Source organism: Oncorhynchus tshawytscha, linkage group LG29 (assembly GCF_018296145.1).
Source record: "Oncorhynchus tshawytscha isolate Ot180627B linkage group LG29, Otsh_v2.0, whole genome shotgun sequence".
NCBI classification, from domain to species: domain Eukaryota; kingdom Metazoa; phylum Chordata; class Actinopteri; order Salmoniformes; family Salmonidae; genus Oncorhynchus; species Oncorhynchus tshawytscha.
In genome coordinates this window covers 35307428-35379516 of record NC_056457.1, presented here as the reverse complement: position 1 = coordinate 35379516, position 72089 = coordinate 35307428, and positions in this window count along the sequence as shown.

Sequence of the window (72089 nt, the reverse complement as noted above, 5' to 3'; positions counted from 1 at the left end):
AGGCTTAATGACTACAGGCTTAATGACCACATGTACAGGCTTAATGACTACATGTACAGGCTTAATGACTACAGGCTTAATGACTACATGTACAGGCTTAATGACTACATGTACAGGCTTAATGACTACATGTACAGGCTTAATGACTACATGTACAGGCTTAATGACTACAGTCTTAATGACTACATGTACAGTCTTAATGTCCACATGTACAGGCTTAATGACTACATGTACAGTCCTAATGACTACATGTACAGGCTTAATGACTACATGTACAGTCCTAATGACTACATGTACAGGCTTAATGACTACATGTACAGCCTTAATGACTACAGTCCTAATGACTACATGTGCAGGCTTAATGACTACATGTACAGGCTTAATGACTACATGTAGAGTCTTAATGACTACATGTAGAGGCTTAATGACTACATGTACAGGCTTAAGTTAATGACTACATGTACAGCATCAATGACTACAGTATTAATGACTACATGTACAGGCTTAATGACTACATGCTTAATGACTACATGTACCGGCTTAATGGCTACATAAACAGGCTTAATGACTACATGTACAGTCTTAATGACTACATGTACAGTCTTAATGACTACATGTACAGTCTTAATGACTACATGTACAGGCTTAATGACTTCAGGCTTAATGACTACAGGCTTAATGACTACATGTACAGGCTTAATGACTACATGTACAGGCTTAATGACTACATGTACAGGCTTAACGACTACAGGCTTAATGACTACATATACAGTCTTAATGACTACAGTCTCAATGACTACATGTGCAGGCTTAATGACTACAGGCTTAATGACTACATGTACAGGCTTAATGACTACAGTCGTAACAACTACATGTACAGGCTTAATGACTACATGTACAGGCTTAATGACTACATTTTCAGGCTTAATCACTACATGTACTGTACAGGCTTAATGACTACATGTACAAGCTTAATGACCACATGTACAAGCTTAATGTTGGTGTGAGGCAGCTTGATGTACAGGTCACACTATAGAAACAGGAGATGGACTTTTGTCCTGTCCAGGGTGTGTACTGGCCCTGGACAGGACACAAGTCCATCTCCTGTTTCTATAGTGTGAGGCAGCTTGATGTACCAGTACACACCTGGAGAGGACACTAGTCTATCTCCTGTTGCCTCTCTGATGGCGCCGACAGAGATGGTTGCCTCGCTTCGAGTCCTTAGGAAACTATGCAGTACTATGGATCTAATCCCAGTAGCCGAACCAAAACAACGGCGCTGCAGAAGGGGCAAACGGAGCGGCCTCCTGGTCAGGCTCCATAGAAGTCTACATCACCCACCACTCCAGAGTATACTACTCGCCAATGTCCAGTCTCTTGACAACAAGGTAGATGAAATTCGAGCAAGGGTTGCCTTCCAGAGAGACATCAGCGATTGTAACATTCTCTTTTTCACGGAAACATGGCTCTCTCGGGATATGTTGTCGGAATCGGTTCAGCCACCGGGCTTCTCCATGCATCACGCCGACAGAGATAAACACCTCTCTGGGAAGAGGAAGGGCGGGTGTAATGATAACAACATACAGGATCTCAAGTCATTCTACTCACCCAAACTAGAATTCCTTACAATCAAATGCCGGCCATATTACCTCCCAAGAGAATTCTTGTCAGTTATTGTCACAGCTGTGTACATTCCCCCTCAAGCAGACACCACGACGGCACTCAAGGAACTTCCCTGGACTCTATGTAAACTGGAAACCGTAAATCCTGAGGCTGCATTTATTTTGGCTGGGGATTTTAACAAAGAAAATTTGAGAACAAGGCTACCTAAATTCTATCAGCATATTGATTGCAGTACTAGCGGGTGTAATACAGTCAATCACTGCTACTCTAACTTCTACAAAGCCCTCCGCCACCCTCCCTTCGGAAAATCCGACCACGACGTCATCTTGCTCCTACCATCTTATAGGCAGAAACTCAAACAGGATGTACCAGTGACTAGAACCATTCAATGTTGGTCTGACCAATTGGAATGCACGCCTCAAGGTTGTTTTGATCATGCGGACTGGAAAATGTTCCGGTCAGCCTCCGAGAACAACATCGATCTACACGCTGGCTCTGTAAGTGAGTTTATAAGGAAGTGCATTGGAGATGTTGTTCCCACTGTGACTATTAAAACCTACCCCAACCAGAAACCATGGATGGATGGCTGCATTCGCGCAAAAATGAATGCGCGAACCATGGAAAGAGGTCTAGGAATATGGCTGAATATAAACAGTACATTTATTCCCTCCGCAAGGCAATCAAACAAGCGACATTCCAGTACAGGGACAAAGTGGAGTCGCAATTCAATGGCTCAGACACAAGACATATGTGGCAGGGTCTAAAGGAAATCCTGGACTACAAAAAGAAAACCAGCCACGCCACGGACACCAACGACACACTTTCAGACAAACTAAACAGCTTCTTTGCCGGCTTTGAGGATATTACAGTGCCACCGTCACATCCTGATATCAAGGACTGCACCCCCCCCCCTCCTTCTCCGTGGCCGACGTGAGTAAAACATTTAAACATGTTAACCCCTCGCAGGGATGCTGTCCCAGACGGCATCCCCAGCCGCGTCCTCAGAGCATGCGCAGACCAGCTGGCTGGTGTATTTACGGACATATTCAATTGCTCCTATCCTAGTCTGCTGTCCCCACATGCTTCAAGAGGGCCACCATTGTTCCTGTTCCCAAGAAATCTAAGGTAACTGAGCTAAATGACTACCGCCCCGTAGCACTCACTTCCGTCATCATGAAGTGCTTTGAGAGACTAGTCAAGGACCATTTCACCTCCACCCTACCTGACACCCTAGACCCACTCCAATTTGCTTATCCCCCCCAATAGGACCCTGGGTCTCGACCCCGCCCTGTGCAACTGGGTCCTGGACTTCCTGACGGGCCGCCCCCAGGTGGTGAGGGTAGGTAACAACATCTCCATCCCACTGATCCTCAACACTGGGGCCCCACAAGGGTGCGTTCTCAGCCCTCTCCTGTACTCCCTGTTCACCCATGACTGCATGGCCATGCACGCCTCCAACTCAATCATCAAGTTTGCAGACGACACTACAGTGGTAGGCTTGATTATCAACAATGACGAGACGGCCTACAGGGAGAAGATGAGGGCCCTCGGAGTGTGGTGTCAGGAAAATAACCTCCCACCCAATGTCAACAAAACATAGGGGATGATCGTGGACTTCAGAAAACAGCAGAGGGAGTAGCCCCCTAGCCACATCAATGGGACAGTAGTGGAGAGGGTAGTAAGTTTTAAGTTCCTCTGTGTACACATCAGGGACAAACTAAAATGGTCCACCCACACAGACAGCGTTGTGAAGAAGGCGCAGCAGCGCCTCTTCAACCTCAGGAGGCTGAAGAAATTCGGCTTGTCACCAAAAACACTCACAAACCTTTACAGATGCACAATCGAGAGCATCCTGTCGGGCTGTATCACCGCCTGGTACGGCAACTGCTCCGCCCACCTTTTAAACTATGCCACTTTTATGTTTACATACCCTACATTACTCATCTCATATGTACAGTGCCTTGGATCATTCAGAGATCCTCACTGAACTTCTGGAGAGAGTTTGCTGCACTGAAATTAAAGGGGCTGAATAATTTTGCAAGCCCAATTTTTCAGTTTTTGATTTGTTAAAAAAGTTTGAAATATCCAATAAATGTCATTCCACTTCATGATTGTGTCCCACTTGTTGTTGATTCTTCAGAAAAAAATACAGTTTTATATCTTTATGTTTGAAGCCTGAAATGTGGCAAAAGGTCGCAAAGTTCAAGGGGGCCGAATACTTTCGCAAGGCACTGTATGTACTGTACTCTATACCATATACTGCATCTTGCCTATGCCGTTCGGCCATCACTCATTCATATATTTTTATGTATATATTCTTATTAATTCCTTTACACTTGTGTGTATAAGGTAGTTGTTGTGAAATTGTTAGGTTAGATTACTTGTTAGATATTACTGCATGGTCGGAACTAGAAGCACAAGCATTTCGTTACACTCGCATTAACATCTGCTAACCATGTGTATGTGATCATTTCAATTTGATTTGATTTGTTTCAGTTGTGTGATTCAGCTTGATGTATTGACAGCCCCTGGAGGTAGATTTATGTATTGACACCTACTGTAGGCAGCTTGATGTATTGACACCCCCTGGAGGTAGATTTATGTATTGACACCTACTGTAGGCAGCTTGATGTATTGACACCCCCTGAAGGGAGATTTATGTACTGACACCCCCTGAAGGGAGATTGATGTACTGACACCCCCTGGAGGGAGATTGATGTACTGACACCCCTTGGAGGGAGATTGATGTACTGACACCCCCTGCAGGGAGATTGATGTACTGACACCCCCTGGGGAGATTGATGTACTGACATCCCCTGGAGGGAGATTGATGTACTGACACCCCCTGCAGGGAGATTGATGTACTGACACCCCTGGAGGGAGATTGATGTCCTGACACCCCCTGCAGGGAGATTGATGTACTGACACCCCCTGAAGGGAGATTTATGTACTGACACCCCCTGCAGGGAGATTGATGTACTGACACCCCCTGCAGGGAGATTGATGTACTGACACCCCCTGGAGGGAGATTGATGTCCTGACACCCCCTGCAGGGAGATTGATGTACTGACACCCCCTGGAGGTAGATTTATGTACATATGCAAATACGTACTAGAACGTGGCCAATAGGATCTTGGTAACTCGTGCTTGGCTCTGCCCACTACAATTCATTTGCTCGTATTGGAAACGACAGGCAATGGTCTATATTGTGTTAGCTATACAAATCTTTGTCTTTACCGCATCTATGCATCTCTTCACATTCACAACAGTAAGTCAGCAGCTCGCCATACTTGTAAATAATGACCTTGTAATGTGTTAATTTTGTGGACACCCTTTCCAATGAGTGGATTTGGCTATTTCAGCCACACCCGTTGTTGCTGACGGGCGCACAAAGAGCTCAGTGACTTTCAACGTGACACCATGATAGTGTGCCACTGTTCCAACAAGTCAGTTTGTCACATTTCTGCCCAGCTAGAGCTGTCAAGGCCAACTGTGAGTGCTGTTATTGTGAAGTGGAAAAGTCTAGGAGCTTCATGAAATGGTTTTCCATGGCCAAATAGCTGCACAAAAGCCTAAGATCACCATGCGCAATGCCAAGTGTCGGCTGGAGTGGTGTAAAGCTCACCACCATTGGACTCTGGAGCAGTGGAAACGCGTTCTCTGGAGTGATGAATCACGCTTCACTATCTGGTAGTCCGACGGACAAATCTGGGTTTGGCAGATGCCAGTCCCAATGCATAGTGCCAACTGCACAGTTTGGTGGAGGGCGGCTGTTTTTCATGGTTCGGGCCCCTTAGTTTCAGTGAAGGGAAATCTTAACACTGCAGCATACAATATCATTCTAGACGATGCTGTGCTTCCAAACCTTGTGGAAACAGTTTTGGGAAGAGGCACTTTCCTGTTTCTGCATGACAATGCACCCGTGTACAAAGCGAGGTCCATACAGAAATGGTTTGTCTCGGTTGGTGTGCAAGAACTTGACTGGCCAGCACAGAGCCCTGACCTCAACCCCATCGAACACCTTTGGGATGAATTGGAACGCCGACTGCAAGCCAGGCCTAATCGCTCAACATCAGCACCCGACCTCACTAGTGCTCGTCGCTGAATGGAAGGAAATCCCAACAGCAATGTTCAAACATCTACTGGAATGCCTTCACAGAAGAGTGGAGGCTGTTATAGCAGCAAAGGGGGGACCAACTCCATGTTAATGCTCATGATTTTAAAATGAGATGTTCGACTAGCAGGTGTCCACATACTTTTGGTCATGTAGTGTGTGTTCTGGTCATTTTGAGCTGGCTAGCAAGCTAGATACTGTAGTAAAATTAGCTAACAGGCTAGCAAAAAAAACGAAACATTGTCTAGATAGTTGATTTTATTTGACTGGCTTTTAAGATTTACATATTTTCTAAATACATTTTAAATGGCTGTCATACAGACTGTTGGACCAGACTGATGAGATGTCGTACAGACTGTTGGACCAGACTGATGAGATGTCATACAGACTGTTGGACCAGACTGATGAGATGTCGTACAGACTGTTGGACCAGACTGATGAGATGTCATGCCGACTGTTGGACCAGACTGATGAGATGTCATGCCGACTGTTGGACCAGACTGATGAGATGTCATGCAGACTGTTGGACCAGACTGATGAGATGTCATGCAGACTGTTGGACCAGACTGATGAGATGTCATGCCGACTGTTGGACCAGACTGATGAGATGTCATGCCGACTGTTGGACCAGACTGATGAGATGTCATGCAGACTGTTGGACCAGACTGATGAGATGTCATGACTGTTGGACCAGACTGATGAGATGTCATGAGATGTCATGCCGACTGTTGGACCAGACTGATGAGATGTCATGCACTGTTGGACCAGACTGATGAGATGTCATGCCGACTGTTGGACCAGACTGATGAGATGTCATGCCGACTGTTGGACATGCAGACTGTTGGACCAGACTGATGAGATGTCATGCAGACTGTTGGACCAGACTGATGAGATGTCATGCCGACTGTTGGACCAGACTGATGAGATGTCATGCCGACTGTTGGACCAGACTGATGAGATGTCATGCAGACTGTTGGACCAGACTGATGAGATGTCATGCCGACTGTTGGACCAGACTGATGAGATGTCATGCAGACTGTTGGACCAGACTGATGAGATGTCATGCAGACTGTTGGACCAGACTGATGAGATGTCATGCAGACTGTTGGACCAGACTGATGAGATGTCATGCAGACTGTTGGACCAGACTGATGAGATGTCATGCAGACTGTTGGACCAGACTGATGAGATGTCATGCAGACTGTTGGACCAGACTGATGAGATGTCATGCAGACTGTTGGACCAGACTGATGAGATGTCATGCAGACTGTTGGACCAGACTGATATTCCAATTAAATCATATCAAGCTTTATTTATGCAGCACATTTCAGAAATGGAATGCAACGCAATGTGCCTTACATTCTGAAAATAAAATCTGAAATAGTTACTACACAACATACACAAGACAAAAAAACAAAAGACTGACACAAACTGAATGACCAAAAAGCACCCAAAGGAAAAGCAAAGTTAAAAATGTGTTTTAAGATATGTTATTCCCCCAGACTCTTTTAAATATGTCCACAGTTTCAGCCTCCCTCAGGTTCTCTGGCAGGCTGTTCCAGAGGCTGGGGGCTTAGTAACTAAAGGCTGCTTCTCCATGCCTCTTGGTCCTGGGCTTTGGGATAGTTAAAAGGCCAGAGGACCTGAGGGACCTACTGGGTACATAACTTAAAAGCATGTCTGACATGTATTGAGGTGCACCATCGTGGATTGATTTAAAAACCAATAGAAGAATCTTAAAATGAATTCTGTAACTCACAGTGCAGGGACCATTAAACCGGTGTAATGTGTGCTCTCCGTCTGGTCCTGGTCAGTACCCGTGCTGCAGAAATCTGTATGTTTTGCAGTTGACCAGACAGGAGAGCATTACGGTAGTCATGCCTGTTTGTAATGAAAACATGTATGAGTCTCTCTGTATCGGTCTGAGAGAGAAATGGCCTTGGCAATGTTCCTCATGGTAAAAAGCTATTTTGGTCACATTCCTAATGATTAAACATTTAGTTCAGAATCTAAAGTAAAACCTATGTTTTTTTTTTTTACCTAGTGTTTTATCTTTATTGCCTGTGCATTAAAATGTGCGGCCAGATTCTCTCTCTCTGTGCTTTGGTTACAACAGTAAGTCTCTCAGTCCTGTCTTGATTTAGCTGGAGGAAGTTGTGAGTACTTCCAAGTACTTAAATCACTACAGTGTAATACTTTATCCGTGGAGCTAAAATCCTCTGGTGAAAGATGTATGTAAAGACGTGTATCGTCTGCGTACCAGTGAAAAATAAATGACAAAAATTCGGACATCAAAAAATGAACTCTTGACCCCTTAAGTCCAAAACCAATTTAGAACTGGACCAGGAGAGGCCACCTCTCCAGCCTGTTCAGAAGAACATTGTGGACAACCGTGTTGAATGTAGCACTTAAATCTAAGGGTACAAAGACAGAGAGCTGTTTGGCATCTCTGTTGGCTCTAAGATCATGTACCACTTTAACCAAGGCTGTCTCTGTGATGTGGTGTGCACGAAAACCAAAATACAGTTGGCACTTAAAAAATAATTTAGCTGTTTGAACACCAATTTCTCCAGAACATTGCTTAGGAATGGAAGGTTGGATATTGGCTGAAAATAGCTAAGAGCTGAAGAATATAGATTACTTTTCTTCAGAAGAGGTTTCACCATAGCAGTTTTTAGTGCCGTGGGGAAAGTGCCTGTGGATAGCGAGTGATTAACAATAGCTTGCACTTCTTCAGATATATAATTGAAAACTGTTTTGAAGAAGGTGCTGGGGATAGGACCTAGAAGACTAGTAGAATACTTAAATTGTTATATCACTTTCCTGAGCATGTCTGTGTCAACCAGTGAAAATAAATCCATAGTGCCTTTGCGTGGTAGGCTAGGGCACATATAGAACTTCTCATCAGCTCTTGCTTGACTGATACACAGCCTAATCTTATCTCTGAAATATGCCACAAACTCACCACATTTAGATGTGGAGGAAAGTTTACATCGGTTTGAGAGGGTAGGATTTATCAGGCCATCATTGGTTGAGATCTACCCCGCCTGGCATTTCTAATTGCCTTCTTACACTTAAAAATACGATTGTAACGCAACAAACTGTGGAAAAAAAGTCAAGGGTCTGAATACTTTCCTGAAGGCAAGTTGTTCTCTCACAATATCATAATGGATCTGCAACTTTGACTTTGTACACTTCTGCTCTGCTCTGCCTTCCTACAATTTCTCTTTCATTGATTAGTTTCCTCACTCATCCAAGGGGTTCTCTGTTTGGATGTGGCCTTTCTTATCTTTACTGGAGCCGCGGCATCAATAGTTGCCATTCATTTTCTATTATAGTTAACTAAATTGTCACAAGAGGAAGGCAGAATAAGTGATGGTAATAACCAGGCCCAGTAGAAAGCCCCTTGGTAATAACTAGGCCCAGTGGTTGTAGAGGGTGCAGCAGGTCAGTACCTCAGGAGTAATGTCAGTTGGCTTTTCATAACCGAGCATTCAGAGGATGAGAGAGAGAGAGAGAGAGTGTATCCCAAATTGCACATTATTTCCTACATAGTGCCCTACTTTTGACAAGAGCGCTTTGGCCTTCCCTCTAATGGCTAACATTAAAATTTAAGAAGGATTAGGCTGATCCTAGATCTGTGCCTTACTGAAACTTCTATCTAACTTCTACCGGGATCGGTGTGAAACATAACACTGAGGGAGATTGAAGAGAGAGATGAAAACAGCAGGTCAGGGACAAGGTAGCACATCGGTGAACAGGTCAGGGTTGAAAACAGTTGAAACCGGAGCAGCAGCATGAACAGGTGGACTGGGGACAGCTAGGAGTCATCAGGCCAGGTAGTCCTCAGGCATGATCCTAGGGCTCAGGTCCTCCGGGAGGGGAGGGAGAGAGAATTAGAGGGAGCATACTTACATTCACACAGGACACCAGATAGGACAGGAGAATTACACCAAATATATCAGACCGACCCGGCACATAGACTATTGCACCATAGATACTGGAGGCTGAGACAAGAGGGGTCGGGGGACACTGTGGCCCCATCCCACGATACCCCCAGACAGGGCCAACCAGGCAGGATATAACCCTACCCATTTTGCCAAAGCACAGCCCCTACACCACTAGAGGGATATCAACAGACCACCAACTTACTACCCTGAGACAAGGCTGAGTATAGGCCATGAAGATAGCCTCCACCGCACAAGCCTGAGGGGATGCAAAACCAGACAGGAAGATCCCGTCTGTGACTCAACCCACTCAAGTGACACACCCCTACTAGGGACTACATGGAAGAACACTAGTAAACCAATGATCCAGCCCCTAATATGGTCAGAGGCTGAGACTCCCAGTGGAGAGAGGGGAGCCGGCAAGGCAGAGACAGCAAGGGCGGTTCTTCACTCCAGTGCATTGACGTTCACCTTCACACTACTGGACTACACTCAATCATAGGACCTACTGAAGAGATTTAGTCTTCAGTAAAGACTTAAAGGTCCAGACCGAGTTTTCGTCTCTCACATGGAAAGGCAGACCATTCCATAAAAATGGAGCTCTATAGGAGAGAGCCCTGCCTCCAGCTGTTTGCTTAGAAATTCTAGGGGCAATAAGGAGGCCTGCGTCTTGTGACCGTAGCGTATGTACGGCAGGACCAAATCGGAAAGATAGGTAGGAGCCCATTAGCAGTAAAACCTTGAAATCAGCCCTTGCCTTAACAGGAAGACAGTGTAGAGAGGCTAGCACTGGAGTAATATGATCACATTTTTTGGTTCTAGTCAGGATTCTATCAGCCGTGTTTAGCACTAACTGAAGTTTATTTAGTGCTTTATCCGGGTAGCCGGAAAGAAGAGCATTGCAGTAGTCTAACCTAGAAGTAACAAAAGCATGGATTCATTTTTCTGCATCATTTTTGGACAGAAAATTTCTGATTTTTGCAATGTTACATAGTTGGAAAAAAGCTGTCCTTGAAACAGTCTTGATATGTTCGTCAAAAGAGAGATCAGGATCCAGAGTAACGCCAATGTCCTTCACAGTTTTATTTGAGACGACTGTACAACCATTAAGATTCATTGTCAGATCCAACTGGTAGACCCCTATGCTTCTTGGGACCTAGAACTAGAATCTCTGTTTTGTCCGAGTTTAAAAGTAAAACATTTGCCGCCATCCACTTCCTTATGTCTGAAACACAGGCTTCTAGGGCAGGCAATTTTGGGGCTTCACCATGTTTCATCAAAATGTACAGCTGTGTGTCATCCACATAGCAGTGAAAGTTGACATTGTGTTTCCCGAATGACATCACCAAGAGGTAGAAGATATAGTGAAAACAATAGTGGTCCTAAAACAGAACCTTGAGGAACGCCGAAACTTACAATTGATTTGTCAGAGGACAAACCATCCACAGAGACAAACTAATATCTTTCCAACAAATGCTCTAAACCAGCCAAGAAGTTGTCCGTGTAGACCAATTAAGGTTTCCAATCTCTCCAAAAGAATGTGTGTGATTGATGGTGTCAAAAGCAGCACTAAGGTCTAGGAGCACGAGGGCAGGTCGGACCCCATTAAAAGGTCAGTTACCACCTTAATAAATGTAATTTGGTGGTGCTGTAATAGCGAGGCGAGCCAGTTGAACATATTGATACCGGGGATATTGTTGGCTTCTGCGTGCTCCTGAAGTGCTGTGGCCCTGTGTGCTCCTGAAGTGCTGTGGCCCTGTGTGCTCCTGAAGTGCTGTGGCCCTGTGTGCTCCTGAAGTGCTGTGGCCCTGTGTGCTCTTTCATGAGTTTTGTGTTTTTATTCATTTCTTTCTGGCACCTACCTGAGAGGCATGAGGCCTGTGTGGCATTGTACTGTTAAAATCATCCCAGTGTGGAGATGAAACACCTGTGTGTTGCAAAGCCACATTCTGTCAGTTCTCTCTGCTCTACCTACGCTTTTTAAATGGTCTGATGTTGGTAATAGTCATACATTTGTGAATTCATTTCTCCTCTTTTTAATGCTTTTTATGCCATTGTTTACCACTTCAATGTCCTTTAATCTGTAGTTTGAATCATATATAACACATTTTGTTTCACTATATTACATATTCAACAATAAACACATCACACAACACTTTACAAATATGAATCTTGCCATCAAATCATGTTTGTCAGCTTCTATCCTGGTTAATAACATTTAATAAAATGTAGGTTTTCAGCACTCAAGTCCACTTTACACGCATAATTAATACACACCCGAGGTTGACGAGTTCTGATTTCACTCAACTTTTGAATAAAGGAACCATTTCCAGATCATAGTCAAATCAAATCATATCAAATTTATTTATATAGCCCTTCGTACATCAGCTGATATCTCAAAGTGCTGTACAGAAACCCAGTCTAAAACCCCAAACAGCAAGCACTGCAGGTGTAGAAGCACGGTGGCTAGGAAAAACTCCCTAGAAAGGCCAGAACCTAGGAAGAAACCTAGAGAGGAACCAGGCTATGGGGGGTGGGCCAGTCCTCTTCTGGCTGTGCCGGGTGGAGAGGAACCAGGCTATGAGGGGTGGGCCAGTCCTCTTCTGGCTGTACTGGGTGGAGAGGAACCAGGCTATGAGGGGTGGGCCAGTCCTCTTCTGGCTGTACCGGGTGGAGAGGAACCAGGCTATGAGGGGTGGGCCAGTCCTCTTCTGGCTGTACCGGGTGGAGAGGCACCAGGCTGTGAGGGGTGGCCAGTCCTCTTCTGGCTGTACCGGGTGGAGAGGAACCAGGCTATGAGGGGTGGGCCAGTCCTCTTCTGGCTGTACTGGGTGGAGAGGAACCAGGCTATGAGGGGTGGGCCAGTCCTCTTCTGGCTGTACCGGGTGGAGAGGAACCAGGCTATGAGGGGTGGGCCAGTCCTCTTCTGGCTGTACCGGGTGGAGAGGAACCAGGCTATGAGGGGTGGGCCAGTCCTCTTCTGGCTGTACTGGGTGGAGAGGAACCAGGCTATGAGGGGTGGGCCAGTCCTCTTCTGGCTGTACCGGGTGGAGAGGAACCAGGCTATGAGGGGTGGGCCAGTCCTCTTCTGGCTGTACTGGGTGGAGAGGAACCAGGCTATGAGGGGTGGGCCAGTCCTCTTCTGGCTGTACCGGGTGGAGAGGAACCAGGCTATGAGGGGTGGGCCAGTCCTCTTCTGGCTGTACTGGGTAGAGAGGAACCAGGCTATGAGGGTGGGCCAGTCCTCTTCTGGCTGTACCGGGTGGAGAGGAACCAGGCTATGAGGGGTGGGCCAGTCCTCTTCTGGCTGTACCGGGTGGAGAGGAACCAGGCTATGAGGGGTGGGCCAGTCCTCTTCTGGCTGTACTGGGTGGAGAGGAACCAGGCTATGAGGGGTGGGCCAGTCCTCTTCTGGCTGTACTGGGTGGAGAGGAACCAGGCTATGAGGGGTGGGCCAGTCCTCTTCTGGCTGTGCCGGGTGGAGAGGAACCAGGCTATGAGGGGTGGGCCAGTCCTCTTCTGGCTGTACTGGGTGGAGAGGAACCAGGCTATGAGGGGTGGGCCAGTCCTCTTCTGGCTGTACCGGGTGGAGAGGAACCAGGCTATGAGGGGTGGGCCAGTCCTCTTCTGGCTGTGCCGGGTGGAGATTATAACAGAACATGACCAAGATTACCCCAAACTAATGATAACAATACATACATCATTTTAGCAAACATTTAAAAAGGAAACATAAAATAATCCAAATGATTATATTTTAGACATATTGAAAAACAAAAGATTATACTATAGAACTGCTAATTTACTTGCATAAAAAGACTATGGATTTATTTGAGAAGATTCAACATCATGAAGCAACATTGGATGACATGATGAAGGTGTGGTAGAGAAGATGTCTGTTTCCCTCTCCTCCTTCATCAGTGGTGCTGGTTTTCTCCCCTTCATCAGTGGTGCTGGTTTCCTCCCCTTCATCAGTGGTGCTGGTTTTCTCCCCCTCATCAGTGGTGCTGGTTTTCCTCCCCTCCTTCATCAGTGGTGTTGGTTTTCCTCCCTCCTTCATCAGTGGTGTTGGTTTTCTCCCTTTCATCAGTGGTGCTGGTTTTCTCCCCTTCATCAGTGGTGCTGGTTTTCCTCTCCCCTTCCTCAGTGGTGCTGGTTCCTCCCCTTCATCAGTGGTGCTGGTTTCCTCCCCTTCATCAGTGGTGCTGGTTTTCTCCCCTTCATCAGTGGTGCTGGTTTCCTCCCCTTCATCAGTGGTGCTGGTTTCCCCCTTCATCAGTGGTGCTGGTTTCCTCCCTTCATCAGTGGTGCTGGTTTCCTCCTTCATCAGTGGTGCTGGTTTCCTCCCCTTCATCAGTGGTGCTGGTTTTCTCCCCTTCATCAGTGGTGCTGGTTTCCTCCCCTTCATCAGTGGTGCTGGTTTCCTCCCTCCATCAGTGGTGCTGGTTTCCTCCCCTTCATCAGTGGTGCTGGTTTCCTCCCCTTCATCAGTGGTGCTGGTTTCCTCCCCTTCATCAGTGGTGCTGGTTTCCTCCCCTTCATCAGTGGTGCTGGTTTCCTCCCCTTCATCAGTGGTGCTGGTTTCCTCCTCCATCAGTGGTGCTGGTTTCCTCCTTCATCAGTGGTGCTGGTTTCCTCCCTCCATCAGTGGTGCTGGTTTCCTCCCTCCATCCGTGGTGCTGGTTTCCTCCTTCATCAGTGGTGCTGGTTTCCTCCTCCATCAGTGGTGCTGGTTTCCTCTCCTTCATCAGTGGTGCTGGTTTCCTCCCCTTCATCAGTGGTGCTGGTTTCCTCCCCTTCATCAGTGGTGCTGGTTTCCTCCCTTCATCAGTGGTGCTGGTTTCCTCCCTTCATCAGTGGTGCTGGTTTCCTCCCTCCATCAGTGGTGCTGGTTTCCTCCTTCATCAGTGGTGCTGGTTTCCTCCCTCCATCAGTGGTGCTGGTTTCCTCCCTCCATCAGTGGTGCTGGTTTCCTCCCCTTCATCAGTGGTGCTGGTTTCTTCCCTCCATCAGTGGTGGTGCTGGTTTCCTCCTTCCTTCATCAGTGGTGCTGGGTTCCTCCCCTTCATCAGTGGTGCTGGTTTCCTCCCCTTCATCAGTGGTGCTGGTTTCTTCCCTCCATCAGTGGTGCTGGTTTCCTCCCTCCATCAGTGGTGCTGGTTTCTTCCCTCCTTCATCCGTGGTGCTGTTTCAACATAGCATTAGAAGAGTCCTGTGAACATCAGTGATGAACAACACCATCTTTCTAATTGATCATTTTGACAAATTAGCATGAAATGAAATCTATTGGAATGACAGCATCACCCCCATAAACTCTATTAAAAAAATCAGTCAAACATGTGGCCATGACGTGTAGAAGCTGTTATTGACTAAAGGGAATATTTTAATCATGAATACATAGAAAACATTGTTCCCATGTACAATAGATTGAGGAGATGTGTTAATTAGAAAAAGTTTGGTGTATTGTATTGGGATGATAGTCATGGATAATGACAGATGGTACTTATCCTAGAGAATAATTTAAATTGAAATGTAATCAGCTACAGACCAGCTAAATATTCACACTGGGAAAAGGAGGATGAACAACTCCGACACAACACTTAGTGTTCTTATTACAAATTCATGACTATTGGTCTCACATTAAATCAGGCTCCCTGATCAACAGACATAAAGTGGTTTACAGATACCCAGCCTAAAACCCCTAAAGAGCAAGCAATGCAGAGGGCAGAAGCACAGCGACTAGCTGAGCTTGATCAGCTAAGGTGGGGGTGGGGGGGTGGGGGGGGGTCAGGGTCAGTGGGGGCATGCCAAGGTTAAATCAAATCAAGTCATCAAATTTGTCACATACAGTGGGGCAAAAAAGTATTTAGTCAGCCACCAATTGTGCAAGTTCTCCCACTTAAAATGATGAGAGAGGCCTGTAATTTTCATCATAGGTACACTTCAACTATGACAGACAAAATGAGAAAACGAAATCCAGAAAATCACATTATAGGATTTTTGATGAATTTATTTGCAAATGATGGTGGAAAATAAGTATTTGGTCAATAACAAAAGTTTATCTCAATACTTTGTTATATACCCTTTGTTGGCAATGACAGAGGTCAAACATTTTCTGTAAGTCTTCACAAGGTTTTCACACACTGTTGCTCGTATTTTGGCCCATTCCTCCATGCAGATCTCCTCTAGAGCAGTGATGTTTTGGGGCTGTTGCTGGGCAACACGGACTTTCAACTCCCTCCAAAGATTTTCTATGGGGTTGAGATCTGGAGACTGGCTAGGCCACTCCAGGACCTTGAAATGCTTCTTATGAAGCCACTCCTTTTGTTGCCCGGGCGGTGTGTTTGGGATCATTGTCATGCTGAAAGACCCAGCCACGTTTCATCTTCAATGCCCTTGCTGATGGAAGGAGGTTTTCACTCAAAATCTCACAATACATGGCCCCATTCATTCTTTCCTTTACACGGATCAATCGTCCTGGTCCCTTTGCAGAAAAACAGCCCCAAAGCATGATGTTTCCACCCCCATGCTTCACAGTAGTTATGGTGTTCTTTGGATGCAACTCAGCATTCTTTGTCCTCCAAACACGACGAGTTGAGTTTTTACCAAAAAGTTATATTTTGGTTTCATCTGACCATACGACATTCTCCCAATCTTCTTCTGGATCATCCAAATGCTCTCTAGCAAACTTCAGACGGGCCTGGACATATACTGGTTTAAGCAGGGGGACACGTCTGGCACTGCAGGATTTGAGTCCCTGGCGGCGTAGTGTGTTCCTGATGGTAGGCTTTGTTACTTTGGTCCCAGCTCTCTGCAGGTCATTCACTAGGTCCCCCCGTGTGGTTCTGGGATTTTTGCTCACCGTTGTTATGATCATTTTGACCCCACGGGGTGAGATCTTGCGTGGAGCCCCAGATTGAGGGAGATTATCAGTGGTCTTGTATGTCTTCCATTCCTAATAATTGCTCCCACAGTTGATTTCTTCAAACCAAGCTGCTTACTTATTGCAGATTCAGTCTTCCCAGCCTGGTGCAGGTCTACAATTTTGCTTCTGGTGTCCTTTGACAGCTCTTTGGTCTTGGCCATAGTGAAGTTTGGAGTGTGAGTGTTTGAGGTTGTGGACAGGTGTCTTTTATACTGATAACAAGTTCAAACAGGTGCCATTAATACAGGTAACGAGTGGAGGACAGAGGAGCCTCTTAAAGAAGAAGTTACATGTCTGTGAGAGCCAGAAATCGTGCTTGTTTATAGTTGATCAAATATTTATTTTCCACCATAATTTGCAAATAAATTCATTAAAAATCCTACAATGTGATTTTCTGCATTTTCCCCCCCTCATTTTGTCTGTCATAGTTGAAGTGTACCTATGATGAAAATTACAGGCCTCTCTCATCTTTTTAAGTGGTAGAATTTGCACAATTGGTGGCTGACTAAATACTTTTTTTGCCCCACTGTACACATGGTTAGCAGATGCTTGTGCTTCTAGTTCCGACCGTGCAGTAATATCCAACGAGTAATATAACCTAACAATTTCACAACAACTACCTTATACACACAAGTGTAAAGGAATGAATATGTACATAAAAAAATATATGAATGAGTGATGGTACAGAGCGGCATAGGCAAGATACAGTAGATGGTATTGAGTACAGTATGTACATATGAGATGAATAATGTAAGGTATGTAAACATTATATGAAGTGGCATTGTTTAAAGTGGCTAGTGATACATTTATTACATCAATTTTCCCATTATTAAAGTGGCTAGAGATGATAGAGTTGAGTCAGTATGTTGGCAGCAGCCACTCAATGTTAGTGGTGGCTGTTTAACAGTCTGATGGCCTTGAGATATAAGCTGTTTTTCAGTCTCTCGGTCCCTGCTTTGATGCACCTTGCCTTCTGGATAATAGCGGGGTGAACAGGCAGTGGCTCGGGTGGTTGTCCTTCATGATCTTCATGGCCTTCCTGTGACATCGGGTGCTGTAGGTGTCATGGAGGGCAGGTAGTTTGCCCCCGGTGATGCGTTGTGCAGACCTCACTACCCTCTGGAGAGCCTCACGGTTGATGGCTGTGATGCAGCCTGACAGGATACTCTCGATTGTGCATCTGTAAAAGTTTGTCAGGGTTTTGGGTGAAAAGCCACATTTCTTCTGCCCCCTGAGGTTGAAGAGGCGCTGTTGTGCCTTCCTCACCACGCTGTCTGTGTGGACTATTTTCAATTTGTCTGTGATTTGTAAGCCGAGGAACTTAAAACTTTTCACCTTCTCCACTGTTGTCCCGTCGATGTGGATGAGGGGGGTGCTCGCTCTGCTGTTTCCTTGATATTGGCGCGAACTGGAACACGCTGTCGTACATGTCGTAAACATACGTAATGGGTGACATGTCTTGTGAGAACGCAGGCCATGGAAGAACTGGGACATTTTCAGTTTCCAGGAATTGTGTGCAGATTCTTGCGAACTTGGGGCCGTGCATTATAATGCTGAAACATGAGATGGTGGCGGGCGGATGAATGGCACGACAATGGGCCTCAGGATCTCATCACTGTGTCTCCGTGCATTCAAATTGCCATTGAAAAAATGCAATTGTGTTCGTTGTCCGTAGCTTATGCCTGCCCATACCATAACCCCACCGCCACCTTTAGGCACTCTGTTCACAACGACATCAGCATACCGCTCGCCTACACAACGCCATACACGTGGTCTGTGGTTATGAGGCCGGTTGGACATACTGGCAAATTCTCTAAAACAGCGGCTTATGATAGAAAAATGAACATTGAACATCTGGCAATAGCTCTGGAGGACATTCCCTCAGTCAGCATACTAATTGCACACTGCCTCCAAACTTGAGACATCTGTGACATTGTGTTGTGTGACACAACTGCACATTTTAGTGTGGACTTTTGTTGTTCCTAGCACAAGGTGCACCTGTCAAATCCAATTGTATTTGTCACATGTGCCGAATACAACAGGTGTAGACCTTACCGTGAAATGCTTACCTACAAGCCCCTAACCAACAATGCTATTTTATGAAAATAGAGTTAAGAAAATATTTACTATATAAAGTAAAGTAAAAAATTAAAAATTAACACAATAAAATAACAATAAGGAGTCTATATACAGGGGGTACCGATACCAAGTCAATGTGTGTGTAACGGTTCTCTTGTGGTGAAGGAGAGGAGGACCAAAACGCAGCGTGGTGGTTATTCATGTTTCTTTAATGAAGACGCTATACATGAATAAACTAACGAAAACAATAAACGTGAGAACTCAAAACAGCCCTATCTGGTGCAAAACACAAAGACAGGAACAATCACCCACAAACACACAGTGAAACCCAGGCTACCTAAATATGGTTCCCAATCAGAGACAATGACTAACACCTGCCTCTGATTGAGAACCATATCAGGCCAAACACAGAAACAGACAAACTAGACACACAACATAGAATGCCCACTCAGATCACACCCTGACCAAACAAACATAGAAACATACAAAGCAAACTATGGTCAGGGTGTGACAGTGTGGGTGAACAGGTTAGTCGAGGTAATTTGTTAGGGGTAAAGTGACTATGCATAGATAATAAACAGCGAGTAGCAGCAGTGTAAAAACAACACTTCCAAGTATATAAGTTCTGGATGGCAGGAAGCTTGGTCCCAGTGATGTACTGGGCTGTACACATTACCCTCTGTAGCTCCTTACGGTCGGAGGCCAGGCAGTTGCCATACCAGGCGGTGATCCAACCTGTCAGGATGCTCTCGATGGTGCAGCTGTAGAATTCTTTGAGGATCTGAGGACCCATGCCAAATATTTTTTGTCTCCTGAAGGGGAAAAGGCTTTGTCGTGCCCTCTTCTCAACATTCTTGGTGTGTTTTGACCATGACAGTTTGTTGGTGATGTGGACAGGGGGTTTCACCAGCCTCTACCACATTTAGCTAGTGAGGAGGGTTACAGGGGGTTTCACCAGCCTCTACCACATTTAGCTAATGAGGAGGGTTACAGGGGGGTTCACCTGCCTCTACCACATTTAGCTAGTGAGGAGGGTTACAGGGGGTTTCACCAGCCTCTACCACATTTAGCTAGTGAGGAGGGTTACAGGGGTTTCACCAGCCTCTACCACATTTAGCTAATGAGGAGGGTTACAGGGGGTTCACCTGCCTCTACCACATTTAGCTAGTGAGGAGGGTTACAGGGGTTTCACCAGCCTCTACCACATTTAGCTAGTGAGGAGGGTTACAGGGGGTTTCACCAGCCTCTACCACATTTAGCTAATGAGGAGGGTTACAGGGGGTTCACCTGCCTCTACCACATTTAGCTAGTGAGGAGGGTTACAGGGGTTTCACCAGCCTCTACCACATTTAGCTAGTGAGGAGGGTTACAGGGGTTTCACCAGCCTCTACCACATTTAGCTAATGAGGAGGGTTACAGGGGGTTCACCTGCCTCTACCACATTTAGCTAGTGAGGAGGGTTACAGGGGTTTCACCAGCCTCTACCACATTTAGCTAGTGAGGAGGGTTACAGGGGTTTCACCTGCCTCTACCACATTTAGCTAATGAGGAGGGTTACAGGGGGTTCACCTGCCTCTACCACATTTAGCTAGTGAGGAGGGTTACAGGGGTTTCACCAGCCTCTACCACATTTAGCTAGTGAGGAGGGTTACAGGGGTTTCACCAGCCTCTACCACATTTAGCTAGTGAGGAGGGTTACAGGGGTTTCACCAGCCTCTACCACATTTAGCTAGTGAGGAGGGTTACAGGGGGTTTCACCTGCCTCTACCACATTTAGCTAGTGAGGAGGGTTACAGGGGGTTTCACCTGCCTCTACCACATTTAGCTAGTGAGGAGGGTTACAGGGGGTTTCACCAGCCTCTACCACATTTAGCTAGTGAGGAGGGTTACAGGGGGTTTCACCTGCCTCTACCACATTTAGCTAGTGAGGAGGGTTACAGGGGGTTTCACCAGCCTCTACCACATTTAGCTAGTGAGGAGGGTTACAGGGGGTTTCACCTGCCTCTACCACATTTAGCTAGTGAGGAGGGTTACAGGGGGTTTCACCTGCCTCTACCACATTTAGCTAGTGAGGAGGGTTACAGGGGGTTTCACCTGCCTCTACCACATTTAGCTAGTGAGGAGGGTTACAGGGGGGTTCACCTGCCTCTACCACATTTAGCTAATGAGGGAAAACCCTGGTTGGCTAGTACAATGTAAGGGTTTAATCCCAATACTTTCTCCTTCCTGCTGAAGTGTGCACTTGTTCACTAAATGTAAAAGCATTGGATTGGTGTTGGCCTAAATGGAGTTTCCATATGCCAGTCATTTCCTTTCAGTTCTGTGAAGGGAAGTGAACGAGTGCACACCTCGTGAGACAGGAGAGGTTATTGGGAGTGTGTAAGCTATCCTCATCTTCTCCCTTTTCTGAGCATAAATATAAACCACTAGGTTATTCGACTAAGAATCCCAATCCAACATGATATGAAGATATCAGTTTTCATCTCACTATGACTTGTTATAGGAGACTGGTCCTAAAAACCAGACATTAAACTTCACCACTTGAGTTATTGACCCTGATTTAAATAGACGCTATCAATTAACTGTGCATTGAAATGTGAAACATTTCCTCTTTTGTGATAAACTGTTCAACACACACACACACACACACACACACACACACACACACACACACACACACACACACACACACACACACACACACACACACACACACACACACACACACACACACACACACACACAGTTGTTTTGTTGCTTATTCTGCAATTTTGGAGACGAATATTGAATTATTAAACTCACTGTTGGGAATTGAAAATCTGTTAAGTAATTAAACTATTGATTGAGGTAATTAATTAACTCAAATGTTTGGTTGAAAGCACAATGATGCAATGTATGCTGTTGCTATCTTATTTAGCTTGGTTGCTATCTTGTATAGCTTGGTTGCTCTCTTATATAGCTTGGTTGCTATCTTGTATAGCTTGGTTGCTCTCTTATATAGCTTGGTTGCTCTCTTATATAGCTTGGTTGCTATCTTTTAAAGCTTGGTTTCTATCTTGTTTAGCTTGGTTGCTATCTTATTTAGCGTGGTTGCTATCTTATTTAGCTTGGTTGCTATCTTATTTAGCTTGGTTGCTATCTTGTATAGCTTGGTTGTTATCTTATTTAGCTTGGTTGCTATCTTATTTAGCTTGGTTGCTCTCTTATATAGCTGTTGCTATCTTATTTAGCTTGGTGGTTATCTTATTTAGCTTTGTTGCTATCTTATTTAGCTTGGTGGTTATCTTATATAGCTTTGTTGCTATCCGATCTGAACAGCCATTCAGTGGTCCTGCTAGAATCAGAGCAGAAGAGGACATGAGCAAAATTGAAAAAACAGACAATAGTGAAATACTTAACAACATAATAAAGAAATAAGACGATGATGAGAATATATTATGTAGTTACCACTTTTACCAACCTAATCTGTATATTTCTCAGAAGAATGTATCTTCTTCAGGATTGCTCTGTCTTTGGCCAGCTTCTCCATGAACTCCTGGCAGGGGAGGTTGAAGTTTGTCTTCACAATAAGCATAGCCTTGATGGCAGGAACAGTGAACCTATTTCTTGCTGCCGTCCATATATCATTCATTTGGGAGAACACTCTCTCGACTGGTGCATTACTTCCAGGTAAGCACATGACAACAGGCGCTAATCTAGCCAGGTTAGTGTGTGGGATGCCGTTCTCTTTGAAGTGGGTAACCACCGTGCTCCATCTCTGACTAAGCGGTGTCTCAGATGTTTTCCATTCTTCAAGCGATCCCCCCTTTAGGAACTCTTGCAGGCCAGAAAACTCGTCACACAAGGCCTCCTCATTGATGGTCACATGGGGGCATTTTTCCTGCAGTGTGCCTGCTGCCTTCTGGATCTCTTCACGCTGAGGTTGCCTTTTTAAAAGGAGACAATGTAAATGTTTTAGATTATCTGTGTGCTTTCCCCAATGCTTGCAAGTAGTTCACAGCCGTAGTGAAGAACGATCGGGATGTTTTGAGAAAGCTCTCTTTAGACATGACTCCATTGTCCTCTAGCTCTCTCAGAAGTCCTCTGACCAAAAAACGGAATGAAGTTGTCATCACGTCTTGCAGTGAATTTTGCCTCAACGTTTCTCAGAATTGCAGTGGACTCCACAGCACAGTGGTCCTGGCCTCTAAGCACCTTGATCGTGTCACTGAATACGGTCAGGTTTCCATGGACAAAGGCCAGCCAAAGTTCAGTCAGTGGATCTTTGAACATTGTTAGCAAGACAACAGGCTATTTGTCTTCAGAAAGAAAAAGGATTTCAATGGGCCATACCTTTTCAGCACTCTTTCTAGAGCAGGGAGCATGGACACCCAGCGAACATTGCTGTGTCCTAAAATGTTATGGTACTTCTGGCCAACAAACTCACAAAAGCTCTTCAGTCTTTCTACTCTGATGGTGAAAATATGAAAATATCTTTGTGAACAGGTACTCAACATCAAGGGGAATCATATCCAAAGCTGTTCTGGCCGTGTTATGAATGACGTGGGCAGGACAACCTCAGCCAATCACCTCCCACTGCAGAGCATTTTTAACTTTGGTATGGACATTAGAAGTCGACCGATTATGATTTATCAACGCAGAAAAAGTTTGCTACCGGTTAATCGGCCGGTTAATTGTTTTGCTTGTTGTAATAATGACAATTACAACAATACTGAATGAACACTTATTTCAACTTAATATAATACATCAATAAAATCAATTTAGCCTCAAATAAATAATGAAACATGTTCAATTTGGTTTAAATAATGCAAAAACAAAGTGTTGTCGGCAGAGAAGGCCACGTTACACTTTTGGATGACCAGCAGGACCTCAGCTGCAATCTCCTCTGCTGTGTCTCCTTTCAATTCAACAAAATCAAGCAGGTTTGTTTCCACAGATGTGCTGCCATCATATATCTGACAATATCTGACTACTACTGGCAGCAGCTTTACATGTCCATGATTGGACACATCAATGGACAGGGACACAAATTCAACCTGGTCTAGGTCCTGTGTTACCAAAGTAGTTGCCCATGTTGCTAACACGTTACTCACTGTGGCGTCACATTTTGTCCTAGCACATGTAAACTTTGGCTCATAAAGCTTTCGTGTCAGTTGTGCTGTGCAGTCCATAGATCTGTAACTATGATTGTGTCGGATAGTGTGGTGTGCAAAGACACCCTCCTGCACAGCTAAACCATATTCTTCTTGGGGAGGCTCTACCTTCTTGAAGAATGTGGTGACAGAGGGCAAACCAACACGGGCAATCAGAGAGGCTTTATGCTTTTTAGTCTGATGTTCTACCACTGCCGTTATTCTCCGGCAGCCTATTGAAAAAGAGGAATTACAAAGGGTGCAGTGAACCATTCTGTCGTCTTGACCTGAGCGTATAAAAGGACATTCTCTCATCATGTTGTCATTAAAATGGCATTTCTGTTTCTGGGAAAGAGCCATTGTACCTCCTCTGTCTGCTCTTCTTCACTCTCCTTGTGTCACTCTTCTTAATCTTAAACTTTTTCCTCTCCTCCAATCGTCTTCCTGCTCTTTCTCCAATCGTCTTCCTGCTCTTCCTCCAATCGTCTTCCTGCTCTTCCTCCAATCGTCTTCCTGTTCTTCCTCCAATCGTCTTCCTGTTCTTCCTCCAATCGTCTTCCTGCTCTTTCTCCAATCGTCTTCCTGTTCTTCCTCCAATCGTCTTCCTGTTCTTCCTCCAATCGTCTTCCTGCTCTTTCTCCAATCGTCTTCCTGTTCTTTCTCCAATCGTCTTCCTGCTCTTTCTCCAATCGTCTTCCTGTTCTTTCTCCAATCGTCTTCCTGCTCTTTCTCCAATCGTCTTCCTGTTCTTCCTCCAATCGTCTTCCTGCTCTTCCTCCAATCGTCTTCCTGTTCTTCCTCCAATCGTCTTCCTGTTCTTCCTCCAATCGTCTTCCTGTTCTTCCTCCAATCGTCTTCCTGTTCTTCCTCCAATCGTCTTCCTGTTCTTTCTCCAATCGTCTTCCTGCTCTTCCTCCAATCGTCTTCCTGTTCTTCCTCCAATCGTCTTCCTGCTCTTCCTCCAATCGTCTTCCTGCTCTTCCTCCAATCGTCTTCCTGCTCTTTCTCCAATCGTCTTCCTGCTCTTCCTCCAATCGTCTTCCTGTTCTTCTTCACTCATCTTCCTGTTCTTCTTCACTCATCTTCCTGCTCTTTCTCCAATCGTCTTCCTGCTCTTTCTCCAATCGTCTTCCTGCTCTTTCTCCAATCGTCTTCCTGCTCTTCCTCCAATCGTCTTCCTGTTCTTCTTCACTCATCTTCCTGTTCTTCTTCACTCATCTTCCTGCTCTTTCTCCAATCGTCTTCCTGCTCTTCCTCCAATCGTCTTCCTGCTCTTCCTCCAATCGTCTTCCTGCTCTTCTTCACTCATCTTCCTGTTCTTCTTCAATCGTCTTCCTGCTCTTCTTCACTCATCTTCCTGATCTTTCTTCCTTTCCTTCTCTTCACCTTTCCACCTCACTCTTCCACACTCTCCTCACTTCACTCTTTTTACTCCCTTAATCTTTCCTTCTTCTAATCCAATCTTTAATAATAAATAGTCCACTATTAGATATAATACTTTGGTTATCAGATTCCCATTGCTTGCCTCATTTTTGTATTTTATCTCAAACATTGTTTGGAATAATAAATTGGCAGGCTTTGTAATCATATCTTTACCTTTCCTCCTCTATCTATTTCACTCTTCTTTCTATCCAGTCTTCCTCCTCTCCTTTCTCTCCACTCTCTAACAGAAAACATTATGCTAATGTTATCCATGAAAATGTCTAAATATATTTTCACACAACTTCTTATAATGCCAAACCATTAAAATTGTAATCTACAAATAAATATTCTCAGAATTGTGCATGAATTTAATATAATCATATTTTCAAAATAGCCCGTCCACTGAATGTTTACACGTGAACGTTTTTTAACCTAGTTAACGTAAACTCGTACATCGCCTTGGTCCGTACAATTGCCCTTATTTTAGCGCCCCAAAAACGTAATACTTCCAGATCAACTGTAATGTCAATACTATTGTAAAGCACAATTTTTCCCCTTTTCCAACAGAATCAATTACATGACCCTCACGCTGGCTGTTTCTGCATAATTCAAGCAGGCAATGAGCCCTGTCGGGTCTTTTTAAAAATGGCGGGTGGGGAAGCGAAACTAATGCGTGATAGTGAGAAGGAGAGATGTGTGGAAAAATGGCTTTTTTTCACTCGATCTGTCCAACTTATCACCTTATCGCCTCTAAAATGTAAATAAAACACTATAAAGAGTTTATATAATGTGTGATTACATACCTATTTGAAGGTTTGTGTTGAATTTGAATCAGGTTTTTAGGGCGGTGCTAAAGTGATCTTAGAAGTAAACAGCGGCTTTGAGAATGATGAGCGCATGCAATGACGACGCAAAAAATGACTCGGTATCCCCCTTACCCCGTCACTGTCCATTTCTTGTTTTTAAACGATGATAGAAGTGCTACACCTGGTGGAGAGAGATTGTAAAACAGAAATAGTTGCTTTATGCGTGCTGTGCGTTACGGAAAACAAACATTCTTTCCCATTGACACCCTGTGTAAAAGAGCCAACTTTGTCGTCAATTTCTTTTGCTATACAGAAATAACTAAGCATGCCGAAAAGTTGTTGTGTTGTCAACATACATGAACAAAAATATAAATGCTACAATTTCAAAGATTTTACTGAGTTACAGTTCATATAAGGCAATCAGTCAATTGAAATAAATGAATTTTGCCCTAATCTATGGATTTCACATGACTGGGAATACAGGTATGAATCTGTTGGTCACAGATACATTAGAAAAAGGTAGTGGCGTGGATCAGAAAACCAGTCAGTATCTGGTGTGACCACCATTAGTCTCATGCAGCGCGACACATCTCCTTCACATAGAGTTGATCAGGCTGTTGATTGTGGCCTGTGGAATGTTGTCCCACTCCTCTCCAATGGCTCTGTGAAGTTGCTGGATATTGGCAGGAACTGGAACACGCTGTCGCACACGTCGTAAACGTCCATCCAGACCAAACATGCTTAATAGGTGACATGTCAGGTGAGTATGCAGGCCACGGAAGAACTGGGACATTTTCAGCATTCAAGAATTGTGTACAGATCCTTGCGACATTCAAGCTGAAACATGAGGTGATGGTGGCAGATGAATGGCACGACATTGTGTATCAGGATCTGGTCACTGAACCTCTTTGCATTCAAAATGACATCGATAAAATGCAATTGTGTTTGTTGTCTGTAGCTTATCCCTGTCCATAACCCAACCATTGGGCACTCTGTTCACAACAATGCAGATGAGCTTCCCTGAGACGCTTTACAACACTTTACAACACTTTACAACACTTTACATATTGCTTTCATATTTTTGTTCAGTAAACATGCAACCAGGTCAAACATCCCGACCTACGGTTTGTAATACTCCCAGGTAGGGAAATAGAGCCTCTGAGAAGAGCCCTGTGGCTTCAGGCTATTCTGCGATGGCTTGGACAATATGGGGACCGGTGTCTAAGTAGGATACACGTAGATATGAATGTGGAAAACGATTAATCACAGGTACAGTAAGACATTTAATGTTCAGGTGGGTAAATCCTAGTTAACATTCACTCACCTGGCTGCTACAACCGTTATGAAAAGGGGTCATACAATATTGCCTTTTTTCCAATTAGTGAGCAGAAAATGTTGAAAAGTTATTTTTAGACATGTTATACTTTTCATAAGTGTAGTCTTATAATTGACAAAAACAAGTTGACGAGAAAATTGTGTTGTGAGCTGATTGGGTAACCTAGGTAACCACAGGTTGTTTTCCACAAAGGGGCCGCTATGTTCTAGCTATCTAATATCGAATTGGTTATTGGAAATAACATAAATATTTAAAAACAAACAGTTAGCTGTTAGCTTGGCAAGTTATTGTATTTTAAGGCTTAAAATCAAAGCTAAGACGTTTTATGGTTGGATTTGGAGTATGCAGGCAGCTATTCAGTTTGAGAATGTAAACATGAGCTAGCAACTTTTGATCTGGACAAAGACAACGGTTGCTTAGAAACCGGATACCAATGTGTTCTGTGGATACAGGAAAAAGTACATAATCATTTGCATAATCTTTGTGATTGGATTATAGCTGTGAGGGTGATCGAATCAGGATCAAATCCTCCCGAGCTCATTAGTGATAGAATGTTAAAGTTCACGAAGATGTCTCTTAGACATATGACAGGGACTACAGGGAACATTAGCTAAAGAGACTGGTGCCAGGCTACAGTAGTTCACTATATAGGGAATAGGTTGCCATTTGGGACACAAATATCTTGTAGAAGGAGAAGAGCAGACAGGACACAGGTGAGTTGTATTTACATTTATTTGTTGTCCTGCATATGCTAGTAGACTTAATGGGGAACAATGCTGTCTAACCAATACAGAAATGTTAACATACATGTACCGTGACAAAGTGTTCTGTGGTCACAATTGTTGGGACTAATAACAGGCGCACAAAGATAAACAGTCTGAATCTTAAAAAGGTGTTTACTGATAATGTCCCTTAAAACTGTCAAAAAAATAGAGAATAAAAAAATAAAACAAAATCCCCCAAAAATAAGAGAGGCAGAATTTCACATAGACGTAGGAAACAAAAGAACATAATAGCATTTATGTGTTTGTGGAAGTGGAGTTCGATAACTCTACGTGTGAATGACACAGAACATTCTGTCAAAGAAAATAAAGACACAATGTTTTCTCGTTTTAAATGGTATCACCAATAATAGAGACTGTCGTGGCACACTGTCCTTCTTCTGTTAGCTCATAGAGTTAAATTCAGCATCCACACACACACACACACACACGCACGCACGCACGCACGCACGCACACACACACACACACACACACACACACACACACACACACACACACACACACACACACACACACACACACACACACACACACACACACACACACACACACACACACACACACACACACACACACACACACACACACACACACACACACACACACACACACACACACACACACACACACACACACACGCACACACACACACAGACTTTGGTGCTAAATGGCTCTCTATTCCCTACACAGGGCTCTGGCCAAAAGTAGTGCACTATATAGGGAATAGGGTGCTATTTCAGTTTGCATCTATACTGATCAGAAGTGTTTTCCCAACTTCAGTCCTCCAGTACCCCCATCAGCCCAACTCCAGTCCTCCAGTACCCCCATCAGCCCAACTCCAGTCCTCCAGTCCTCCAGTACCCCCATCAGCCCAACTTCAGTCCTCCAGTACCCCCATCAGCCCAACTCCAGTCCTCCAGTACCCCCATCAGCCCAACTCCAGTCCTCCAGTACCCCCATCAGCCCAACTCCAGTCCTCCAGTACCCCCATCAGCCCAACTCCAGTCCTCCAGTACCCCCATCAGCCCAACTCCAGTCCTCCAGTACCCCCATCAGCCCAACTCCAGTCCTCCAGTACCCCCATCAGCCCAACTTCAGTCCTCCAGTACCCCCATCAGCCCAACTTCAGTCCTCCAGTACCCCCATCAGCCCAACTCCAGTCCTCCAGTACCCCCATCAGCCCAACTCCAGTCCTCCAGTACCCCCATCAGCCCAACTCCAGTCCTCCAGTACCCCCATCAGCCCAACTTCTGGAGGACTGGAGTTGGGCTGATGGGGGTACTGGAGGACTGGAGTTGGGCTGTTGGGGATACTGGAGGACCAGAGTTGGGAAACACTGCAGTACACAACCCTGAAGAAACATTCAGCTTGGTTCTAGGTAGCTGATTCAACTCCGTTGCCCTGCTTTGCTACTGATTAACGATTACTCTACACTCTATTACTCTCTCTCTCTCTCTGTATCTGTCTAACTCTCTCTCTCTGTATCTGTCTAACTGTCTCTCTCTCTGTATCTGTCTAACTGTCTCTCTCTCTGTATCTGTCTAACTGTCTCTCTCTCTCTGTATCTGTCTGTCTGTTGTCTCTCTCTCTGTATCTGTCTAACTGTCTCTCTCTCTGTATCTGTCTAACTCTCTCTCTCTCTCTGTATCTGTCTAACTGTCTCTCTCTCTGTATCTGTCTATCTGTCTCTCTCTCTGTATCTGTCTAACTGTCTCTCTCTCTGTATCTGTCTAACTCTCTCTCTCTCTCTGTATCTGTCTAACTGTCTCTCTCTCTGTATCTGTCTAACTGTCTCTCTCTCTGTATCTGTCTATCTGTCTCTCTCTCTGTATCTGTCTAACTCTCTCTCTCTCTGTATCTGTCTAACTGTCTCTCTCACTGTGTATCTGTCTGTCTGTCTGTCTGTCTGTCTGTCTGTCTGTCTGTCTGTCTGTCTGTCTGTCTGTCTGTCTGTCTGTCTGTCTGTCTGTCTGTCTGTCTGTCTGTCTGTCTGTCTGTCTCTCTGTATCTGTCTAACTGTCTCTCTCTCTCTGTATCTGTCTCTCTGTATCTGTCTAACTGTCTCTCTCTCTCTGTATCTGTCTCTCTGTATCTCTCTCTCTCTCTCTCTCTCTCTCTCTCAAATTCAAATTCAAGCTGCTTTATTGGCATGAAAAAACATTGTGTCAATATTGTTTTCATGCCAATAAAGCAGCTTGAATCTCTCTCTCTCTCTCTCTCTCTCTCCTCTCTCCCTCTCAGCTATAAGCCAACTGAATGATAAAACAGCTGAAACACAGGGGACACCCATCTGTGTTTGTCTTCCCCTCTCTTCCACTGGAGTTTGATGGGGGCGGAGATGGGGGCGGAGATGGGGGCGGAGATAGGGGGCGTCGAGGGTATATCCCTAGTAGCCAAGACATCAATGTGGGTTTGAAAACATCTTGTATAAAGTTCTGTACTAGCTGACATTATACCTGTTGATGAAAACCAGAGAGCCAATTGAAACATCAGAGAGTTGATAGATAGAAATCCTGAGAACTCAATAATATTGTATCTATTACTTAAAGACCTGATGTTTTAACTCTATAAAAGTCCTCATTTTCTGTACAGTTCTATAATATGAACAAAGCCTAATGTTTAAACACCTTCTCATAAACAACATCTTTATGAAAAGTCACCATTATGGCATTAAATCGTTGGTTGTGCTTGTTTGGTTTCGGTTTAGAAAAAATATATAATTATTCTCTACATTAATTCACAACAAAACATAAAATAGCTTTACATGTTACTAGTTGCCATGGAAATAAATAAATAACATTTAAGATATTCTCATTTATATTCCATAATTGTTTAGAGTTTTTTTTTCCATCGACTTCTGGCATTGTAAGATGACTGACAACACATTGTAAGATGACTGACAACACATTGTAGGATGACTGACAACACATTGTAGGATGACTGACAACACATTGTAGGATGACTGACAACACATTGTGGGATGACTGACAACACATTGTAGGGTGACTGACAACACATTGTAGGATGACTGACAACACATTGTAGGATGACTGACAACACATTGTAGGATGACTGACAACACATTGCAGGATGACTGACAACACATTGTAGGATGACTGACAACACATTGTAGGATGACTGACAACACATTGCATGATGACTGACAACACATTTTAGGATGACTGACAACACATTGTAGGATGACTGACAACACATTGTCAGTCACACCAATATTTGAAAGTAAACATTTTCATTTCTCAGTTTATATTTTGATAATGGTGCATTGGTCATGATAACAATGTTATATCATTATATAATAAAGACATTTCTCCGTGATACACTGAGTGTACAAAACATTAAGAACACCCGCTCTTTCTTTAACAGACAGACCAGGTGAAAACCATGATCTCTTATTGATGTCACCTGTTAAATCCACTTCATTCAGTGTAGATGAAGGATTAATAAAGAATAAAGTTTTTACATCTTGAGACAATGGAGACATGGATTGTGTATGTTTGCCATTCAGAGGGTGAATGGGCAAGACGAAATATTTACAGTAAGTACCTATTGATCTGGGAAGATGGGGGCAGAGATGGGGGCGGAGATAGGGGCGGAGATGGGGGCGGAGATGGGGGCGGAGATGGGGGCATCGGGGGTCGTAGGTGACCAGGGGCACTGCTTTGAGTGTGTCAAGAACTGCAACGCTGCTGGGTTTTTCATGCTTGACAGTTTCCCCTGTGTATCAGGAATGGTCCACCACCCAAAGGACATCCAGCCAACTTGACACAAGTTGGGGGTGTACAACTCAATATTAGAAAGGTGTTTCTAATGTTTGGTATGCTCAGTGTAGATTAAAGATATAGCTCACAATATATATTCAGATTTATAAACTGGGCCCTGAATGCTGATTGGCTGACCGCTGTCGTATATCAGATCGTATACTATGGGTATTTGTTTTCACTGCTCTTATTACGTTGGTAACCAGTTTATAATAGAAATAAGGCACCTTGGGGGTTTGTGATATAATGGCCGTATACCACACCCCCTCGGGCCTTATAGATGAAATATCTTCTGAAAAATACAAGTGTAGTACTAGTGTCTGCCTGTATAATCATACATCCAATTGGACAGAAAATAAAGTAACACAATTCTTGGCATAGAAGGCAGAATGCTGTATTGCACTTTCCACCTCTCTCTTTTTAAACAAATGACTGTATATATGAACGGACAAAGACATCGATCACTTGACACCATTCATTCCTATCTGAAGACTCAATAGCACCCTGAAGTTGGTTAAGATGGCGTCTCATGGAGACAACATGCGCAGGTTGAGCCACTCTAGGAAGTGACGATGCAGGCTAGCTCAGTGCTGCCCCCTCTCATTGAGTAACTCAAGTGGAAGGCCGACCGGGGTACTGCAGGCTCTCATGAGCAACAAAATGATCCTTTTCTTCTTCTGTGGGCGGCTTTAAAACAATTGGTTCAAGGACATCTGGTGTATTGGAAGCAATTATTGGTACCATATTTGTCTAAGATTTGTTTACATTTTTATTTACATGAAGACTAACCAAAAATATTGACATTTTTCAATTCACTATAACGAGGGATCCTGTTTTCTGTAAACAATGCCTGCGTACCGCTGTCAGCCTTGAACTTCCGTGTCTTCTATGATAGGGGGTAGTCCTTCTCCCCTGTTTTAAACTATGAGAACCAACAGGAAAGTTGCACCTCCTCCTCCTCTCTGTGACGTTCAGCATCTATGTCGTTTTCTCAACAAACTCAACACAAGTTTATATTTTACACTCAGCCAAGCTCCATGCCAAAGCTATATATATATATATATATATATATATATAGAATATATTATATTCTAGCATGTCAATTAGAACAAAATGCAACATAGCTGGTATTATCATTCTGCGAAAACAAGCAGAGAAAGTAGAAGTTAAGCTTAGGGTATTGAAGTCTGACTGAAATCATTCAGTTTTAAAACTCAATCATGTCCAAGACACTACAGCAATATAAACAATTACGCCCAGTCCAAGACACTACAGCAATATAAACAATTACGCCCAGTCCAAGACACTAGAGCAAAACAAACAATTACGCCCAGTCCAAGACACTACAGCAATACGAACGGAGTTAAATGATCAGGATAAAAAACGAACTGGAAACGCACAGTAACGACATCAGGATGACGCTTGAGAATATGATGAATCAATTACGAGACAAACCACCCGTTAGAGAAATCAAAAAGAACTATCATCTACTCATTTACTGGTGTTAATGAGCAGCTAGAATGCCTTGATAAAACATGATCATATGTATTGGTCATCTGACAGTAGATATAATACTAATGTTTTTTTTCTGAGATACACTAATATTTTTCTGCCCCAAATGGAGCTCCAAATTATCTACATAGGACTGTCGTAACCAACTGTAGGCCCCAGTACAACACCTCTAGGACTGTCTTAACCAAATGTAGGCCCCAGTACAACACCTCTAGGACCGTCTTAATTAACTGTAGGCCCCAGTACAACACCTCTAGGACTGTCTTAACTAACTGTAGGCCCATCTAGAACACCTCTAGGACTGTCTTAACTAACTGTAGGCCCCAGTACAACACCTCTAGGACTGTCTTAACTAACTGTAGGCCCATCTAGAACACCTCTAGGACTGTCTTAACTAACTGCAGGCCCCACTAGTACACCTCTAGGACTGTCTTAACTAACTGTAGACCCCACTAGTACACCTCTAGGACTGTCTTAACTAACTGTAGGTCCCACTACAACACCTCTAGGACTATCTTAACTAACTGTAGGCCCCAGTACAACACCTCTAGGACTGTCTCAACTAACTGTAGGCCCCAGTACAACACCTCTAGGACTGTCTTAACTATCTGTAGGCCCCAGTACAACACCTCTAGGACTGTCTTAACTAAATGTAGGCCCCAGTACAACACCTCTAGGACTGTCTTAACTAACTGTAGGCCCCAGTACAACACCTCTAGGACTGTCTTAACTAACTGTAGGCCCCAGTACAACACCTCTAGGACTGTCTTAACTATCTGTAGGCCCCAGTACAACACCTCTAGGACTGTCTTAACTAAATGTAGGCCCCAGTACAACACCTCTAGGACTGTCTTAACTAACTGTAGGCCCCACTAGTACACCTCTAGGACTGTCTTAACTAACTGTAGGCCCCAGTACAACACCTCTAGGACTGTCTTAACTGTAGGCCCCAGTACAACACCTCTAGGACTGTCTTAACTAACTGTAGGCCCCACTAGTACACCTCTAGGACTGTCTTAACTGTAGGCCCCACTAGAACACCTCTAGGACTGTCTTAACTAACTGTAGGCCCCACTAGAACACTTCTAGGACTGTCTTAACTAACTGTAGGCCCCACTAGTACACCTCTAGGACTGTCTTAACTGTAGGCCTCACTACAACACCTCTAGGACTGTCTTAACTATCTGTAGGCCTCACTAGAACACCTCTAGGACTGTCTTAACTGTAGGCCCCACTAGAACACCTCTAGGACTGTCTTAACTAACTGTAGGCCCCACTAGAACACCTCTAGTACTGTCTTAACTATCTGTAGGCCTCACTAGAACACCTCTAGGACTGTCTTAACTGTAGGCCCCACTAGAACACCTCTAGGACTGTCCTAACTAACTGTAGGCCCCACTAGAACACCTCTAGGACTGTCTTAACTGTAGGCCAAACTAGTACACCTCTAAGACTGTCTTAACTATCTGTAGGCCCCACTAGTACACCTCTAAGACTGTCTTAACTATCTGTAGGCCTCACTAGAACACCTCTAGGACTGTCTTAACTGTAGGCCCCACTAGTACACCTCTAGGACTGTCTTAACTAACTGTAGGCCCCACTAGAACACCTCTAGGACTGTCTTAACCAACTATAGGCCCCACTAGAACACCTCTAGGACTGTCTTAACTGTAGGCCCCACTACAACACCTCTAGGACTGTCTTAACTAACTGTAGGCCTCACTAGAACACCTCTAGGACTGTCTTAACTGTAGGCCCCACTAGAACACCTCTAGGACTGTCCTAACTAACTGTAGGCCCCACTAGAACACCTCTAGTACTGTCTTAACTAACTGTAGGCCCCACTAGTACACCTCTAAGACTGTCTTAACTATCTGTAGGCCTCACTAGAACACCTCTAGGACTGTCTTAACTGTAGGCCCCACTAGAACACCTCTAGGACTGTTTTAACCAACTGTAGGCCCCACTAGAACACCTCTAGGACTGTCTTAACCAACTGTAGGCCCCACTAGTACACCTCTAGGACTGTCTTAACTAACTATAGGCCCTACTAGAACACCTCTAGGAATGTCTTAACTAACTCTAGGCCCCACTAGTACATCTCTAGGACTGTCTTAACTAACTGTAGGCCCCAATAGAACACCTCTAGGACTGTCTTAACTGTAGGCCCCAGTAGAAAACCTCTAGGACTGTCTTAACTGTAGGCCCCACTAGAACACCTCTAGGACTGTATTAACTAACTGTAGGCCCCACTAGAACACCTCTAGGACTGTCTTAACTAACTGTAGGCCCCACTAGTACATGTCTAGGACTGTCTTAACTAACTGTAGGCCCCAATAGAACACCTCTAGGACTGTCTATACTGTAGGCCCCACTAGAACACCTCTAGGACTGTCTTAACTAACTGTAGGCCCCACTAGTACACCTCTAGGACTGTCTTAACCAACTGTAGGCCCCACTAGTACACCTCTAGGACTGTCTTAACTGTAGGCCCCACTAGAACACCTCTAGTACTGTCTTAACTAACTGTAGGCCCCACTAGTACACCTCTAAGACTGTCTTAACTATCTGTAGGCCTCACTAGAACACCTCTAGGACTGTCTTAACTAACTGTAGGCCCCACTAGTACACCTCTAGGACTGTCTTAACTAACTGTAGATCCCACTAGAACACCTCTAGGACTGTCTTAACCAACTGTAGGCCCCACTTGAACACCTTCAGGACTGTCTTAACTAACTGTAGGCCCACTAGAACACCTCTAGGACTGTCTTAACTGTAGGCCCCACTAGAACACCTCTATGACTATCTTAAACTGTAGGCCCCACTAGAACACCTCTAGGACTGTCTTAAGTGTAGGCCCCACTACACCTCTAGGACTGTGTTAACTATCTGTAGGCCCCACTAGAACACCTCTATGACTGTCTTAACTGTAGGCCCCACTACAACTCCTCTAGGACTGTCTTAACTAACTGTAGGCCCCACTAGAACACCTCTAGGACTGTCTTAACTGTAGGCCCCACTAGAACACCTCTAGGACTGTCTAACTAACTGTAGGCCCCACCAGAACACCTCTAGGACTGTCTTAACTGTAGGCCCCACTACTACACCTCTAGGACTGTCTTAACTGTAGGCCCCACTAGAACACCTCTAGGACTGTCTTAGCCAACTGTAGGCCCCACTAGAACACCTCTAGGACTGTCTTAACCAACTGTAGGCCCCACTAGTACACCTCTAGGACTGTCTTAACCAACTATAGTCCCTACTAGAACACCTCTAGGACTGTCTTAACTAACTGTAGGCCCCACTAGTACATCTCTAGGACTGTCTTAACTAACTGTAGGCCCCACTAGACCACCTCTAGGACTGTCTTAACTGTAGGCCCCACTAGAACATCTCTAGGACTGTCTTAACTATCTGTAGGCCCCACTAGAACACCTCTAGGACTGTCTTAACTAACTGTAGGCCCCACTAGAACACCTCTAGGACTGTCTTAACTGTAGGCCCCACTAGAACATCCCTAGGACTGTCTTAACTATCTGTAGGCCCCACTAGAACACCTCTAGGACTGTCTTAACTAACTGTAGGCCCCACTACAACACCTCTAGGACTGTCTTAACTGTAGGCCCCACTAGAACACCTCTAGGACTGTCTTAACTAACTGTAGGCCCCACTAGAACACATCTAGGACTGTCTTAACTGTAGGCCTCACTAGAAAACCTCTAGGACTGTCTTAACTAACTGTAGGCCCCTCTAGTACACCTCTAGGACTGTCTTAACATTAGGCCCCACCACACCACCTCTAGGACTGTCTTAACTAACTGTAGGCCCCACTAGAACACCTCTAGGACTGTCTTAACGAACTGTAGGCCCCTCTAGAACACCTCTAGGACTGTCTTAACTAACTGTAGGCCCCACTAGAACACCTCTAGGACTGTCTTAAGTGTAGGCCCCACTAGTACACCTCTAGGACTGTGTTAACTATCTGTAGGCCTCACTAGAACACCTCTAGGACTGTCTTAACTCTATGCCCCACTAGAACACCTCTAGGACTGTCTTAAGTGTAGGCCCCACTAGTACACCTCTAGGACTGTCTTAACCAACTGTAGGCCCCACTAGAACACCTCTAGGACTGTCTTAACCAACTGTAGGCCCCACTAGTACACCTCTAGGACTGTCTTAACTAACTGTAGGCCCCAATAGAACACCTCTAGGACTGTCTTAACTAACTGTAGGCCCCAGTAGAACACCTCTAGGACTGTATTAACTAACTGTAGGCCCCACTAGAACACCTCTAGGACTGTCTTAACTGTAGGCCCCACTAGAACATCTCTAGGACTGTCTTAACTATCTGTAGGCCCCACTAGAACACCTCTAGGACTGTCTTAACTAACTGTAGGCCCCACTAGAACACCTCTAGGACTGTCTTAACTGTAGGCCCCACTAGAACATCCCTAGGACTGTCTTAACTATCTGTAGGCCCCACTAGAACACCTCTAGGACTGTCTTAACTAACTGTAGGCCCCACTACAACACCTCTAGGACTGTCTTAACTGTAGGCCTCACTAGAACACCTCTAGGACTGTCTTAACTAACTGTAGGCCCCACTAGAACACATCTAGGACTGTCTTAACTGTAGGCCTCACTAGAAAACCTCTAGGACTGTCTTAACTAACTGTAGGCCCCTCTAGTACACCTCTAGGACTGTCTTAACTTTAGGCCCCACTACACCACCTCTAGGACTGACTTAACTAACTGTAGGCCCCACTAGAACACCTCTAGGACTGTCTTAACGAAATGTAGGCCCCTCTAGAACACCTCTAGGACTGTCTTAACTAACTGTAGGCCCCACTAGAACACCTCTAGGACTGTCTTAAGTGTAGGCCCCACTAGTACACCTCTAGGACTGTGTTAACTATCTGTAGGCCTCACTAGAACACCTCTAGGACTGTCTTAACTCTATGCCCCACTAGTACACCTCTAGGACTGTCTTAACTAACTGTAGGCCCCACTACAACACCTCTAGGACTGTCTTAACTGTAGGCCTCACTAGAACACCTCTAGGACTGTCTTAACTAACTGTAGGCCCCAATAGAACACCTCTAGGACTGTCTTAACTGTGGCCCCACTAGAAAACCTCTAGGACTGTCTTAACTAACTGTAGGCCCACTAGAACACCTCTAGGACTGTCTTAACTAACTGTAGGCCCCACTAGAACACCTCTAGGACTGTCTTAACTAACTGTAGGCCCCACTAGTACATGTCTAGGACTGTCTTAACTAACTGTAGGCCCCAATAGAACACCTCTAGGACTGTCTTAACTGTAGGCCCCACTAGAACACCTCTAGGACTGTCTTAACTAACTGTAGGCCCCACTAGACACCTCTAGGACTGTCTTAACCAACTGTAGGCCCCACTAGTACACCTCTAGGACTGTCTTAACTGTAGGCCCCACTAGAACACCTCTAGTACTGTCTTAACTAACTGTAGGCCCCACTAGTACACCTCTAAGACTGTCTTAACTATCTGTAGGCCCCACTAGAACACCTCTAGGACTGTCTTAACTAACTGTAGGCCCCACTAGTACACCTCTAGGACTGTCTTAACTAACTGTAGGCCCCACTAGAACACCTCTAGGACTGTCTTAACCAACTGTAGGCCCCACTTGAACACCTTCAGGACTGTCTTAACTAACTGTAGGCCCACTAGAACACCTCTAGGACTGTCTTAACTGTAGGCCCCACTACAACACCTCTAGGACTGTCTTAACTAACTGTAGGCCCCACTAGAACACCTCTAGGACTATCTTAACTGTAGGCCCCACTAGAACACCTCTAGGACTGTCTTAAGTGTAGGCCCCACTAGTACACCTCTAGGACTGTGTTAACTATCTGTAGGCCTCACTAGAACACCTCTATGACTGTCTTAACTGTAGGCCCCACTACAACTCCTCTAGGACTGTCTTAACTAACTGTAGGCCCCACTAGAACACCTCTAGGACTGTCTTAACTGTAGGCCCCACTAGAACACCTCTAGGACTGTCCTAACTAACTGTAGGCCCCACCAGAACACCTCTAGGACTGTCTTAACTGTAGGCCCCACTACTACACCTCTAGGACTGTCTTAACTGTAGGCCCCACTAGAACACCTCTAGGACTGTCTTAGCCAACTGTAGGCCCCACTAGAACACCTCTAGGACTGTCTTAACCAACTGTAGGCCCCACTAGTACACCTCTAGGACTGTCTTAACCAACTATAGTCCCTACTAGAACACCTCTAGGACTGTCTTAACTAACTGTAGGCCCCACTAGTACATCTCTAGGACTGTCTTAACTAACTGTAGGCCCCAATAGAACACCTCTAGGACTGTCTTAACTAACTGTAGGCCCCAGTAGAACACCTCTAGGACTGTATTAACTAACTGTAGGCCCCACTAGACCACCTCTAGGACTGTCTTAACTGTAGGCCCCACTAGAACATCTCTAGGACTGTCTTAACTATCTGTAGGCCCCACTAGAACACCTCTAGGACTGTCTTAACTAACTGTAGGCCCCACTAGAACACCTCTAGGACTGTCTTAACTGTAGGCCCTACTAGAACATCCCTAGGACTGTCTTAACTATCTGTAGGCCCCACTAGAACACCTCTAGGACTGTCTTAACTAACTGTAGGCCCCACTACAACACCTCTAGGACTGTCTTAACTGTAGGCCTCACTAGAACACCTCTAGGACTGTCTTAACTAACTGTAGGCCCCACTAGAACACATCTAGGACTGTCTTAACTGTAGGCCTCACTAGAAAACCTCTAGGACTGTCTTAACTAACTGTAGGCCCCTCTAGTACACCTCTAGGACTGTCTTAACATTAGGCCCCACTACACCACCTCTAGGACTGTCTTAACTAACTGTAGGCCCCACTAGAACACCTCTAGGACTGTCTTAACGAACTGTAGGCCCCTCTAGAACACCTCTAGGACTGTCTTAACTAACTGTAGGCCCCACTAGAACACCTCTAGGACTGTCTTAACTAACTGTAGGCCCCACTAGTACACCTCTAGGACTGTCTTAACCAACTGTAGGCCCCACTAGTACACCTCTAGGACTGTCGTAACTGTAGGCCCCACTAGAACACCTCTAGTACTGTCTTAACTAACTGTAGGCCCCACTAGTACACCTCTAAGACTGTCTTAACTATCTGTAGGCCCCACTAGAACACCTCTAGGACTGTCTTAACTAACTGTAGGCCCCACTAGTACACCTCTAGGACTGTCTTAACTAACTGTAGGCCCCACTAGAACACCTCTAGGACTGTCTTAACCAACTGTAGGCCCCACTAGAACACCTTCTAGGACTGTCTTAACTAACTGTAGGCCCACTAGAACACCTCTAGACTATCTTAACTGTAGGCCCCACTAGAACACCTCTAGGACTGTCTTAAGTGTAGGCCCCACTAGTACACCTCTAGGACTGTGTTAACTATCTGTAGGCCTCACTAGAACACCTCTATGACTGTCTTAACTGTAGGCCCCACTACAACTCCTCTAGGACTGTCTTAACTAACTGTAGGCCCCACTAGAACACCTCTAGGACTGTCTTAACTGTAGGCCCCACTAGAACACCTCTAGGACTGTCCTAACTAACTGTAGGCCCCACCAGAACACCTCTAGGACTGTCTTAACTGTAGGCCCCACTACTACACCTCTAGGACTGTCTTAACTGTAGGCCCCACTAGAACACCTCTAGGACTGTCTTAGCCAACTGTAGGCCCCACTAGAACACCTCTAGGACTGTCTTAACCAACTGTAGGCCCCACTAGTACACCTCTAGGACTGTCTTAACCAACTATAGTCCCTACTAGAACACCTCTAGGACTGTCTTAACTAACTGTAGGCCCCACTAGTACATCTCTAGGACTGTCTTAACTAACTGTAGGCCCCACTAGTACACCTCTAGGACTGTCTTAACTAACTGTAGGCCCCAATAGAACACCTCTAGGACTGTATTAACTAACTGTAGGCCCCAATAGACCACCTCTAGGACTGTCTTAACTGTAGGCCCCACTAGAACATCTCTAGGACTGTCTTAACTGTAGGCCCCACTAGAACACCTCTAGGACTGTCTTAACTAACTGTAGGCCCCACTAGAACACCTCTAGGACTGTCTTAACTGTAGGCCCCACTAGAACATCCCTAGGACTGTCTTAACTATCTGTAGGCCCCACTAGAACACCTCTAGGACTGTCTTAACTAACTGTAGGCCCCACTACAACACCTCTAGGACTGTCTTAACTGTAGGCCTCACTAGAACACCTCTAGGACTGTCTTAACTAACTGTAGGCCCCACTAGAACACATCTAGGACTGTCTTAACTGTAGGCCTCACTAGAAAACCTCTAGGACTGTCTTAACTAACTGTAGGCCCCTCTAGTACACCTCTAGGACTGTCTTAACATTAGGCCCCACCACACCACCTCTAGGACTGTCTTAACTAACTGTAGGCCCCACTAGAACACCTCTAGGACTGTCTTAACGAACTGTAGGCCCCTCTAGAACACCTCTAGGACTGTCTTAACTAACTGTAGGCCCCACTAGAACACCTCTAGGACTGTCTTAAGTGTAGGCCCCACTAGTACACCTCTAGGACTGTGTTAACTATCTGTAGGCCTCACTAGAACACCTCTAGGACTGTCTTAACTCTATGCCCCACTAGAACACCTCTAGGACTGTCTTAAGTGTAGGCCCCACTAGTACACCTCTAGGACTGTCTTAACCAACTGTAGGCCCCACTAGAACACCTCTAGGACTGTCTTAACCAACTGTAGGCCCCACTAGTACACCTCTAGGACTGTCTTAACTAACTGTAGGCCCCAATAGAACACCTCTAGGACTGTCTTAACTAACTGTAGGCCCCAGTAGAACACCTCTAGGACTGTATTAACTAACTGTAGGCCCCACTAGAACACCTCTAGGACTGTCTTAACTGTAGGCCCCACTAGAACATCTCTAGGACTGTCTTAACTATCTGTAGGCCCCACTAGAACACCTCTAGGACTGTCTTAACTAACTGTAGGCCCCACTAGAACACCTCTAGGACTGTCTTAACTGTAGGCCCCACTAGAACATCCCTAGGACTGTCTTAACTATCTGTAGGCCCCACTAGAACACCTCTAGGACTGTCTTAACTAACTGTAGGCCCCACTACAACACCTCTAGGACTGTCTTAACTGTAGGCCTCACTAGAACACCTCTAGGACTGTCTTAACTAACTGTAGGCCCCACTAGAACACATCTAGGACTGTCTTAACTGTAGGCCTCACTAGAAAACCTCTAGGACTGTCTTAACTAACTGTAGGCCCCTCTAGTACACCTCTAGGACTGTCTTAACTTTAGGCCCCACTACACCACCTCTAGGACTGACTTAACTAACTGTAGGCCCCACTAGAACACCTCTAGGACTGTCTTAACGAAATGTAGGCCCCTCTAGAACACCTCTAGGACTGTCTTAACTAACTGTAGGCCCCACTAGAACACCTCTAGGACTGTCTTAAGTGTAGGCCCCACTAGTACACCTCTAGGACTGTGTTAACTATCTGTAGGCCTCACTAGAACACCTCTAGGACTGTCTTAACTCTATGCCCCACTAGTACACCTCTAGGACTGTCTTAACTAACTGTAGGCCCCACTACAACACCTCTAGGACTGTCTTAACTGTAGGCCTCACTAGAACACCTCTAGGACTGTCTTAACTAACTGTAGGCCCCAATAGAACACCTCTAGGACTGTCTTAACTGTAGGCCCCACTAGAAAACCTCTAGGACTGTCTTAACTAACTGTAGGTCCCACTAGAACACCTCTAGGACTGTATTAACTAACTGTAGGCCCCACTAGAACACCTCTAGGACTGTCTTAACTAACTGTAGGCCCCACTAGTACATGTCTAGGACTGTCTTAACTAACTGTAGGCCCCAATAGAACACCTCTAGGACTGTCTTAACTGTAGGCCCCACTAGAACACCTCTAGGACTGTCTTAACTAACTGTAGGCCCCACTAGTACACCTCTAGGACTGTCTTAACCAACTGTAGGCCCCACTAGTACACCTCTAGGACTGTCTTAACTGTAGGCCCCACTAGAACACCTCTAGTACTGTCTTAACTAACTGTAGGCCCCACTAGTACACCTCTAAGACTGTCTTAACTATCTGTAGGCCTCACTAGAACACCTCTAGGACTGTCTTAACTAACTGTAGGCCCCACTAGTACACCTCTAGGACTGTCTTAACTAACTGTAGATCCCACTAGAACACCTCTAGGACTGTCTTAACCAACTGTAGGCCCCACTTGAACACCTTCAGGACTGTCTTAACTAACTGTAGGCCCACTAGAACACCTCTAGGACTGTCTTAACTGTAGGCCCCAATAGAACACCTCTAGGACTGTCCTAACTAACTGTAGGCCCCACCAGAACACCTCTAGGACTATCTTAACTGTAGGCCCCACTAGAACACCTCTAGGACTGTCTTAAGTGTAGGCCCCACTAGTACACCTCTAGGACTGTGTTAACTATCTGTAGGCCTCACTAGAACACCTCTATGACTGTCTTAACTGTAGGCCCCACTACAACTCCTCTAGGACTGTCTTAACTAACTGTAGGCCCCACTAGAACACCTCTAGGACTGTCTTAACTGTAGGCCCCACTAGAACACCTCTAGGACTGTCCTAACTAACTGTAGGCCCCACCAGAACACCTCTAGGACTGTCTTAACTGTAGGCCCCACTACTACACCTCTAGGACTGTCTTAACTGTAGGCCCCACTAGAACACCTCTAGGACTGTCTTAGCCAACTGTAGGCCCCACTAGAACACCTCTAGGACTGTCTTAACCAACTGTAGGCCCCACTAGTACACCTCTAGGACTGTCTTAACCAACTATAGTCCCTACTAGAACACCTCTAGGACTGTCTTAACTAACTGTAGGCCCCACTAGTACATCTCTAGGACTGTCTTAACTAACTGTAGGCCCCAATAGAACACCTCTAGGACTGTCTTAACTAACTGTAGGCCCCAGTAGAACACCTCTAGGACTGTATTAACTAACTGTAGGCCCCACTAGACCACCTCTAGGACTGTCTTAACTGTAGGCCCCACTAGAACATCTCTAGGACTGTCTTAACTATCTGTAGGCCCCACTAGAACACCTCTAGGACTGTCTTAACTAACTGTAGGCCCCACTAGAACACCTCTAGGACTGTCTTAACTGTAGGCCCTACTAGAACATCCCTAGGACTGTCTTAACTATCTGTAGGCCCCACTAGAACACCTCTAGGACTGTCTTAACTAACTGTAGGCCCCACTACAACACCTCTAGGACTGTCTTAACTGTAGGCCTCACTAGAACACCTCTAGGACTGTCTTAACTAACTGTAGGCCCCACTAGAACACATCTAGGACTGTCTTAACTGTAGGCCTCACTAGAAAACCTCTAGGACTGTCTTAACTAACTGTAGGCCCCTCTAGTACACCTCTAGGACTGTCTTAACATTAGGCCCCACTACACCACCTCTAGGACTGTCTTAACTAACTGTAGGCCCCACTAGAACACCTCTAGGACTGTCTTAACGAACTGTAGGCCCCTCTAGAACACCTCTAGGACTGTCTTAACTAACTGTAGGCCCCACTAGAACACCTCTAGGACTGTCTTAAGTGTAGGCCCCACTAGTACACCTCTAGGACTGTGTTAACTATCTGTAGGCCTCACTAGAACACCTCTAGGACTGTCTTAACTCTATGCCCCACTAGAACACCTCTAGGACTGTCTTAAGTGTAGGCCCCACTAGTACACCTCTAGGACTGTCTTAACCAACTGTAGGCCCCACTAGAACACCTCTAGGACTATCTTAACCAACTGTAGGCCCCACTAGTACACCTCTAGGACTGTCTTAACCAACTATAGGCCCTACTAGAACACCTCTAGGACTGTCTTAACTAACTGTAGGCCCCACTAGTACATCTCTAGGACTGTCTTAACTAACTGTAGGCCCCAATAGAACACCTCTAGGACTGTCTTAACTAACTGTAGGCCCCAGTAGAACACCTCTAGGACTGTATTAACTAACTGTAGGCCCCACTAGAACACCTCTAGGACTGTCTTAACTGTAGGCCCCACTAGAACATCTCTAGGACTGTCTTAACTATCTGTAGGCCCCACTAGAACACCTCTAGGACTGTCTTAACTAACTGTAGGCCCCACTAGAACACCTCTAGGACTGTCTTAACTGTAGGCCCCACTAGAACACCTCTAGGACTGACTTAACTAACTGTAGGCCCCACTAGAACACCTCTAGGACTGTCTTAACGAAATGTAGGCCCCTCTAGAACACCTCTAGGACTGTCTTAACTAACTGTAGGCCCCACTAGAACACCTCTAGGACTGTCTTAACTGTAGGCCCCACTAGTACACCTCTAGGACTGTCTTAACTATCTGTAGGCCCCACTAGAACACCTCTAGGACTGTCTTAACTCTATGCCCCACTAGTACACCTCTAGGACTGTCTTAACTAACTGTAGGCCCCACTACAACACCTCTAGGACTGTCTTAACTGTAGGCCTCACTAGAACACCTCTAGGACTGTCTTAACTAACTGTAGGCCCCACTAGAACACCTCTAGGACTGTCTTAACTGTAGGCCTCACTAGAACACCTCTAGGACTGTCTTAACTAACTGTAGGCCCCTCTAGTACACCTCTAGGACTGTCTTAACTGTAGGCCCCACTAGAACACCTCTAGGACTGTCCTAACTAACTGTAGGCCCCACCAGAACACCTCTAGGACTGTCTTAACTGTAGGCCCCACTACTACACCTCTAGGCCTGTCTTAACTGTAGGCCCCACTAGAACACATCTAGGACTGTCTTAACCAACTGTAGGCCCCACTAGAACACCTCTAGGACTGTCTTAACCAACTGTAGGCCCCACTAGTACACCTCTAGGACTGTCTTAACTAACCATAGGCCCTACTAGAACACCTCTAGGACTGTCTTAACTAACTGTAGGCCCCACTAGTACATCTCTAGGACTGTCTTAACTAACTGTAGGCCCCAGTAGAACACCTCTAGGACTGTCTTAACTAACTGTAGGCCCTACTAGAACACCTCTAGGACTGTCTTAACTAACTGTAGGCCCCACTAGTACATCTCTAGGACTGTCTTAACTAACTGTAGGCCCCAGTAGAACACCTCTAGGACTGTCTTAACTAACTGTAGGCCCCACTAGAACACCTCTAGGACTGTCTTAACTGTAGGCCCCACTAGAACATCTCTAGGACTGTCTTAACTATCTGTAGGCCCCACTAGAACACCTCTAGGACTGTCTTAACTAACTGTAGGCCCCACTAGAACACCTCTAGGACTGTCTTAACTGTAGGCCCAACTAGAACATCTCTAGGACTGTCTTAACTATCTGTAGGCCCCACTAGAAAACTTCTAGGACTGTCTTAACTAACTGTAGGCCCCACTACAACACCTCTAGGACTGTCTTAACTGTAGGCCTCACTAGAACACCTCTAGGACTGTCTTAACTAACTGTAGGCCCCTCTAGTACACCTCTAGGACTGTCTTAACTTTAGGCCCCACTAGACTACCTCTAGGACTGTCTTAACTAACTGTAGGCCCCACTAGAACACCTCTAGGACTGTCTTAACTAACTGTAGGCCCCACTAGAACACCTCTAGGACTGTCTTAACTGTAGGCCTCACTAGAAAACCTCTAGGACTGTCTTAACTAACTGTAGGCCCCTCTAGTACACCTCGAGGACTGTCTTAACTTTAGGCCCCACTACACCACCTCTAGGACTGTCTTAACTAACTGTAGGCCCCACTAGAACACCTCTAGGACTGTCTTAACGAACTGTAGGCCCCTCTAGAACACCTCTAGGACTGTCTTAACTAACTGTAGGCACCACTAGAACACGTCTAGGACTGTCTTAAGTGTAGGCCCCACTAGTACACCTCTAGGACTGTCTTAACTAACTGTAGGCCCCTCTAGTACACCTCTAGGACTGTCTTAACTAACTCTAGGCCCCACCAGTACACCTCTAAGACTGTCTTAACTAACTCTAGGCCCCACCAGTACACCTCTAAGACTGTCTTAACTAACTCTAGGCCCCACCAGTACACCTCTAGGACTGTCTTAACTAACTGTAGGCCCCACCAGTACACCTCTAGGACTGTCTTAACTAACTGTAGGCCCCACTACAACACCTCTAGGACTGTCTTAACTGTAGGCCTCACTAGAACACCTCTAGGACTGTCTTAACTAACTGTAGGCCCCACTAGTACACCTCTAGGACTGTCTTAACTTTAGGCCCCACTACACTACCTCTAGGACTGTCTTAACTAACTGTAGGCCCCACTAGAACACCTCTAGGACTGTCTTAACGAACTGTAGGCCCCTCTAGAACACCTCTAGGACTGTCTTAACTAACTGTAGGCCCCACTAGAACACCTCTAGGACTGTCTTAACTGTAGGCCCCACTAGTACACCTCTAGGACTGTGTTAACTATCTGTAGGCCTCACTAGAACACCTCTAGGACTGTCTTAACTCGATGCCCCACTAGTACACCTCCAGGACTGTCTTAACTAACTGTAGGCCCCACTAGAACACCTCTAGGACTGTCTTAACTGTAGGCCTCACTAGAAACCTCTAGGACTGTCTTAACTAACTGTAGGCCCCTCTAGTACACCTCTAGGACTGTCTTAACTTTAGGCCCCACTACACCACCTCTAGGACTGTCTTAACTAACTGTAGGCCCCACTAGAACACCTCTAGGACTGTCTTAACGAACTGTAGGCCCCTCTAGAACACCTCTAGGACTGTCTTAACTAACTGTAGGCCCCACTAGAACACGTCTAGGACTGTCTTAAGTGTAGGCCCCACTAGTACACCTCTAGGACTGTCTTAACTGTAGGCCCCACTAGAACACCTCTAGGACTGTCCTAACTAACTGTAGGCCCCACCAGAACACCTCTAGGACTGTCTTAACTGTAGGCCCCACTACTACACCTCTAGGACTGTCTTAACTGTAGGCCCCACTAGAACACATCTAGGACTGTCTTAACCAACTGTAGGCCCCACTAGAACACCTCTAGGACTGTCTTAACCAACTGTAGGCCCCACTAGTACACCTCTAGGACTGTCTTAACTAACTATAGGCCCTACTAGAACACCTCTAGGACTGTCTTAACTAACTGTAGGCCCCACTAGTACATCTCTAGGACTGTCTTAACTAACTGTAGGCCCCAATAGAACACCTCTAGGACTGTCTTACCTAACTGTAGGCCCCAGTAGAACACCTCTAGGACTGTCTTAACTAACTGTAGGCCCCACTAGAACACCTCTAGGACTGTCTTAACTGTAGGCCCCACTAGAACATCTCTAGGACTGTCTTAACTATCTGTAGGCCCCACTAGAACACCTCTAGGACTGTCTTAACTAACTGTAGGCCCCACTAGAACACCTCTAGGACTGTCTTAACTGTAGGCCCTACTAGAACATCTCTAGGACTGTCTTAACTATCTGTAGGCCCCACTAGAACACCTCTAGGACTGTCTTAACTAACTGTAGGCCCCACTACAACACCTCTAGGACTGTCTTAACTGTAGGCCTCACTAGAACACCTCTAGGACTGTCTTAACTAACTATAGGCCCCACTAGAACACATCTAGGACTGTCTTAACTGTAGGCCTCACTAGAAAACCTCTAGGACTGTCTTAACTAACTGTAGGCCCCTCTAGTACACCTCTAGGACTGTCTTAACTTTAGGCCCCACTACACCACCTCTAGGACTGTCTTAACTAACTGTAGGCCCCACTAGAACACCTCTAGGACTGTCTTAACAAACTGTAGGCCCCTCTAGAACACCTCTAGGACTGTCTTAACTAACTGTAGGCCCCACTAGAACACCTCTAGGACTGTCTTAAGTGTAGGCCCCACTAGTACACCTCTAGGACTGTGTTAACTATCTGTAGGCCTCACTAGAACACCTCTAGGACTGTCTTAACTCTATGCCCCACTAGTACACCTCTAGGACTGTCTTAACTAACTGTAGGCCCCACTAGAACACCTCTAGGACTGTCTTAACTGTAGGCCTCACTAGAAAACCTCTAGGACTGTCTTAACTAACTGTAGGCCCCTCTAGTACACCTCTAGGACTGTCTTAACTTTAGGCCCCACTACACCACCTCTAGGACTGTCTTAACTAACTGTAGGCCCCACTAGAACACCTCTAGGACTGTCTTAACGAACTGTAGGCCCCTCTAGAACACCTCTAGGACTGTCTTAACTAACTGTAGGCCCCACTAGTACACCTCTAGGACTGTCTTAACTGTAGGCCCCACTAGAACACCTCTAGGACTGTCCTAACTAACTGTAGGCCCCACCAGAACACCTCTAGGACTGTCTTAACTGTAGGCCCCACTACTACACCTCTAGGACTGTCTTAACTGTAGGCCCCACTAGAACACATCTAGGACTGTCTTAACCAACTGTAGGCCCCACTAGAACACCTCTAGGACTGTCTTAACCAACTGTAGGCCCCACTAGAACACCTCTAGGACTGTCTTAACCAACTGTAGGCCCCACTAGTACACCTCTAGGACTGTCTTAACTAACTATAGGCCCTACTAGAACACCTCTAGGACTGTCTTAAGTAACTGTAGGCCCCAATAGAACAACTCTAGGACTGTCTTAACTGTAGGCCCCACTAGAACACCTCTAGGACTGTCTTAACCAACTGTAGGCCCCACTAGAACACCTCTAGGACTGTCTTAACCAACTGTAGGCCACACTAGTACACCTCTAGGACTGTCTTAACTAACTATAGGCCCTACTAGAACACCTCTAGGACTGTCTTAACTAACTGTAGGCCCCACTAGTACATCTCTAGGACTGTCTTAACTAACTGTAGTCCCCAAAAGAACACCTCTAGGACTGTCTTAACTGTAGGCCCCAGTAGAACACCTCTAGGACTGTCTTAACTAACTGTAGGCCCCACTAGAACACCTATAGGACTATCTTAACTGTAGGCCCCACTAGAACACCTCTAGGACTGTCTTAAGTGTAGGCCCCACTAGTACACCTCTAGGACTGTGTTAACTATCTGTAGGCCTCACTAGAACACCTCTAGGACTGTCTTAACTGTAGGCCCAACTAGAACACCTCTAGTACTGTCTTAACTAACTGTAGGCCCCACTAGTACACCTCTAAGACTGTCTTAACTATCTGTAGGCCTCACTAGAACACCTCTAGGACTGTCTTAACTGTAGGCCCCACTAGTACACCTCTAGGACTGTCTTAACTAACTGTAGGCCCCACTAGAACACCTCTAGGACTGTCTTAACCAACTGTAGGCCCCACTTGAACACCTTCAGGACTGTCTTAACTAACTGTAGGCCCACTAGAACACCTCTAGGACTGTCTTAACTGTAGGCCCCACTACAACACCTCTAGGACTGTTTTAACTAACTGTAGGCCACACTAGAACACCTATAGGACTATCTTAACTGTAGGCCCCACTAGAACACCTCTAGGACTGTCTTAAGTGTAGGCCCCACTAGTACACCTCTAGGACTGTGTTAACTATCTTTAGGCCTCACTAGAACACCTCTAGGACTGTCTTAACTGTAGGCCCAACTAGTACACCTCTAGGACTGTCTTAACTAACTGTAGGCCCCACTACAACACCTCTAGGACTGTCTTAACTGTAGGCCCCACTAGAACACCTCTAGGACTGTCCTAACTAACTGTAGGCCCCACTAGAACACCTCTAGGACTGTCCTAACTAACTGTAGGCCCCACTAGATCACCTCTAGGACTGTCTTAACTGTAGGCCCCACTACTACACCTCTAGGACTGTCTTAACTGTAGGCCCCACTAGAACACCTCTAGGACTGTCTTAACCAACTGTAGGCCCCACTAGAACACCTCTAGGACTGTCTTAACCAACTGTAGGCCACACTAGTACACCTCTAGGACTGTCTTAACTAACTATAGGCCCTACTAGAACACCTCTAGGACTGTCTTAACAAACTGTAGGCCCCACTAGTACATCTCTAGGACTGTCTTAACTAACTGTAGGCCCCAAAAGAACACCTCTAGGACTGTCTTAACTGTAGGCCCCAGTAGAACACCTCTAGGACTGTCTTAACTAACTGTAGGCCCCACTAGAACACCTATAGGACTGTCTTAACTGTAGGCCCCACTAGAACATCTCTAGGACTGTCTTAACTATCTGTAGGCCCCACTAGAACACTTCTAGGACTGTCTTAAATAACTGTAGGCCCCACTAGAACACCTCTAGGACTGTCTTAACTGTAGGCCCCACTAGAACATCTCTAGGACTGTCTTAACTAACTGTAGACCCCACTAGAACACCTCTAGGACTGTCTTAACTGTAGGCCTCACTAGAAAACCTCTAGGACTGTCTTAACTAACTGTAGGCCCCTCTAGTACACCTCTAGGACTGTCTTAACTTTAGGCCCCACTACAACACCTCTAGGACTGTCCTAACTAACTGTAGGCCCCACTAGAACACCTCTAGGACTGTCTTAACGAACTGTAGGCCCATCTAGAACACCTCTAGGACTGTCTTAACTAACTGTAGGCCCCACTAGAACACCTCTAGGACCGTCTTAACCAACTGTAGGCCCGACTAGTACATCTCTAGGACTGTCTTAACTAACTGTAGGCCCCACTAGTACACCTCTAGGACTGTCTTAACTAACTGCTGGCCCCACTACAATACCTCTACGACTGTCTTAACTAACTGTAGGCCCCTCTAGTACACCTCTAGGACTGTCTTAACTAACTCTAGGCCCCACCAGTACACCTCTAAGACTGTCTTAACTGTAGGCCCCACTAGAACACCTGTAGGACTGTCTTAACTGTAGACCCCACTAGTACACCTCTAGGATTGTCTTAACTAACTGTAGGCCCCACTAGTACACCTCTAGGACTGTCTTAACCAACTGTAGGCCCCACTAAAACACCTCCAGGACTGTCTTAACTAACTCTAGGCCCCACTAGAACACCTCTATGACTGTCTTAACTGTAGACCCCACTACAACACGTCTAGGACGGTCCTAACTAACTGTAGGCACCACTAGAACACCTCTAGGACTGTCTTAACCAACTGTAGGCCCCACTAGTACATCTCTAGGACTGTCTTAACTAACTGTAGGCCCCACTACAACACCTCTAGGACTGTCTTAACTAACTGTAGGCCCCACTAGTACATCTCTAGGACTGTCTTAACTAACTGTAGGCCCCAAAAGAACACCTCTAGGACTGTCTTAACTGTAGGCCCCAGTAGAACACCTCTACGACTGTCTTAACTAACTGTAGGCCCCACTAGAACACCTATAGGACTGTCTTAACTGTAGGCCCCACTAGAACATCTCTAGGACTGTCTTAACTATCTGTAGGCCCCACTAGAACACTTCTAGGACTGTCTTAACTAACTGTAGGCCCCACTAGAACACGTCTAGGACTGTCTTAACTGTAGGCCCCACTAGAACATCTCTAGGACTGTCTTAACTATCTGTAGGCCCCACTAGAACACCTCTAGGACTGTCTTAACTAACTGTAGGCCCCACTAGAACACCTCTAGGACTGTCTTAACTGTAGGCCTCACTAGAAAACCTCTAGGACTGTCTTAACTAACTGTAGGCCCCTCTAGTACACCTCTAGGACTGTCTTAACTTTAGGCCCCACTACAACACCTCTAGGACTGTCCTAACTAACTGTAGGCCCCACTAGAACACCTCTAGGACTGTCTTAACGAACTGTAGGCCCATCTAGAACACCTCTAGGACTGTCTTAACTATCTGTAGGCCCCACTAGAACACCTCTAGGACCGTCTTAACCAACTGTAGGCCCCACTAGTACACCTCTAGGACTATCTTAACTAACTGCTGGCCCCACTAGTACACCTCTAGGACTATCTTAACTAACTGCTGGCCCCACTACAATACCTCTAGGACTGTCTTAACTAACTGTACACCCCTCTAGTACACCTCTAGGACTGTCTTAACTAACTCTAGGCCCCACTAGTACACCTCTAAGACTGTCTTAACTGTAGGCCCCACTAGAACACCTCTAGGACTGTCTTAACTGTAGGCCCCACAAGTACACCTCTAGGATTGTCTTAACTAACTGTAGGCCCCACTAGTACACCTCTAGGACTGTCTTAACCAACTGTAGGCCCCACTAAATCACCTCCAGGACTGTCTTAACTAACTGTAGGCCCCACTAGAACACCTCTATGACTGTCTTAACTGTAGACCCCACTACAACACGTCTAGGACGGTCCTAACTAACTGTAGGCACCACTAGAACACCTCTAGGACTGTCTTAACTAACTGTAGGCCCCACTAGTACATCTCTAGGACTGTCTTAACTATCTGTAGGCCCCACTAGAACACTTCTAGGACTGTCTTAACTAACTGTAGGCCCCACTAGAACACCTCTAGGACTGTCTTAACTGTAGGCCCCACTAGAACATCTCTAGGACTGTCTTAACTATCTGTAGGCCCCACTAGAACACCTCTAGGACTGTCTTAACTAACTGTAGGCCCCACTAGAACACCTCTAGGACTGTCTTAACTGTAGGCTTCACTAGAAAACCTCTAGGACTGTCTTAACTAACTGTAGGCCCCTCTAGTACACCTCTAGGACTGTCTTAACTTTAGGCCCCACTACAACACCTCTAGGACTGTCCTAAATAACTGTAGGCCCCACTAGAACACCTCTAGGACTGTCTTAACGAACTGTAGGCCCATCTAGAACACCTCTAGGACTGTCTTAACTAACTGTAGGCCCCACTAGAACACCTCTAGGACCGTCTTAACCAACTGTAGGCCCCACTAGTACATCTCTAGGACTGTCTTAACTAACTGTAGGCCCCACTAGTACACCTCTAGGACTGTCTTAACTAACTGCTGGCCCCACTACAATACCTCTAGGACTGTCTTAACTAACTGTAGGCCCCTCTAGTACACCTCTAGGACTGTCTTAACTAACTCTAGGCCCCACCAGTACACCTCTAAGACTGTCTTAACTGTAGGCCCCACTAGAACACCTCTAGGACTGTCTTAACTGTAGGCCCCACTAGTACACCTCTAGGATTGTCTTCACTAACTGTAGGCCCCACTAGTACACCTCTAGGACTGTCTTAACCAACTGTAGGCCCCACTAAAACACCTCTAGGACTGTCTTAACTAACTCTAGGCCCCACCAGTACACCTCTAAGACTGTCTTAACTGTAGGCCCCACTAGAACACCTCTATGACTGTCTTAACTGTAGACCCCACTACAACACGTCTAGGACGGTCCTAACTAACTGTAGGCACCACTAGAACACCTCTTGGACTGTCTTAACCAACTGTAGGCCCCACTAGTACATCTCTAGGACTGTCTTAACTAACTGTAGGCCCCACTACAATACCTTTAGGACTGTCTTAACCAACTGTAGGCCCCACTAGTACATCTCTAGGACTGTCTTAACTAACTGTAGGCCCCACTACAACACCTCTAGGACTGTCTTAACTAACTCTAGGCCCCACTAGTACACCTCTAAGACTGTCTTAACTGTAGGCCCCACTAGAACACCTCTAGGACTGTCTTAACTGTAGGCCCCACAAGTACACCTCTAGGATTGTCTTAACTAACTGTAGGCCCCTCTAGTACACCTCTAGGACTGTCTTAACTTTAGGCCCCACTACAACACCTCTAGGACTGTCCTAACTAACTGTAGGCCCCACTAGAACACCTCTAGGACTGTCTTAACGAACTGTAGGCCCATCTAGAACACCTCTAGGACTGTCTTAACTAACTGTAGGCCCCACTAGAACACCTCTAGGACCGTCTTAACCAACTGTAGGCCCCACTAGTACATCTCTAGGACTGTCTTAACTAACTGTAGGCCCCACTAGTACACCTCTAGGACTGTCTTAACTAACTGCTGGCCCCACTACAATACCTCTAGGACTGTCTTAACTAACTGTAGGCCCCTCTAGTACACCTCTAGGACTGTCTTAACTAACTCTAGGCCCCACCAGTACACCTCTAAGACTGTCTTAACTGTAGGCCCCACTAGAACACCTCTAGGACTGTCTTAACTGTAGGCCCCACTAGTACACCTCTAGGATTGTCTTAACTAACTGTAGGCCCCACTAGTACACCTCTAGGACTGTCTTAACCAACTGTAGGCCCCACTAAAACACCTCCAGGACTGTCTTAACTAACTGTAGGCCCCACTAGAACACCTCTATGACTGTCTTAACTGTAGACCCCACTTCAACACGTCTAGGACGGTCCTAACTAACTGTAGGCACCACTAGAACACCTCTAGGACTGTCTTAACTAACTGTAGGCCCCACTAGTACATCTCTAGGACTGTCTTAACTAACTGTAGGCCCCAAAAGAACACCTCTAGGACTGTCTTAACTGTAGGCCCCAGTAGAACACCTCTAGGACTGTGTTAACTAACTGTAGGCCCCACTACAACACCTATAGGACTGTCTTAACTGTAGGCCCCACTAGAACATCTCTAGGACTGTCTTAACTATCTGTAGGCCCCACTAGAACACTTCTAGGACTGTCTTAACTAACTGTAGGCCCCACTAGAACACCTCTAGGACTGTCTTAACTGTAGGCCCCACTAGAACATCTCTAGGACTGTCTTAACTATCTGTAGGCCCCACTAGAACACCTCTAGGACTGTCTTAACCAACTGTAGGCCCCACTAAAACACCTCTAGGACTGTCTTAACTAACTCTAGGCCCCACCAGTACACCTCTAAGACTGTCTTAACTGTAGGCCCCACTAGAACACCTCTATGACTGTCTTAACTGTAGACCCCACTACAACACGTCTAGGACGGTCCTAACTAACTGTAGGCACCACTAGAACACCTCTTGGACTGTCTTAACCAACTGTAGGCCCCACTAGTACATCTCTAGGACTGTCTTAACTAACTGTAGGCCCCACTACAACACCTCTAGGACTGTCTTAACTAACTGTAGGCCCCACTAGTACACCTCTAGGACTATCTTAACTAACTGCTGGCCCCACTACAATACCTTTAGGACTGTCTTAACCAACTGTAGGCCCCACTAGTACATCTCTAGGACTGTCTTAACTAACTGTAGGCCCCACTACAACACCTCTAGGACTGTCTTAACTAACTCTAGGCCCCACTAGTACACCTCTAAGACTGTCTTAACTGTAGGCCCCACTAGAACACCTCTAGGACTGTCTTAACTGTAGGCCCCACAAGTACACCTCTAGGATTGTCTTAACTAACTGTAGGCCCCTCTAGTACACCTCTAGGACTGTCTTAACTTTAGGCCCCACTACAACACCTCTAGGACTGTCCTAACTAACTGTAGGCCCCACTAGAACACCTCTAGGACTGTCTTAACGAACTGTAGGCCCATCTAGAACACCTCTAGGACTGTCTTAACTAACTGTAGGCCCCACTAGAACACCTCTAGGACCGTCTTAACCAACTGTAGGCCCCACTAGTATATCTCTAGGACTGTCTTAACGAACTGTAGGCCCCACTAGTACACCTCTAGGACTGTCTTAACTAACTGCTGGCCCCACTACAATACCTCTAGGACTGTCTTAACTAACTGTAGGCCCCTCTAGTACACCTCTAGGACTGTCTTAACTGTAGGCCCCACTAGTACACCTCTAGGATTGTCTTAACTAACTCTAGGCCCCACCAGTACACCTCTAAGACTGTCTTAACTGTAGGCCCCACTAGAACACCTCTAGGACTGTCTTAACTGTAGGCCCCACTAGTACACCTCTAGGATTGTCTTAACTAACTGTAGGCCCCACTAGTACACCTCTAGGACTGTCTTAAGCAACTGTAGGCCCCACTAAAACACCTCCAGGACTGTCTTAACTAACTGTAGGCCCCACTAGAACACCTCTATGACTGTCTTAACTGTAGACCCCACTACAACACGTCTAGGACGGTCCTAACTAACTGTAGGCACCACTAGAACACCTCTTGGACTGTCTTAACCAACTGTAGGCCCCACTAGTACATCTCTAGGACTGTCTTAACTAACTGTAGGCCCCACTACAACACCTATAGGACTGTCTTAACTAACTGTAGGCCCCACTAGTACACCTCTAGGACTATCTTAACTAACTGCTGGCCCCACTACAATACCTTTAGGACTGTCTTAACCAACTGTAGGCCCCACTAGTACATCTCTAGGACTGTCTTAACTAACTGTAGGCCCCACTACAACACCTCTAGGACTGTCTTAACTAACTCTAGGCCCCACTAGTACACCTCTAAGACTGTCTTAACTGTAGGCCCCACTAGAACACCTCTAGGACTGTCTTAACTGTAGGCCCCACAAGTACACCTCTAGGATTGTCTTAACTAACTGTAGGCCCCACTAGAACACGTCTAGGACTGTCTTAACTAACTGTAGGCCCCACTAGTACACCTCTAGGACTGTCTTAACTGTAGGCCTCACGACAACACCTCTAGGACGGTCTTAACTAACTGTAGGCCCCACTAGAACACCTCTAGGACTGTCTTAACCAACTGTAGGCCTCACTAGAACACCTCTAGGACTGTCTTAACTGTAGGCCTCACTAGAACACCTCTAGGACTGTCTTAACTAACTGTAGGCCCCACTACAACACCTCTAGGACTGTCTTAACTAACTGTAGGCCCCACTAGAACACCTCTAGGACTGTCTTAACTGTAGGCCCCACTACAACACCTCTAGGACTGTCTTAACTAACTGTAGGCCACCACTAGAACACCTCTAGGACTGTCTTAACTAACTGTAGTCCCCTCTAGAACACCTCTAGGACTGTCTTAACTGTAGGCCCCCGTACAACACCTCTAGGACTGTCTTAACTAACTGTAGGACCCACTAGAACACCTCTAGGACTGTCTTAACTGTAGGCCCCACTACAACACCTCTAGGACTGTCTTAACTAACTGTAGGCCCCACTACAACACCTCTAGGACTGTCTTAACTAACTGTAGGCCCCTCTAGTACACCTCTAGGACTGTCTTAACTAACTGTAGGCCCCACTAGAACACCTCTAGGACTGTCTTAACTAACTGTAGGCCCCACTAGAACACCTCTAGGACTGTCTTAACTAACTGTAGGCCCCACTAGAACACCTCTAGGACTGTCTTAACTGTAGGCCTCACTAGAAAACCTCTAGGACTGTCTTAACTAACTGTAGGCCCCTCTAGTACACCTCTAGGACTGTCTTAACTTTAGGCCCCACTACAACACCTCTAGGACTGTCCTAACTAACTGTAGGCCCCACTAGAACACCTCTAGGACTGTCTTAACGAACTGTAGGCCCATCTAGAACACCTCTAGGACTGTCTTAACTAACTGTAGGCCCCACTAGAACACCTCTAGGACCGTCTTAACCAACTGTAGGCCCCACTAGTACATCTCTAGGACTGTCTTAACTAACTGTAGGCCCCACTAGTACACCTCTAGGACTGTCTTAACTAACTGCTGGCCCCACTACAATACCTCTAGGACTGTCTTAACTAACTGTAGGCCCCTCTAGTACACCTCTAAGACTGTCTTAACTGTAGGCCCCACTAGTACACCTCTAGGATTGTCTTAACTAACTCTAGGCCCCACCAGTACACCTCTAAGACTGTCTTAACTGTAGGCCCCACTAGAACACCTCTAGGACTGTCTTAACTGTAGGCCCCACTAGTACACCTCTAGGATTGTCTTAACTAACTGTAGGCCCCACTAGTACACCTCTAGGACTGTCTTAAGCAACTGTAGGCCCCACTAAAACACCTCCAGGACTGTCTTAACTAACTGTAGGCCCCACTAGAACACCTCTATGACTGTCTTAACTGTAGACCCCACTACAACACGTCTAGGACGGTCCTAACTAACTGTAGGCACCACTAGAACACCTCTTGGACTGTCTTAACCAACTGTAGGCCCCACTAGTACATCTCTAGGACTGTCTTAACTAACTGTAGGCCCCACTACAACACCTATAGGACTGTCTTAACTAACTGTAGGCCCCACTAGTACACCTCTAGGACTATCTTAACTAACTGCTGGCCCCACTACAATACCTTTAGGACTGTCTTAACCAACTGTAGGCCCCACTAGTACATCTCTAGGACTGTCTTAACTAACTGTAGGCCCCACTACAACACCTCTAGGACTGTCTTAACTAACTCTAGGCCCCACTAGTACACCTCTAAGACTGTCTTAACTGTAGGCCCCACTAGAACACCTCTAGGACTGTCTTAACTGTAGGCCCCACAAGTACACCTCTAGGATTGTCTTAACTAACTGTAGGCCCCACTAGAACACGTCTAGGACTGTCTTAACTAACTGTAGGCCCCACTAGTACACCTCTAGGACTGTCTTAACTGTAGGCCTCACGACAACACCTCTAGGACGGTCTTAACTAACTGTAGGCCCCACTAGAACACCTCTAGGACTGTCTTAACCAACTGTAGGCCTCACTAGAACACCTCTAGGACTGTCTTAACTGTAGGCCTCACTAGAACACCTCTAGGACTGTCTTAACTAACTGTAGGCCCCACTACAACACCTCTAGGACTGTCTTAACTAACTGTAGGCCCCACTAGAACACCTCTAGGACTGTCTTAACTGTAGGCCCCACTACAACACCTCTAGGACTGTCTTAACTAACTGTAGGCCACCACTAGAACACCTCTAGGACTGTCTTAACTAACTGTAGGCCCCTCTAGAACACCTCTAGGACTGTCTTAACTGTAGGCCCCCGTACAACACCTCTAGGACTGTCTTAACTAACTGTAGGACCCACTAGAACACCTCTAGGACTGTCTTAACTGTAGGCCCCACTACAACACCTCTAGGACTGTCTTAACTAACTGTAGGCCCCACTACAACACCTCTAGGACTGTCTTAACTAACTGTAGGCCCCTTTAGTACACCTCTAGGACTGTCTTAACTAACTGTAGGCCCCACTAGAACACCTCTAGGACTGACTTAACTAACTGTAGGCCCCACTAGAACACCTCTAGGACTGTCTTAACTAACTGTAGGCCCCACTAGAACACCTCTAGGACTGTCTTAACTGTAGGCCTCACTAGAAAACCTCTAGGACTGTCTTAACTAACTGTAGGCCCCACTAGTACACCTCTAGGACTGTCTTAACTTTAGGCCCCACTACAACACCTCTAGGACTGTCCTAACTAACTGTAGGCCCCACTAGAACACCTCTAGGACTGTCTTAACGAACTGTAGGCCCATCTAGAACACCTCTAGGACTGTCTTAACCAACTGTAGGCCCCACTAGAACACCTCTAGGACCGTCTTAACCAACTGTAGGCCCCACTAGTACATCTCTAGGACTGTCTTAACTAACTGTAGGCCCCACTAGTACACCTCTAGGACTGTCTTAACTAACTGCTGGCCCCACTACAATACCTCTAGGACTGTCTTAACTAACTGTAGGCCCCTCTAGTACACCTCTAGGACTGTCTTAACTAACTCTAGGCCCCACCAGTACACCTCTAAGACTGTCTTAACTGTAGGCCCCACTAGAACACCTCTAGGACTGTCTTAACTGTAGGCCCCACTAGTACACTTCTAGGATTGTCTTAACTAACTGTAGGCCCCACTAGTACACCTCTAGGACTGTCTTAACCAACTGTAGGCCCCACTAAAACACCTCCAGGACTGTCTTAACTAACTGTAGGCCCCACTAGAACACCTCTATGACTGTCTTAACTGTAGACCCCACTACAACACGTCTAGGACGGTCCTAACTAACTGTAGGCACCACTAGAACACCTCTAGGACTGTCTTAACCAACTGTAGGCCCCACTAGTACATCTCTAGGACTGTCTTAACTAACTGTAGGCCCCACTACAACACCTCTAGGACTGTCTTAACTAACTGTAGGCCCCACTAGTACATCTCTAGGACTGTCTTAACTAACTGTAGGCCCCAAAAGAACACCTCTAGGACTGTCTTAACTGTAGGCCCCAGTAGAACACCTCTAGGACTGTCTGTAACTAACTGTAGGCCCCACTAGAACACCTATAGGACTGTCTTAACTGTAGGCCCCACTAGAACATCTCTAGGACTGTCTTAACTATCTGTAGGCCCCACTAGAACACTTCTAGGACTGTCTTAACTAACTGTAGGCCCCACTAGAACACCTCTAGGACTGTCTTAACTGTAGGCCCCACTAGAACATCTCTAGGACTGTCTTAACTATCTGTAGGCCCCACTAGAACACCTCTAGGACTGTCTTAACTAACTGAAGGCCCCACTAGAACACCTCTAGGACTGTCTTAACTGTAGGCCTCACTAGAAAACCTCTAGGACTGTCTTAACTAACTGTAGGCCCCTCTAGTACACCTCTAGGACTGTCTTAACTTTAGGCCCCACTACAACACCTCTAGGACTGTCTTAACTGTAGGCCCCACAAGTACACCTCTAGGATTGTCTTAACTAACTGTAGGCCCCACTAGAACACGTCTAGGACTGTCTTAACTAACTGTAGGCCCCACTAGTACACCTCTAGGACTGTCTTAACTTTAGGCCCCACTACAACACCTCTAGGACTGTCCTAACTAACTGTAGGCCCCACTAGAACACCTCTAGGACTGTCTTAACGAACTGTAGGCCCATCTAGAACACCTCTAGGACTGTCTTAACTAACTGTAGGCCCCACTAGAACACCTCTAGGACCGTCTTAACCAACTGTAGGCCCCACTAGTACATCTCTAGGACTGTCTTAACTAACTGTAGGCCCCACTTGTACACCTCTAGGACTGTCTTAACTAACTGCTGGCCCCACTACAATACCTCTAGGACTGTCTTAACTAACTGTAGGCCCCTCTAGTACACCTCTAGGACTGTCTTAACTAACTCTAGGCCCCACCAGTACACCTCTAAGACTGTCTTAACTGTAGGCCCCACTAGAACACCTCTAGGACTGTCTTAACTGTAGGCCCCACTAGTACACCTCTAGGATTGTCTTAACTAACTGTAGGCCCCACTAGTACACCTCTAGGACTGTCTTAACCAACTGTAGGCCCCACTAAAACACCTCCAGGACTGTCTTAACTAACTGTAGGCCCCACTAGAACACCTCTATGACTGTCTTAACTGTAGACCCCACTACAACACGTCTAGGACGGTCCTAACTAACTGTAGGCACCACTAGAACACCTCTTGGACTGTCTTAACCAACTGTAGGCCCCACTAGTACATCTCTAGGACTGTCTTAACTAACTGTAGGCCCCACTACAACACCTCTAGGACTGTCTTAACTAACTGTAGGCCCCACTAGTACACCTCTAGGACTATCTTAACTAACTGCTGGCCCCACTACAATACCTTTAGGACTGTCTTAACCAACTAGGCCCCACTAGTACATCTCTAGGACTGTCTTAACTAACTGTAGGCCCCACTACAACACCTCTAGGACTGTCTTAACTAACTCTAGGCCCCACTAGTACACCTCTAAGACTGTCTTAACTGTAGGCCCCACTAGAACACCTCTAGGACTGTCTTAACTGTAGGCCCCACAAGTACACCTCTAGGATTGTCTTAACTAACTGTAGGCCCCACTAGAACACGTCTAGGACTGTCTTAACTAACTGTAGGCCCCACTAGTACACCTCTAGGACTGTCTTAACTGTAGGCCTCACGACAACACCTCTAGGACTGTCTTAACTAACTGTAGGCCCCACTAGAACACCTCTAGGACTGTCTTAACCAACTGTAGGCCCCACTAGAACACCTCTAGGACTGTCTTAACTGTAGGCCTCACTAGAACACCTCTAGGACTGTCTTAACTAACTGTAGGCCCCACTACAACACCTCTAGGACTGTCTTAACTAACTGTAGGCCCCACTAGAACACCTCTAGGACTGTCTTAACTAACTGTAGGCCCCACTAGAACACCTCTAGGACTGTCTTAACTGTAGGCCCCCGTACAACACCTCTAGGACTGTCTTAACTAACTGTAGGACCCACTAGAACACCTCTAGGACTGTCTTAACTGTAGGCCCCACTACAACACCTCTAGGACTGTCTTAACTAACTGTAGGCCCCACTACAACACCTCTAGGACTGTCTTAACTAACTGTAGGCCCCTTTAGTACACCTCTAGGACTGTCTTAACTAACTGTAGGCCCCACTGGAACACCTCTAGGACTGTCTTAACTAACTGTAGGCCCCACTAGAACACCTCTAGGACTGTCTTAACTGTAGGCCTGAAAACCTCTTGTCTTAACTAACTGTAGGCCCCTCTAGTACACCTCTAGGACTGTCTTAACTTTAGGCCCCACTACAACACCTCTAGGACTGTCCTAACTAACTGTAGGCCCCACTAGAACACCTCTAGGACTGTCTTAACGAACTGTAGGCCCACTAGAACACCTCTAGGACCGTCTTAACCAACTGTAGGCCCCACTAGTACATCTCTAGGACTGTCTTAACTAACTGTAGGCCCCACTAGTACACCTCTAGGACTGTCTTAACTAACTGCTGGCCCCACTACAATACCTCTAGGACTGTCTTAACTAACTGTAGGCCCCTCTAGTACACCTCTAGGACTGTCTTAACTAACTCTAGGCCCCACCAGTACACCTCTAAGACTGTCTTAACTGTAGGCCCCACTAGAACACCTCTAGGACTGTCTTAACTGTAGGCCCCACTAGTACACTTCTAGGATTGTCTTAACTAACTGTAGGCCCCACTAGTACACCTCTAGGACTGTCTTAACCAACTGTAGGCCCCACTAAAACACCTCCAGGACTGTCTTAACTAACTGTAGGCCCCACTAGAACACCTCTATGACTGTCTTAACTGTAGACCCCACTACAACACGTCTAGGACGGTCCTAACTAACTGTAGGCACCACTAGAAACCCTCTAGGACTGTCTTAACCAACTGTAGGCCCCACTAGTACATCTCTAGGACTGTCTTAACTAACTGTAGGCCCCACTAGTACACCTCTAGGACTATCTTAACTAACTGTACACCCCTCTAGTACACCTCTAGGACTGTCTTAACTAACTGTAGGCCCCACTAGTACACCTCTAGGACTGTCTTAACTAACTGCTGGCCCCACTACAATACCTCTAGGACTGTCTTAACTAACTGTAGGCCCCTCTAGTACACCTCTAGGACTGTCTTAACTAACTCTAGGCCCCACCAGTACACCTCTAAGACTGTCTTAACTGTAGGCCCCACTAGAACACCTCTAGGACTGTCTTAACTGTAGGCCCCACTAGTACACCTCTAGGATTGTCTTAACTAACTGTAGGCCCCACTAGTACACCTCTAGGACTGTCTTAACCAACTGTAGGCCCCACTAAAACACCTCCAGGACTGTCTTAACTAACTGTAGGCCCCACTAGAACACCTCTATGACTGTCTTAACTGTAGACCCCACTACAACACGTCTAGGACGGTCCTAACTAACTGTAGGCACCACTAGAACACCTCTAGGACTGTCTTAACCAACTGTAGGCCCCACTAGTACATCTCTAGGACTGTCTTAACTAACTGTAGGCCCCACTACAACACCTCTAGGACTGTCTTAACTAACTGTAGGCCCCACTAGTACACCTCTAGGACTATCTTAACTAACTGCTGGCCCCACTACAATACCTTTAGGACTGTCTTAACCAACTGTAGGCCCCACTAGTACATCTCTAGGACTGTCTTAACTAACTGTAGGCCCCACTACAACACCTCTAGGACTGTCTTAACTAACTCTAGGCCCCACTAGTACACCTCTAAGACTGTCTTAACTGTAGGCCCCACTAGAACACCTCTAGGACTGTCTTAACTGTAGGCCCCACAAGTACACCTCTAGGATTGTCTTAACTAACTGTAGGCCCCACTAGAACACGTCTAGGACTGTCTTAACTAACTGTAGGCCCCACTAGTACACCTCTAGGACTGTCTTAACTGTAGGCCTCACGACAACACCTCTAGGACGGTCTTAACTAACTGTAGGCCCCACTAGAACACCTCTAGGACTGTCTTAACCAACTGTAGGCCTCACTAGTACACCTCTAAGACTGTCTTAACTGTAGAGCCCACTAGTACACCTCTAGGACTGTCTTAACTAACTGTAGGCCCCACTACAACACCTCAAGGACTGTCTTAACTAACTGTAGGCCCCACTACAACACCTCTAGGACTATTTTAACTAACTGTAGGCCCCTCTAGAACACCTCTAGGACTGTCTTATCTAACTGTAGGCCCCACTAGAACATCTCTAGGACTGTCTTAACTAACTGTAGGCTCCACTACAACACCTCTAGGACTGTCTTAAATAACTGTAGGCCCCACTAGTACACCTCTAGGACTGTCTTAACTAACTGTAAGCCCCACTACAACACCTCTAGGACTGTCTTAACTAACTGTAGGCCCCTCTAGTACACCTCTAGGACTGTCTTAACTAACTGTAGGCCCCACTAGAAGACCTCTAGGACTGTCTTAACTAACTGTAGGACCCACTAGAACACCTCTAGGACTGTCTTAACTGTAGGCCTCACTAGAACACCTCTAGGACTGTCTTAACTAACTGTAGGCCCCACTACAACACCTCTAGGACTGTCTTAACTTTAGGCCCCACTACAACACCTCTAGGACTGTCCTAACTAACTGTAGGCCCCACTAGAACACCTCTAGGACTGTCTTAACGAACTGTAGGCCCATCTAGAACACCTCTAGGACTGTCTTAACTATCTGTAGGCCCCACTAGAACACCTCTAGGACCGTCTTAACCAACTGTAGGCCCCACTAGTACATCTCTAGGACTGTCTTAACTAACTGTAGGCCCCACTAGTACACCTCTAGGACTGTCTTAACTAACTGCTGGCCCCACTACAATACCTCTAGGACTGTCTTAACTAACTGTAGGCCCCTCTAGTACACCTCTAGGACTGTCTTAACTAACTCTAGGCCCCACCAGTACACCTCTAAGACTGTCTTAACTGTAGGCCCCACTAGAACACCTCTAGGACTGTCTTAACTGTAGGCCCCACTAGTACACTTCTAGGATTGTCTTAACTAACTGTAGGCCCCACTAGTACACCTCTAGGACTGTCTTAACCAACTGTAGGCCCCACTAAAACACCTCCAGGACTGTCTTAACTAACTGTAGGCCCCACTAGAACACCTCTATGACTGTCTTAACTGTAGACCCCACTACAACACGTCTAGGACGGTCCTAACTAACTGTAGGCACCACTAGAACACCTCTAGGACTGTCTTAACCAACTGTAGGCCCCACTAGTACATCTCTAGGACTGTCTTAACTAACTGTAGGCCCCACTACAACACCTCTAGGACTGTCTTAACTAACTGTAGGCCCCACTAGTACATCTCTAGGACTGTCTTAACTAACTGTAGGCCCCAAAAGAACACCTCTAGGACTGTCTTAACTGTAGGCCCCAGTAGAACACCTCTAGGACTGTCTTAACTAACTGTAGGCCCCACTAGAACACCTATAGGACTGTCTTAACTGTAGGCCCCACTAGAACATCTCTAGGACTGTCTTAACTATCTGTAGGCCCCACTAGAACACTTCTAGGACTGTCTTAACTAACTGTAGGCCCCACTAGAACACCTCTAGGACTGTCTTAACTGTAGGCCCCACTAGAACATCTCTAGGACTGTCTTACCTATCTGTAGGCCCCACTAGAACACCTCTAGGACTGTCTTAACTAACTGAAGGCCCCACTAGAACACCTCTAGGACTGTCTTAACTGTAGGCCTCACTAGAAAACCTCTAGAACTGTCTTAACTAACTGTAGGCCCCTCTAGTACACCTCTAGGACTGTCTTAACTTTAGGCCCCACTACAACACCTCTAGGACTGTCTTAACTGTAGGCCCCACAAGTACACCTCTAGGATTGTCTTAACTAACTGTAGGCCCCACTAGAACACGTCTAGGACTGTCTTAACTAACTGTAGGCCCCACTAGTACACCTCTAGGACTGTCTTAACTTTAGGCCCCACTACAACACCTCTAGGACTGTCTAACTAACTGTAGGCCCCACTAGAACACCTCTAGGACTGTCTTAACGAACTGTAGGCCCATCTAGAACACCTCTAGGACTGTCTTAACTAACTGTAGGCCCCACTAGAACACCTCTAGGACCGTCTTAACCAACTGTAGGCCCCACTAGTACACCTCTAGGACTGTCTTAACCAACTGTAGGCCCCACTAAAACACCTCCAGGACTGTCTTAACTAACTGTAGGCCCCACTAGAACACCTCTATGACTGTCTTAACTGTAGACCCCACTACAACACGTCTAGGACGGTCCTAACTAACTGTAGGCACCACTAGAACACCTCTAGGACTGTCTTAACCAACTGTAGGCCCCACTAGTACATCTCTAGGACTGTCTTAACTAACTGTAGGCCCCACTACAACACCTCTAGGACTGTCTTAACTAACTGTAGGCCCCACTAGTACATCTCTAGGACTGTCTTAACTAACTGTAGGCCCCAAAAGAACACCTCTAGGACTGTCTTAACTGTAGGCCCCAGTAGAACACCTCTAGGACTGTCTTAACTAACTGTAGGCCCCACTAGAACACCTCTAGGACTGTCTTAACTGTAGGCCCCACTAGAACATCTCTAGGACTGTCTTAACTATCTGTAGGCCCCACTAGAACACTTCTAGGACTGTCTTAACTAACTGTAGGCCCCACTAGAACACCTCTAGGACTGTCTTAACTGTAGGCCCCACTAGAACATCTCTAGGACTGTCTTACCTATCTGTAGGCCCCACTAGAACACCTCTAGGACTGTCTTAACTAACTGAAGGCCCCACTAGAACACCTCTAGGACTGTCTTAACTGTAGGCCTCACTAGAAAACCTCTAGAACTGTCTTAACTAACTGTAGGCCCCACTACAACACCTCTAGGACTGTCTTAACTAACTGTAGGCCCCACTAGTACACCTCTAGGACTGTCTTAACTAACTGCTCCCCCACTACAATACCTCTAGGACTGTCTTAACTAACTGTAGGCCCCTCTAGTACACCTCTAGGACTGTCTTAACTAACTCTAGGCCCCACCAGTACACCTCTAAGACTGTCTTAACTGTAGGCCCCACTAGAACACCTCTAGGACTGTCTTAACTGTAGGCCCCACTAGTACACCTCTAGGATTGTCTTAACTAACTGTAGGCCCCACTAGTACACCTCTAGGACTGTCTTAACCAACTGTAGGCCCCACTAAAACACCTCCAGGACTGTCTTAACTAACTGTAGGCCCCACTAGAACACCTCTATGACTGTCTTAACTGTAGACCCCACTACAACACGTCTAGGACGGTCCTAACTAACTGTAGGCACCACTAGAACACCTCTTGGACTGTCTTAACCAACTGTAGGCCCCACTAGTACATCTCTAGGACTGTCTTAACTAACTGTAGGCCCCACTACAACACCTCTAGGACTGTCTTAACTAACTGTAGGCCCCACTAGTACACCTCTAGGACTATCTTAACTAACTGCTGGCCCCACTACAATACCTTTAGGACTGTCTTAACCAACTGTAGGCCCCACTAGTACATCTCTAGGACTGTCTTAACTATCTGTAGGCCCCACTAGAACACCTCTAGGACTGTCTTAACTAACTGTAGGCCCCACTACAACACCTCTAGGACTGTCTTAACTAACTGTAGGCCCCACTAGAACACCTCTAGGACTGTCTTAACTAACTGTAGGCCCCACTACAACACCTCTAGGACTGTCTTAACTAACTGTAGGCCCCACTAGAACACCTCTAGGACTGTCTTAACTAACTGTAGGCCCCTCTAGAACACCTCTAGGACTGTCTTAACTGTAGGCCCCACGTACAACACCTCTAGGACTGTCTTAACTAACTGTAGGCCCACTAGAACACCTCTAGGACTGTCTTAACTGTAGGCCCCACTACAACACCTCTAGGACTGTCTTAACTAACTGTAGGCCCCACTACAACACCTCTAGGACTGTCTTAACTAACTGTAGGCCCCTTTAGTACACCTCTAGGACTGTCTTAACTAACTGTAGTCCCCACTAGAACACCTCTAGACTGTCTTAACTAACTGTAGGCCCCACTAGAACACCTCTAGGACTGTCTTAACTAACTGTAGGCCCCACTAGAACACCTCTAGGACTGTCTTAACTGTAGGACCCACTAGAACACCTCTAGGACTGTCTTAACTGTAGGCCCCACTACAACACCTCTAGGACTGTCTTAACTAACTGTAGGCCCCACTACAACACCTCTAGGACTGTCTTAACTAACTGTAGGCCCCTCTAGTACACCTCTAGGACTGTCTTAACTAACTGTAGGCCCCACTAGAACACCTCTAGGACTGTCTTAACTAACTGTAGGCCCCACTAGAACACCTCTAGGACTGTCTTAACTAACTGTAGGCCCCACTAGTACACCTCTAGGACTGTCTTAACTGTAGGCCTCACTAGAAAACCTCTAGGACTGTCTTAACTAACTGTAGGCCCCTCTAGTACACCTCTAGGACTGTCTTAACTTTAGGCCCCACTACAACACCTCTAGGACTGTCCTAACTAACTGTAGGCCCCACTAGAACACCTCTAGGACTGTCTTAACGAACTGTAGGCCCATCTAGAACACCTCTAGGACTGTCTTAACTAACTGTAGGCCCCACTAGTACACCTCTAGGACTGTCTTAACTAACTGTACACCCCTCTAGTACACCTCTAGGACTGTCTTAACTAACTGTAGGCCCCACTAGTACACCTCTAGGACTGTCTTAACTAACTGCTGGCCCCACTACAATACCTCTAGGACTGTCTTAACTAACTGTAGGCCCCTCTAGTACACCTCTAGGACTGTCTTAACTAACTCTAGGCCCCACCAGTACACCTCTAAGACTGTCTTAACTGTAGGCCCCACTAGAACACCTCTAGGACTGTCTTAACTGTAGGCCCCACTAGTACACTTCTAGGATTGTCTTAACCAACTGTAGGCCCCACTAAAACACCTCCAGGACTGTCTTAACTAACCGTAGGCCCCACTAGAACACCTCTATGACTGTCTTAACTGTAGACCCCCACTACAACACGTCTAGGACGGTCCTAACTAACTGTAGGCACCACTAGAACACCTCTAGGACTGTCTTAACCAACTGTAGGCCCCACTAGTACATCTCTAGGACTGTCTTAACTAACTGTAGGCCCCACTACAACACCTCTAGGACTGTCTTAACTATCTGTAGGCCCCACTAGTACATCTCTAGGACTGTCTTAACTAACTGTAGGCCCCAAAAGAACACCTCTAGGACTGTCTTAACTGTAGGCCCCAGTAGAACACCTCTAGGACTGTCTTAACTAACTGTAGGCCCCACTAGAACACCTATAGGACTGTCTTAACTGTAGGCCCCACTAGAACATCTCTAGGACTGTCTTAACTATCTGTAGGCCCCACTAGAACACTTCTAGGACTGTCTTAACTAACTGTAGGCCCCACTAGAACACCTCTAGGACTGTCTTAACTGTAGGCCCCACTAGAACATCTCTAGGACTGTCTTAACTATCTGTAGGCCCCACTAGAACACCTCTAGGACTGTCTTAACTAACTGAAGGCCCCACTAGAACACCTCTAGGACTGTCTTAACTGTAGGCCTCACTAGAAAACCTCTAGGACTGTCTTAACTAACTGTAGGCCCCTCTAGTACACCTCTAGGACTGTCTTAACTTTAGGCCCCACTACAACACCTCTAGGACTGTCTTAACTGTAGGCCCCACAAGTACACCTCTAGGATTGTCTTAACTAACTGTAGGCCCCACTAGAACACGTCTAGGACTGTCTTAACTAACTGTAGGCCCCACTAGTACACCTCTAGGACTGTCTTAACTTTAGGCCCCACTACAACACCTCTAGGACTGTCCTAACTAACTGTAGGACCCACTAGAACACCTCTAGACTGTCTTAACGAACTGTAGGCCCATCTAGAACACCTCTAGGACTGTCTTAACTAACTGTAGGCCCCACTAGAACACCTCTAGGACCGTCTTAACCAACTGTAGGCCCCACTAGTACATCTCTAGGACTGTCTTAACTAACTGTAGGCCCCACTTGTACACCTCTAGGACTGTCTTAACTAACTGCTGGCCCCACTACAATACCTCTAGGACTGTCTTAACTAACTGTAGGCCCCTCTAGTACACCTCTAGGACTGTCTTAACTAACTCTAGGCCCCACCAGTACACCTCTAAGACTGTCTTAACTGTAGGCCCCACTAGAACACCTCTAGGACTGTATTAACTGTAGGCCCCACTAGTACACCTCTAAGATTGTCTTAACTAACTGTAGGCCCCACTAGTACACCTCTAGGACTGTCTTAACCAACTGTAGGCCCCACTAAATCACCTCCAGGACTGTCTTAACTAACTGTAGGCCCCACTAGAACACCTCTATGACTGTCTTAACTGTAGACCCCACTACAACACGTCTAGGACGGTCCTAACTAACTGTAGGCACCACTAGAACACCTCTAGGACTGTCTTAACCAACTGTAGGCCCCACTAGTAC